Here is a 72,089-nt window from a genome sequence, read left to right on the forward strand (position 1 = left end):
TTTCTAAACTCAAGCATGTGAAAGCAGCGATTTTTTGTTTGACTGATAAAATTTGATCATTTATTTCTAAATTGTATTAGTTCGAAAAATGTCTAAATAAGTAAGTTAAAAAAAAATTCGTATGTCAAGAAAATAAGTAAGTTAAAAACGAATTTTTGTTTGACTGATAAAATCTGATAATTTATTTCTAAATTGTATTAGTTCGAAAAATGTCTTAATAAGTAAGTTAAAGAAAATTCGTGTGTTAAAAAAATAAGTATGTTAAAAAAGAATTTTTGTTTGACTGATAAAATCTGATCATTTATTTCTAATTTGTATTTGTACAAAAAATGTCTAAATAAGTAAGCAAAAAAAAAATTCATTAAATTTGAAAATTTGTTTTTATTAACCTTCTTCTGGATGAGAAGAAAAGTTACTCTTGGGAAATATATAACTTTTCTTGTTCAATTACAAAATTTTTGTTTTCATTTTTATGTATTGTATAGGATATGATTATGATGATGTATGTGAAACCAATTATAATGTTATTATTGTTATTGTGTTACATTTAAATTTGTGTTCTTATGATTTAGATAATGTTATATAAAATTGTCAACAGATTCTAAAATTTTAAGTGTAAATTCATGTTGGTTATTATGTGTCATAAATTATAATTATACAAATTATAAATTATAATTCACAAATTTAAATGATGTTTTCATAATTGTCTAATGATTTGGATTAACAACAGTCTGCCTTTCATTTATAAACAAATTTGTTTAAAATTCTTATAGGTTATCTTATTCATCACTAAATCATGGTCAGATAAATTATAAATCTATAATTTACAAATTTAAATGATGTTTATATAATTGCCTAATAGTTTCTGCCTTACAACTGTTCTCAAACTATACTACAGAGTGCTCCGTAATGACAGCATCATCGAATTCTGACAAACCACAATGGATGAAAGCGAGCGTATGAAGCCACAAAACATGGTTGATTTTGGGAGAAAATATTAGGAAATTGAAAGATGTTTATCAAAAAGATCTCTTCTTTTCAACAAGTAATCAAACAGATATTGACGTTCGTTAGGCCCGCCTTCCTCAATTATGGTTTGTCAGAATTTAATAGTTTTTTTTTTTACTCGTCTTTTCTCAAATACTAATTTGCGACCTAATTAATGTGTAAGCTTTTTGACTCAATTTTTGACAATAGTTTTAAAAATACATGAAACACCCTGCATGCATGTAATCTTCTCATTTTAATTTCAAGTAATTTTGCTATCATCTTCTGTTCCTTGGGAGAATTTAAAGCAGAATTTTTAAATAAAACTAACTTTCAAAATATCTTTCAGCGAATATTTAATTTGAAAAGATGATTTTTGGATACAGTAATATAGATGAATACGACAATCATTAATTATTAAAATATAATAAATTTTAAGATGATGCACTGTTGGTTGGAACATAAACTAATCCTCTCGATCTATAATAATTATCGATAAATAAAATTATTTTTATATTTATCAGTGAATTAGTGTGACATAAAATTATTTGAATCGTGTGCGATCAGTATAGTGTTTGAATTTGTTATCAATAAAACATTCAATACATAAGTTACTCTCAAATAGCAATTCAATACTTATTTAAAAACCTTTTTAGATTATCTCTGGAAAAATCATTATTTTTCAAGAGAACATTATTAGTTAATATAATAGAGTGCAATGTAATAAAATTGTTATAATATTTTGCTATCAGTACAGTATTTTATTTTGTAAATCAGAGAACATTTCAAAGGAAATATTTGGTACTTTTAAATAGCAAGTCTATATTTCTTTGAAAACTTTTTTAATTAAAAAAATATATATCTCTGAAAAAATAATTATATTTTTTAAAGCGAGAAGTGTTGAAATTAATCAGGGTTAATGCGCACCTGGAAAAAATTATAAAGTGGCAGTTATATAAATTTTTTCATTTTATTATGTTTGTAGCTACCAGAGTATTTTATTGTTTATAAGTAAATATACAGATTGTCCCGTAAATGTTGCGACGAACTTCTAAGGGAAGTAGGCAATGCTAGGAAACCATGAAAGAAAATGTCATCTTACGCTGCTAGGGGTGCTTTCCTTTTATGGACATGTTGTTCGTGTACCTTTGAACTTGCACTTTTATTTTTCTGAAAAATTTTAATTTCATGTAAATTTTATGTTTCTATTTTGTTTCATTTTATAACCGTCGTCGAACAGCTGACCCAATTTTGGGTTTATGAATACTAATGTTCTTATGTTACTATTATTTCATCTCATTTTATTTCATGACCGTTGCTTAACGGTAAACCCAATTTTTTAGGTTTGCAACTACTAATGTTAAACTACTTAAACTTCTAATTTTGAACCCAATCCAGAAAACAAGGGAACTCCTGGGAGATTAGTATCTAAGTATCTTCAAGTATCGGGAGAAATTTTGCTTCCGTTGAGGATTTTTTGATGGAACTAACCCGCATTTGTGTTAAATGGAGAGGAAGACCACGAGAACCTCCCACGGTTAGCCTAACGGCAAAGGCACTCTCACCCATGATCCGTCTACCACTGAGGATATTTCACGTCAGCAGTGTGGTCGGGGCAAGACGGATGCGGAATTCGTATCGACCCGCCATCGCCGGGATTCGAGCCCGGTTCAGCTTATTGGAAGGCGAACGCTCTATCCCCTAAGCTATCGTGGCTGTGTTACTATTAATTATTGTAAATAGTTCTATTAAAATAGACTCAGAAAAGCTGTTTATCGTAATTTAATGATTAGATGAGCTTGTCCAGTTAGTCACCAAATTGTTAAATTACGGTAAAACAGCTAATACTGTGCCTATTTGAAAGCAGTTTTTGACATTAAATAATAAAAAACAGAAAATTTAGATGAAAAAAAGAAGTACCTGATGTTCAAAAGCACACTATGTAACAGTTCATAATAGGAAAGCGCCTCTAGCAGCGTAAGATGACATTTCCGGTCATGGTTTCCTAGGTAATGCTTAATCCTTATGATGTGCCCTACTTTCCCTAGAAGTCTGGCACAACATTTACAGGACACCTTGCATGTAGGTGGCAGATATAAAGTTTTATTTCAATAGTGGAAGTTAATATTAAAACGTTTTTAATTTTCCTAGGTATCAATTTTCTTTATAGCATGATTGATACTACTTATTAATTTCTTCCAGGTGCATATGAACCTTGATTATTTTAAAAATTTTGATTAAATACTCACCACGTTCGCTAAACTGTACTTTTCATAGAATTTTATATCGATCTCTTTTTTCTAACTTTTTTATACCTTTTGCATTATGTAAGGTATTTTTAATTATTAAAGCAATATTTTGTTTCGAACCATTATTCATTTTAAATAACCTCATAGAAATTTTTCTTGAAATGAGTAACATAGAACTATTCTCTTTCATTTTAAAAGAATCATATACTGTAAGGAATTCTTCTTGATGTAAATTATTTTCTTTTCTTACTGTTCGTTGATAAATATTTATTAAATTAATGTCAACAAATATCCACCTACTTATCTTGTTTAAAAGCAAATTATGTCAAGTATAATAATAATAAATTATATTATTATATTAAAAAAGTTAAAAAAAAAAACATGATTATTCTCTAAAGTTATTTAATAGTGATTATAAAATCAATGTAACAGTTAAAAGATGATAGCAATTTTTTTAATAAATATTTATTTCAGTCTTTTCACTCACAGCACAGTACCCTGATAAATCAGTAAATGTTGTCATCAATTTAAGAACAGCATTAAAACCATTTAAAAAATGCAAGAAATAGTAGAGAACATTTTCAAGGTGCTTTTCATACTAAGGTGCATGATTTTGATCGATGTTCCCTTTATATAGATTACTACCGATCTACTACCGATAGTGTCTAATTTTGTGCTCGTATGATGTGATAACTGTAGTAATAGTTGTAAAAAAAACACTTTTACTGATAAAGGGTACTACTACTGTATTGGTATTTATGTGAATAATAGAATATTATTTAAAACTGTGGTCTTTAATAGGCTTTCATTACTATACTTGCTCAATACTTAATTATCTTTAATGTAAGTGTTAGTGTTGTTCTTGTGCTTTTTACATACGTGTTTGCGATTGCTCACTTTTTTTTCATTTTTTATGTCCATCAAACAAGATATATTTCTTGTGTTTATACCGATTTGGATGAAATAAAGTTGATTTATGTATGCTGTCTTTGCTATCTTTATTTTTTAGTTAGAAACCAGCACGCAGGTAATTTGGAAGAGTAATAAAAATAACTCATATGGATAATATGTTGTTATTGTTGTCATAGGCTATTAAGGCAGAGGGGCGTGATTGCTCTTGTTTTCCGGGGGCGCCATCTATGGCCAAGAGTTCGACTTCTGCCACTACAATACGTTACACCCGTTAACAGGGAGGACCCATTCATACATGCATTCATCCACAGATCGTAATTTTGACCTGAAGCAGAGAACGATCAATCTCCAATTCAGTACCTTCAGAGGAATTGATTTGCTATGGGATCGTAGAGGACTTCGTGCTCCGACAGATGCAACATGCACCAGTCACCATTTACTGCACCAGTCTTTGGATTGCTGGATTCGAACACCCGTTCTCACAGACGTGAGTCCAGCACCCTACCAACCTGGCTATCCCGACCATCATTCACATGGACTAGCCATTTGAGTCTCCAATTTGATCAAATTATGGAGAGAAATAGGAAATTTATAGAATGCGTTCTTTATGATTTGAAAAATATAAAGTTGATTCATGGAAGCTGTCTTTTTTTAATCAATATGTTTGTGTTAGAAATTCGGACATAAGCCTGCCATTTTGACTTGAAATTTGGTCCGGTTTTGGGGGTATAAGGAATATATTTACTGCACTTACACAGATTTGGGTGAAATAAAAGTAGTTTACATATGCTGTCTTTTTGGTGTCAATTTTTTACACAAAAATGTTATAAGAGCCTGAAAAGACTGGTCCCTTGGATCTGGAATTTGAGCAGGTTTGTTCAGAAATAAGGTTAGCCTAGGGTTAAATTAAATAAACAATAAATTGAAAATACAGCGATGAAATATCTAATAAGTATGTGACGTGATAAAACGCATTGTGAAACCGGTGGGAAAAACATTTTCCTTGGGTTTTTTGGAACCACTTTTTGCACGCTGCAACGGTGAAATTAAATATTTAACTTGATCATAAGCGGAACTTTTATTTAAAATTTTAACAAAAATTATCAACAAAAGCTTCAAAAATGAATGCAATTCTAAAAGTAAAATACATTTTAACACAATTAGAAATAATACAAAAAAAATTTTAAACCAATTTTGAAGGAAAAAAAATATTAGTAATTAGTAAGAAATATTAGTAAAATTAGAAAGAAAGAATTAGTAACATGTATTAAATCCAAACCAAAAAATAAGTTTTAACTTTAGTAAATTTAATAAGAAAAAAATTTTACTGTTAAAGGAATTAAACTCAAAACAGTAATGCATTTGATTATGCTTAATAAAAGCACAGCTTGCTATAAAATTTAATCGAAACTATTCTGACTAATCATGGTAATTTTATTTCACATGCACTAGATCTCTTTCCTTTGTCTATTTTATGATTGATTTTCTTTTTCTTTTGCGTTTTCACTTTCTCCCATTATCCTGAGAATTATAAATTTTTCTGCGGTTGGAACCTAACTTCATACGAAATGTTTTGGGTTAAATTGTTAAAAGTATAGATTTAATTTTTACATTGAAAACATGAAGGTAAATTTTGCTTTATAGTATATAACAATCGAACTTGGATTCTATTACTTAATTTCAAAATTTTTATAATAAACTTCAAAAAAGAAAAGAAAAACTGCATTCAAATAGACAATTTATATTTAGAAAAAATTGCTTGATTAAATGAATCTGTTAGGCTTGAAATAGTTGCTAGTTATTAGGAATAACATTGTATGATAGCATTGTATGACGGGAATAAGATTGTATGACGCGCATTGCACTTGACGTCATAATTTCGCCTCTCTGAAGGAGAGATAAAAGACCTCGGAAAAAGCAAATCTTACTCTTTAATAACCTTATATTGCATCAATCTAGTATTAGATAATATTCTTTTGCTATTTGAGACCGAAATGCCTATGTTCCGTTTTTGGAAGATGTTTCGCTTCCAAAATATATAAGAGAGGTAAATAAATATTTCATCGTCAGCAATAATCTTGGATAAGCAAAACATTCATAATCACCAAAGCATATTAATAATATATAAATACTTAGTTCTGTTGTCACCTAATTGATTTATTTTCATTTTCTCTGCAAATCTAACCTTCAAGAATTGTTGAATGTTGCATTTTACCAAATGGCCTGTATACATCATTTTATGAGGTTTTTTTTTTTTTTTTTTTTTTTAAAAAAAATTACTTTTTATCGCTTGATAACATTTTTAAAGTTAAAAATATTTATGTTGAATATGTTTAATTACAATGTTATAACATTTTTATAAAATAAAAATTGAATGTAAATCAATATTCGCTACTTATTCAGCAATTTTTTTCTATTTCAAGTCGATAATTCTTCAAATATTAATCAAATATTTTTCCTTTTTTTTATCCCATCGAATTCCTAGTACATTTTTTTAAACATCTTTACAATTTCAAATTCCTAAGTTTTATAGACAATAAATCAGGCAAAATTGTAAATAAAAAATAACTCGTGTTAAATTCATAAGCAAATATAGTCCCTTCAGCATGTTGAATTTCAACTATGTAGTTGCATTCCTGCTACCTGTAGAGTAGTCTGCATGGTACATTTTCCTACAATTGTTTAAGTTAATAAAGGGCCGTTCAAATTTCACGTTGACTAATTTATTGTCAGCAAAAATAAGCAAATTCCAAAACTTTCCCCGACATACTTAAGAAATTAGCAATAACCCCTCCTTGGTTTTTACTTTAACTTTGGCATTTACTGTAGTAATAAAGTTTTGGAATTAAATTTAAATAAAAATACGTATTTTTGCGTTAGGGGAAGTTTATGTCATTCATTTTATGACATTTTGAGTCGAGTATTCTTTAAAACTCTTTTGTGTTCAAAATTCTTGACCTCTTAAAGTCTTGGAAAATGTTTTTTTTTTTTCTAATTTACCCCTGAAGATATTTCACGTGTCGACCAGCCATTGCTGGGATTCGAATCCAGTTCAACTTATTGTAATGCAAAAGCTCTGTATCCTGAGCCATCGTGGTTCATCAAGGTATACTAATAATATATGCGTACTTATACTTTGTTGCAAGTTACGAAAAAACCATCGTCCCTATGAAGAGAACTTCCTTCTAAGCGTACGCCAACAAATGGATGCCAAGCTCCCAGCGCTAGCGTATACCAAGTTTTAAAATGACATTTCATAACCTTCTTTTGCTTGCTTTCTTAAATCGTGTAAAATTAGAAAATCAAAACTTATTAAATAATCGATTAAAGTAATAAGAACTAATAAAAATGATATCGAAAAATCGTATCAGATTTAAAAAACAGACAAAAGAGTAATAAATATCGTTTCCTGGAGACAATTTTCCTCTACAGTGAAAAAAAAATCTTTATCTTGTGTTTGATTTGTTAAGGGCATGTCAGCATTAGACGCCCATTTTTAGTGTTCAATCAAATCCAAATGATCTTGCAACGTCATAGAGTGGTTTCTATTTCAAGAACGAATGTTCTTATTTTATAGCTCTTTTTTTTAATTAAAAAAACAATAAAATCAAAATCAAAATTTGTTACTTACATTTGTTCTTATATACTTAAAGCTGTACTTTTAAGATTTTTTTCGAAGAATTCGTCGTCGCATGAAATGGTGCTTTTTTATGATTAATATGCTATTTTCATTGCTGCTGTGAGTTTACAACAGCTACTCATGACTGCTAAGACAAGTTTAGCCTATCTAAAGCTAGCGCTTTCTATACTTATTCTGAAAATGATGCAAAATGTCAATGCAAGGCACAGTTTTGTGGAAATGAAAAGCGTTTGTGGTCTAATTTTTTAATATTTAAAAACTTACTCCAATGTCTTATTATCTGGGATTATTAAAATGTTCAGAAACAGAGAATAAGGAAGTGATTTTAATAATTTTCTTCTAGGTGGAAAAATATCGTCAAGTAGGCGATTTTTAAAAAAGTTTAAAAACTTCAAAAATATTTAAGTTTGACGTCCGTTAAAGCCCAGTTAATTTTTCACAGCAAGATGATATATATAGTTTAAAATAATAATTTTGCTTCAAGTGTAAAGCACTTCAACTGCGGTTTTTTTAAATTTTCTGTGGCGACGGAACTTTGAAAAACCATCTTAATATGTTTTTCAGGTGGATGAGGAGTAAGTTCTACAGTCACTATTCGTAGCATAACCGTCCATTATAAAAAAGAATATTAATTTAGCAATATGATTCAAATGTTCTTAGTACTGAAAAGTAGGAATACTGAAATATGCGAATTAGCTTATGACTAAGTTTTGAAACACAAGAATGAAAAACTTTACTCAAGTATAAACTAACAATCCCTAAAATACCCCGCCAATGTATGCAATGCATAAAAATGGATTGTAATTTAATTTATTATTCTTTTCCTCGTCTGCTACAAGATTTTAATTGAAGGAAAAAATAATATATTTAAATTCGTTAAATAACAATTGAATACTAACGACGTGTGGGGAAATAAACTGTGATGAAATTTTTCGCAGCTTTCAAATTTTTTTTTATTTTTACTGTATGTACCGAGTCAATATATTAGCGATCGCAACGCTCGAGTACGCCGTCTAGCGGGAGCCTGTAAATATCAGACATTAATTTATCACGTTTTCATTTAGTTCCATCAAAATCATCGACAGAATCAGACGCCATTTTTTAGCAGCAAATAAGAAACAAAATTTCCCTAAGGAAAAGGCCGAAGAACTTGAAAAAATCTCCAGAATATTAGTAAATCTTTCAGGAACAGAACACGCCGAACATTTGAAGAAAAATTCCTCAATAATTTTTAATTTCTATTATCAACAAACTTGCAACTGATGACTTCCGATTTCGGATACTGTTACAGATGTGTGTATTACGGTAAAAGACATTTTTTTCTGTTTTTAATTCTTTGCAAATCAAAGTGAAGTCAACATTTCTTTCTTCATTCCAATGAATAAATAGGAATTCAGAACATACAGAATTGTAATAGTTATAACATATTCTTCTTCGTTATAGAATAGTATATATTTTTGTATCCATATAATTCGGAAAACAACAATAAAAAATTATCCAAGTTACTTGAAATAGTGCCATTTGTGCTGATTCTTAATTAATTTTAATCGTTTTCTTGGTAAGTATTTTTTAGTTTTGAAAGAATAAGTTAAACTAGAATTCAGCTATTCTGTTTTTAGCTACATATTCAAATTCATATTAATTATAAAATTTTGCTTTGTAGTATGTTATCTAAAAGTAATGAAGGGATAAACTATGTATCTATTATTTGAGAATAAAGTTTTCAAACAAGGAACTTATCATTTTGGAATTCTCCGGGAATTATAAATCAGGTAAGTGCAATGATTTTTACAATAAAAAATTTGCTTGTAAATACTTTTTTTCATTTGATGATGGTTCTCTACAGAATGGTTTTTAACGTCTGATTAAGAACTATAAGAATAATAAAAAAAGAAACAATATGAAAGTTTTTATTTCAATGTAAAGAATTCTTAAAATCGTTTTTTTATCCTAAGAATTCTTTGTTTTCCGTTTTTTAGTTTATAATTTTTTGATAAAAATTGTTCTCAAAATACTTTTTTTGAAAAATTAAATGGTATAACATTATGTGTTTATGTATACTTCTTGTATATTCCAATGTTTGAAGTAATATGATTCAGAAAAGTATGGAATAAAAATTCGGTACTTACGTATTAACGCCACCGCCGCTACAGATTTGGCGGTTTTTAAGTGCCGCCAATCTACACTTAAAATTTCTGCGACAATTCATAAAATAAAACACTTTATTTAAAATCAAAATAGTCAATCGTATTTCGGTGGAAAATGAGCCGATATAGAGTTTAGCATAGATTCAAAACAATCATATCGCCATATGAACTCTGATAAATAAGATTCCAAATGAAATAACATTTCCAAAACGTACGTTTACCAAGATAAAGTTTCATGTTGTGGGAATTGGTACATTTTCGTTTTTTCGGTAAAATATTTCCCTCCTGAAAAAATAAAGTTGCATCTTGTTTTGTTTTTGGCAAATCCCAAAGACGAATTTTCGTAGCACTAAAAATGGCGACAAAAAAGAATTGTTTTTTTGTTTTTGTTTCGTCAGCATTCTTTATTTTACGTTTCTTAGTTTCTAAATAATTATTTTTATTGAAACTTGAAATTTTTTGATAAAAATTGTTGTCAAAAAGCTTTGTTTACTGTTGTCATTCCCTGGGAAGGATAGCTACGAAGTCTTTTTCTTTTTATACCGCCAGATGGCGTTCTTTTTAAATTTGTATGTGTTTGTTTTTTTTTTTTTGTTAATAATAATAAACTTTACTTTCTGTCTGAATCTCGATCCACGGACTACAGTTGGCAACACGGCTGTGGTTTTGAAAATTATGACGCAGTAAAAAGTTTCACTTAGTTTCGCCGTGATTTACATCGTTTAGATTCCAAAATCAAAAATGAATCGGGATCTGCCGAGTATCCCACTGCTGAACAGTGAGAACTTCTATCAGTGGAGTATTAAAGTCAAGGCTTTGCTGACACTTAAGAAAATTGCTAATGTGCTAACTGAAGAAGCCCCCGTTGATCCAAAATTGCGGGAACAATGGACATTAAACAATGATGACGCAGTTGCATACATACAACTATCGCTTTCTGACGACCAAAGTCTGCAGTTCGCAAACGAAACTGATGCCAAAATTCTATGGGAAAAAATTCAAAGCACATTTACTGGTAAAACAGAAGATCGAAAAATCGATGCAAGTAACGAAGTAAAAAATCTTGAAATGAAGGAAAATGAAAATGTGTCAGACTATATTGCAAGATCACGTGGACTTAAAACGAAATGTTCATCACTTGGACTGCAAATTTCTGAACGAGAACTTGTTTATTATACTGTTAGAGGATTAAGAGGAAAATTTGCAAAAATAAGAGAGATCTTGAAAACCCAACGCGAAAAACAAATGGAGGAAATTTTAGAAATACTGCGGGAAGAAGAAAACATCTTATCAAAATTAAGAAATGATATTCCCAGACGAACAGAAACATTCGGAGTAAAACATAAAAATGAAAATAGAAGCAGGAAGAAATGTTTCATCTGCCATAAAACGAATCACCTAGCTAAAGACTGCTATTTCCGAAACAAGAATGAGGGAAATCAAAACCAAACATCTCAAGAAAAAAGAACATTTTCGAACTATAAATCGGGCATGAACAAAATCAAAAACAATAACGCTCATTGTGCATTTGAAAATCAAGATAAACATTCTAGTGAAAATTTTGCACTTACCGCAGAACAAGAACAACACCAAATAAATTCTAGGGCTACCGGTAAAAACAAAACTGTTTTCATTTTGGATTCTGGTGCTAGTTCACACATGGTAAAAGATATAAACTTTTTTGAAAACTTAAATCATGTTAATGGAATAATACAATTAGCAGGTAAGAAGTCAAATTTAATTTCAAAAGGAATCGGTATTGTAAAAGCTACAACAACAGTTGATAATTGCAGTAAAAATCTAACAATATACGATGTAATATATGTACCAGACTTACGAAACAATTTAATTTCAGTATCTAAACTAATTGATAAAGGTTATAAAATTGAATCTAATGGTAATGATATTTTGGTTTTAACTAATGATAATCGCAGTGTTTTAAAAGCTGTAAAAGTAAACAATCGTTTTGAAATTCTAATGGAACCGTGTAATAACATTTCACCTAAATTTTTTGATTATAATGATGTAAATAATTCTGAGTTAGAATGTAATGAAGTAAGCAATCTGGATACTTATAATATTTGGCATAAAAGACTATGTCATTTAAATCCACAATACATGGTTAAAATGCAAAATGTTATTGGCATAAATTTTAAAGATTTTGAAAATTATCATTGTGAATCTTGTGATATAAGTAAAGTAACTCATAAGAGTCATCCATCAGTTAATATTGCACAAAGTAATTCTGTATTAGAGTTAATTCATGCGGACCTTGCAGGTCCAATAAATTGTGATTCATTAGGAAATTCAAAATATTTTTTTACTAGTGGATGATTTTTCTGGGATGTACTTTTCTTATTTTTTGAAACATAAAAATGAAGTATTTGAAATGTTTTGTATGTTTAAAGAAAGGTATGAAAATTTAATGAATAAGAAAATCAAAAGATTCAGAACAGATAATGGTCTAGAATTTGTCAATAACGAGATTGATAGTTTTCTAGAAAAATACGGGATCATACATGAAAAAACAGTACTGTATAATCCTTCGTCAAATGGGCGTGCTGAGAGAGCCATAAGAGTATTAGTAGAAAGGGCTAGGACATTATTGTATGAAAGTGAATTACCATTAAAATTTTGGGCTGAAGCTATAAATTTTAGCACTCACATTTCTAATCTAACACCGCGTAAAAATAAACAGAATCTTCCGATTGAAATATGGTCAGGAAAAGAACCTAAACTTAACTACTTAAAGGTATTTGGATGCGTCGTTTATTTTCATATACCTAAACAATTCCGAAATAAATTTGATGTTCCGGAAAACGTGGCATTTTCGTCGGTTATTCTAGAGAAAGGCGCGCTTATAGAATATATGATGTTGATAAAAATATTGTAATTGAAGAGCGATCTGTTAAATTTAACGAATCATTAAGTGGAAGTAAATTTTTTACAATCAAAAATGAATGTAGCATATGGAACATTGAGGATTTGACCCAGTTTAATATAACTCTACCACAGATCGAAACTGAAACCCAAAACTCCCCTCCAACTGAATCAAGCAGTGAACATTCTTTTTCTCATAAATCTTCTCAAGAAAGTGCTGATTCACAAAATGAAAATAATCAAAATACTCCTGCATTAAGACGTTCTGAAAGAATTAAAAATAAAATATCAGCTAACGCGAACTTAGCCTTGAAAGGATCATCTATTCCTCAAAATTATGACCAGGCGATAAATATTAATAAATATTCGGAGTGGAAAACCGCAATGGAAAACGAACTTCTTTCGATGGAGAAACATAAGGTTTTTGAATTAATTGAGAGGCCTAAGAAGGAAAAAATAATAAAAAGTAAATGGGTGTATGCAATTAAAAATGACGATAATAACAAAATTTACAAAGCGCGACTGGTTGCAGCTGGATTTAATCAAATTAAAAATGTTGATAATTCTGAATCATATTCACCTGTGGTAAATATTGAATCATTCAGGTTATTAATTGCTTTAGCAGCAAAATTGGATTTATTTGTTAAACTTTTTGATGTTAAAACTGCATATTTATATGGTGATATTGATGAAACTCTGTATATGGAAATACCTCCAGGCTTTGAAGATAAATATGGTAAAAATAAAGTGTGTAAATTAAATAAAAGTATTTATGGTCTACCTCAATCTGGTAGAAATTGGCATATAAAGTTAAAAAATGAACTTAAAAAGATTGGTCTCACTCAACTTGCATCTGACAATTGCGTATTTACTAAAATTAATGATAATGATTTTTTCGCAATTTGTGTATACGTAGATGATTTGGCAATTTTTGCTAATAATTCGAAATTATACAAGGAAACTATTTCAAAACTTAATCAAACATTTGAATTTAAAGAAACAACTAACAATTCAAAATTTTTAGGCATTGAGATTTCACAAAAAGAAAACGGAATTGGTCTATCTCAAACTCATTACATTGAAACTTTCATGAAAAAATATGGTTTGGAAAAATGTAAGAAAACAAATATTCCCATAACTAAAGGTGAAGATAGATGTTTTAATCCTACTGATGATTTAGTAGATCAAAGTGATTATCAGGAAATTGTCGGTGAACTTTTATATTTAGCAAATAGAACCCGACCAGATATTGCTTTTGTAACTAGTTATTTATCACAATTTAATAAACGTCCCGAAAAAAGGCATTATGTTTTGGCCAAGAGAGTTTTGAAATATTTGAACGGTTCAAAAGATAGAGTCTTGTTTTATAGTGAAGAATTTGGTTTTTTAAGCTGTAGTGCGGATGCAAGTTGGGGCAATGCAGAAGAAGGAAAATCTTTTTCAGGTTGTGTAATTATGATAAGTAATTCTCTTATAACATGAAAAAGTAGAAAACAAAGATGTGTAGGACTTTCGACATGTGAAGCTGAATTATTTGCTGCAGCTGACACAGCTCGAGAACTTACGTGGATAATAAATATGTTAAATGAACTGAACTGTAAAAAATTTATTGATGCTCCTGTTACTATGTTTTCTGATAGCCAAGCAGCTATTGACTGGTTGAATAATGGTAAATCTTCTAACAAAACCAGGCATGTAAACCACAAATTTCATTTTGTGAGAGATATGATTAAAGATAAAATTTTAAAAACTGTTTATAAGAATACTAATGATAATATTTCTGATTTTTTAACTAAAGCTGTAACTTTTGAGAAGTTAATTTTTTCTTTGGAAAAAATAAGTTTACTTTGAAATTTATGTTAAGAGAATTAATATTTTTTATGTGTATATTGTTATATGTGTTAAAAAGTAAAATCCTTCTCGCAGGGGGAGATTGTTGTCATTCCCTGGGAAGGATAGCTACGAAGTCTTTTTCTTTTTATACCGCCAGATGGCGTTCTTTTTAAATTTGTATGTGTTTGTTTGCTTTTTGTTAATAAACTTTACTTTCTGTCTGAATCTCGATCCACGGACTACATTTACAAAATTAAATTTTATAAAATTCTGAGGCTTATGCATACTTTTTGTTCATTTTAATTTTTGAAGTAATATGATTCCTAAAACTATGGAATGTAAAGTTTAAATGGGCCTTTCATGTTATATCATTAAATTTAGTAATACTATTTCTCGGGCATTAGGTTTTAACTCTTATAAGAATATACATATATTTTTCTGTTAATGTACAAATATTTTTCCGATGTGTTTTAGATATTCCTTCTCTAATAAAAAGAGATACCATTTTGTTTTCGTTTGAGTATCAAGCATTTTTCTTTTTTAAATTTAATTAGCCACAATAAAGAAGGAACGTTGCAATGCTACGTGCTACATTAACGACGTCTCTAGAGTAACTGAATGACTGGACTGTTCATATAGAAATCGCAGGTATTAGTCTCATACAACAACGCCCCCTATAGTTTGTTGCGATCGCGAATTCAATGAATAAAAATGTGTAATAATGGAAATAATTATTCTTTTTATCGTCTGCTACAAGATATTTGTGCAAGGAGAAAATCAATTAATAAAATTGTAAAATAATTTCACCAAATACTTATAGTTAAACAAATAAACTAATTATATTTACTTATAAAAATTTGTTACAATGCTTTACTTTTTCTATACTTACATTATTTATTATTACATGGTAAAACATCTCACCTGCCCTACCCTAGATGCGTAGCGAGTGATGAGATGCCTAAAGTAACTTTATCGTTTGCATTTTCAGCATTTAAACAAAATATTCCATCTGAGCAAAGTACTTTAATGATATAAAAGGTTATGTTTTCTCCTATTATTATGCCATAATTGCATCATTAAACAAAAACTCTTACAAGAGAAAGTTTCCACTCAGTATACATTACTATTAAATAATACCATCCCTTTCTTAATGAAGACAATTTTATAAATATAAAATTGAGCATCGCAAAATACATATAGAACACTGACGTGCTGATCACATCAGCTATCTTTAATCTTTGGTATAAGCAATGAAATCAATTGCAAGACAAATATTTACTTATTTTAAATAAATTATTAACAGTAAAACAACACCTGACAAAAAAAAATAGTTAACACCCTAAATATTTACTTAAAAAAGTGATCAATTATTTCAAAAATTAAAGAAGCATTAACGTCAAAACAAATTAAATTTAAGTGGGGAAAAATGAGCACAAACTAATTAATTTATAAAATTGCAGTATCTAAAAACTCTAATGGAGATTGAAATAGGCTATAAGTGGCGAAAAGCAGATGGCAACATTTCACATGCTTTCGCGATTAGCGTGTGGAGAGTCATAGAAGGACGTACGTTAGTTTCTGTCTTAATTTTCAAGTAAATTAAAATATTTTAAGTTAAGAAACTATATGGAACTCAGAACCACATTAAATATAGTTCTAAGAGAAAGCGTCATAGAAATTTAAAGAAATATTTTTAATAACTAAATGTGAAAAATATTAAAAAAAGTAAAAATATCGTAATACATTCCAAAGAACTGAAAAGAGGAGAAAAGGGAAAGGGCTAAAGCCAAGGAACCGGTGTTTCAGTTAAATAGCTCCTGAGAAATCCAATTTTAAATAGCTGACATTTTTGAAATTCAATTTCTCTGGAATTATTCAACCAACTTCGCTCAAATTTTGTATTTTTTCACGTAAAATTATATTCTTTAAAATAATGCAAAAATTTTTATACCTTACAATTCCAAATCTCGTCCTTTCTTAAATAAAATAATAAAAAATAATAAATATTTACTAAAAATATTTTTTCGTTGGAATTATCTTTGGATAAAGAAATTTTAAAATTGTGTACAAATTTTTTTTAATTAACTTTAAAAGTTCCTAAAAAATGCTAAATGATGTATAAATATCAAAAAAGTAAAATTAACATTAAGGGGTCCAATATCAGATTTGATTATCAGATTCAGAATGTGCCGTTATTTTTTTTTTCTTTTTCTTTACTGCACTGTTCATTCCTATACAACTGAGAAAAAAAGAAGACCAAAGGAATAAGCATCAAGACATGCAACTCATCTACTCCCCAGAGAGCGTGTATTCCCACCTCCCCAGATCGCGAGCGTTGTCATCGTTAATTCTGATGCGCATGAAAAAAATAGTGAGTGGTCTAAATTTAAAAAAAAAAACTAATTAAATTATTACTAATGGACAGAAATAACTATACGGAACTATACGACTATACGGAAAAATTTGATAACCTGATTGGTGAAAATATTCTTATGTGGAAAACTCACCAATCAGGTTTTTCTCTTATCTCAACAGCCAGTAACGTTGCGTGAATCATAAGCAGTGTGAATGGCCTTATGGTAGAAATTTTTGTACTTTTCAGTAGTGAAGCTGCCGAGATAAGCGTCATCATCCCAAATATAATCGGTATCTTTTATGACGTAAATCTCTTACATGTATGGAGGCCATATTCTTTTAAACCTTTCTGTCACTCGTTGATAAATATTTATGTATACAATTATATGAAAGGCTTTACCTGTGTCGCGAAAGCTGATCAGTTTTTAAAATATACTTATTTACTGTAAACAAATATTTTACTATGGAAGATAAAAGCGCTTTAAAAGAATTGGACTCTTGGATAGAGCAGCTCAATGAATGTAAGCAACTAACTGAAAATCAAGTAAAAACGTTATGCGAAAAGGTAATATTTTTCGAATTATTTTTTAAAATTTTAGCATCCAAAAATGTTAATCAGAAAATAACGTTGCAAGTCTTATCATTTACCATTTCTTTATTCATATAAATATACATAATCAATTTAAAAGATATTTTTCGTAAGTCGTAGAAGTAACATATCGTAACGTTTACAAATGATTTACCATTATATTATTATATATATACTTATTTTAGATTGTGACTGTTTTGTTCGAATGCTGTGTCTAAACTATCGATTTAAAATTTTGATCTAGCATTGTTCATAAGTCAATACTAGATTGAACAAGCTTATTAAATCTGATGGAATCTATCAATATGTTAGGAGTGCATTGTTATGTTTCGGCTTATGCGTTTGAAATCAATATATGTTCTGCATCTGTCATTTATGATAATGAGTATAAACAGAAAGCTTGACACTTATATTAAACTATGTTTGTTAGATTTCATGCTGCTTTGATTATTATAACTACCAAATAAAATTGGTATGAAAAAAACCAGTTGCAGAATTTTCTGTATCAATCCTATAATATCTATATATAAGAAAATTGGTGTTCTAGTCAATCATTGGTGTTCCAGTTATGGACCAAGGCGAGGTGTATATTAGCCTTGTAATATCTAGGCATTGAAACTTGAACAATTTATGTCAAAACCTTTTAGTGTTATAATTTTAAGAAATCGAATTTGTTAAGCACCCCTATTTCACTGTGTATCTATGCACCTGGAAAGTCATGAGAAATCATGGAAAGTCATGAATTTTGGTATTGAACAAAATTTGTCATGAAATGTCATGGTTTTAACTATTTTTTTAAAAAAGTCATTGATTAAGGTGGCCGAAAAATCTTGTTTTTAAAATGAATCCCCCCTCCCAATTTCATGGTGTTCCGAATTTATGGATTTGTAATAAAAATCCCCACTCAGTCATATTTTAGTAAAATATTTAATTCATGTACTTCAAAAATTATGGTGTTCTTTCATAAAATGAAAGAAAAAACTTCATTTTTTGAGCAAATTGTTTTTTAAATTTTTGTGATTTCAGAACTTTTGTTCTTTAAGTCATGAAAGTCCCGCAGTGGACTGATCGTCAAGACACGGTTCTCATCAGATCACCGAAGTCAAGCATCACTGGCTGCGGTCAGTGTGCGGGTGGGTGACCCACTTGGATCAGTCTACGTAGGGACCGAGGGTGTGCGGTATTGGTCCTCGTTAAACTGTGCTACCGTAAAGTGCTCGACTTCGCGCGCAGGTCGTCGGGCTACCGAAGCGGGGGTGCCATCCCTTCCGCAGAGGATCAAAATTGTGATGGCATGTCTTCGGATCATCCTCCGGGATGTTTCCCAGACCGTCGCCAATAGCCCAATGTGCAGCTCTAGTGCGACGTAAATTAACAACAACATTAAGTCATGAAAAATTCTTGGAGTTAGTCAATTGCTTTATATGTTAATTGCTTCCAAAAAAAAGGCCTTATGGATCAAGAACTGAAAAACTGTTTACAAACCCATATAGTTTGCATTTTGTGCTATGATTAAATTTGTCTAATCATAATGTTTGCCTGACCTGAGTTTTGGGTGGGAGAAAATCAATTAGTGAACTAGTTGCAGGATTGAGACTTGTTGTGCCATACGAACTTTTATTTTCCTTCTAGGAAGTATGTTTGAATGTTAAAAAGTAAAAATTGACCATTGTTCTCCCTTAGCGCTTTTAAAAGGGTGGTCCATTTTGCCTGCCCTTTCATAGAGCCCTTAACATTCTTGCCCTTTTTTGTAAAAATCTTTCTTAAATAGGAAAATAATGTTTTTTTTTTTTAAGAAAGGAGATAGCAATAACAGAAACCCCGAATTTCAGATTACCATAAATAGTAGAAATTATTTTTAGACTAAGTTAATATAAAATACCATTATTTTTCGTATTTGAGAATTTTTAAATTTGTTTTGAAGTCCGCTAATCTATCTAAATATAATTAATATATTTAGCTAGATTAACACTAAACATACCAACACTTAATATATAGGGTGACCTGGGGTAATTCCTGATCAAAAAACGCAAACATCTATTTTGTGAAAAAGCTATTCAAAATAAATATTTACTGGAGTGGAAGTTTGAGGCTATATGAGATGAGTCCTATGCCACCTTCTTTTGTTTGAAAATCTAATTAGAATTTATAAGATTTTAAAATTTTAGTGATCAGGAATTACCCCTGGTCTTGATCATTTCTGGGTTAATTCCTGATCACTTCTGGGGTAATTACTGATCACTAGTTTTTATTGTAAAGGGACTGTTTAAAAATAATTATATTATGGTAATTAACAAATAAGACATCAAGATCAAGCAAATAAACCAAAAAGATATGTTTAAGCAGCTAATAAAATGATTTATTTAAAAGCAAGAGGAACGATTAACACTTTAAATTTTCAAAAATCTTTGCACCGTGCCATGCATTTTAGGCAATCAGCCAACTCATTCTCATGTTCTTCTAAAATATAAGAGTTCCCACATGGGTTATTTCTTTTGCTGGATTTTTTAACTTCATTAAGGGAAAGTGTAAAGTTAAGTAAGGTATGTCAACAGCTCTGGCAGCAGCTCTCACACTGAAATTTTCATTTTCAATCATTAAAAGAAATTCACTAATTTTGTTTTCTAGAAGTTTAGTATCCTTTTTAGGCTTATTATTTCTCACCATATTTATACTAGGCTAATTTATAAACTTAAAAATTATTCTAACGATGTACACGCATAAAATTAAGATAAGCAATTTAAGACAAACCAGAAATGGTGCAAATCAGAATACAGTCTTGTATTACAGTTAAAAACAAACTTTGTGATGACAGTTAAGATATATTTTATAGTTGTTCCACTAAATAAATATGAAGTGTTATTTAAGAAAAGACAATTAGCTATTTATAAACTATTTATAAGAAGAAATGACAATGATCTGGAATTACCCCAGTGATCAATAATTACCCCATCTGTAGGGGGCAACATTTGATATAGTTTCCTATAATCAATTATAATGTTTACAGTAGATGTGAAACAATTAAACAAAAGCTTACACTACTTTTATATCAAGGAAAAAGAAAGTAACTCACAATATTTATTTATTATTAAGAGAAGGAGGGGGATCTTTGCAGAAATGTGCACATTTTGAAACCCATCTTTGAAATGGAAAATACAGAAAGCAGTTTAAAAGATACTTATTTTGTTAGATTAAACGAAAAATTATTATTAAGTAAATGTAGTTATACTTTAGTAAAGTGTACAAGCATTCTTGTCCATGTCTCAAATTTAAAAAAAAAAAAATAGTTTTTTAAAATAAAACTCAGGTGATCATTCATTAACCCCAGAAACAGAGTAATCGTGAATTACCCCGGGTCATCCTACCTATTTCTACCATAGCCGGTGAAATGACCGAACTTTATGTTTCTTGATTGAATATATGATGTTAAGAAGGAAATGAACTATAAAAACTTTATAATAATTAAATAAAATTGTATATTGCCAATTTATATGTGTTACAAGCACAAAGAATACGAATTTTTAATTCATTGCTCAATGCATTTTTTACACATACAGTGAGTTTCCTTTGTACATTTTCAACTAACATAATTCTTATAATTATAATTATTTCTATAATTCTTATAATTATAAGAATATATAAGAATTATAATTCGTATGATTATTCTTATAATTAATATAATTTCTTCTAAGAACTTGTGCTGTCTTGATAGTTTCGACATTTTTCTGGGTAAAAACTAACAGTTAGATAGAAATGAATTAAGGCTATCAAAATAAAATATAAGCTACTTACCAAAACATTTAGTTTCTGACACTTTTTCTTACACAAAAATGCCGATCTAAAATTTTAGGTACTTTCTTGAAATTTAAATTCCCAGTTAGTCTGATTGAACTAACTACGCAACAGTTTTTGCAGAAATGTGCAACTAATCGAATGCAAGACGGTGAACACGAATTACATCGTAATTTCTGATCCGATAATCTTCTAAAGCAATAAATTGTTCTCCCGGTGAAATGACCGGTTGTGGTAGAAATAGGTATACAACAAATATTATTCTAAACAAACATAATAACAGAATAATAAGGATATATAATTGTTAGAAAAAGTCATGAAGTCAAATGTGCAAAAACGATGAGATGATAAGCACATTTTTGATGACAAGTTCTTAAACAGTCATTTGACCGGTCATGATATGTTTAGTGTTAATGCCCTTGTTTTTGAAAAATTATCCAGTTTTTTTTTATTTTCAGAAGGATCTCTGAATTTATTCTGAAGTCCTGTTGCTGGATGTTTATAGCCAATAAAAGAAAAATTAAAAATCTCGTAAATTTAAAAAAAATTCTCCACGTGGTACATTATCTGCCCTTTGACATCTATTTCTAACTTCAATAAAAATTGTGTTGCAATTTCTCACTATAAGCTATGTTACTGCCATATCCTTATTTGAAATATAAATTCTGTATCTCTTCATCCATCCATTAATAAGCACCTTCATATTTATTGATGGAGAAAACAAAGAATTTAATAGTGAGAAAGAGATATTTGAGCTAAGGCTTTTATTTAAAACTAATCAAACACTTGCATCTTTGAAAAGCAATGGTGTAATCTGATACTCAGAATTTTTTTTATTTCTTCTTAGATAATTATGAACGAGAATAATTTTATATAGATTTATTTTCAATGCAGATGTTTGATTATAAATTTTCATGTATAAATTTGTTTTTGTGTGTGAGCTGTTGGTTATATTTTTATCAAGTTAGATGATTGTAATAACTTATTTTCGATGTGTTGTCTTACTTTTTTGGTTTCTGTGACTTATAATGTGTTTGACTTGCTAATTGTTAATATGTGTTTAGATTGGGGTAAGAAATAATGCTACAGTTTGAGAATCTTCAATAATTTTTATGTATATTTATATATATAGATTTTTAAATTCAGTCTGCACTCATATTTTTTTAAGAACTGATTATGTAATTATTATATTATTGTAAAATATTTTATCAAACTTTTTGATTATTAGGCAAAAGAAATTTTAGCTAAGGAGTCAAATGTTCAAGAAGTAAAATGTCCTGTCACAGTCTGTGGGGATGTTCACGGTCAATTTCATGATTTGATGGAACTTTTTCGAATTGGTGGAAAGTCTCCAGATACCAATTATCTTTTTATGGGAGATTATGTGGATAGAGGATATTATTCAGTTGAAACTGTGACACTTCTCGTAGCTCTAAAAGTAAGTATTTTCCTTCTTCTTAAGAATGGAAGTTTTTATTCTAAATGAATAACTTTTTACATTTCTCTACAATCCTTACAAAAAAGTAGATTTTGAAGATTTCCCCACCCTATTTTATGTATGTAGTTATTTGATCCATAAGATCAGGATTGCAAGTCATGATTAAGTAGAAATCTTTTTTCTTCTTTTTCAGTAGAAATCAGATTTCTCTTATGTTTCCCAGTCAAATTTAAGATAAATGTATAAATGATTCTTAGTATTTAAAAACAATATTGTAACTAAAATATTTAAATTTATTTTGTATATAAATATTACAAACTAACAATTAAAAGATAAATGTACGTTATCTTCGTTTAAGTTGATACTATTCTGATTACCTTTGTGAATTTGTAATACAGTGGGTGATCGGTTAACGAACAGATCGGTTAACAAACAAATCGGTTAACAAACACTTTCACGAAAGTTTTTTGTGTTCGGATAACGAACGAACACATATTCGGATAACGAACACTTTCAAAGAAGATTTTTTGATTTCGGACAACGAACACATATTCGGATAATGAACAAAACGAATTCTAACGAACACGTTTCGGCCTGAAGAAAAATTAATATTAAACATTTGTTATTATTTTGCATACAAAATAAGATCACTGAAAGGAGAAATGGTTAAAGCATGCTTAGCATTAATAATTACTAAATGAAACTTGAATTAACAATGAATTTAAAAGTCATTCAAAAATTATTATTATGAGGAGCTGAAGGAGTAACGAAAATGACAGAGCAATGGTCTTAGAATGGCACCCAAACCAATCTGATGTCAGTAGGGTTGGGGATCTTTACAACGAGACTGCTATTAATTACTTCCGGAAAATCCTGAAAAAAAGAGAAAAGCAATCGACATTGGACATGTTCTTCAATGCCCCATAAGCAAAAAATGAAAAGGACTGATTAATATGCAAGTTTATATGTATGTTTTATTTTTAAAAAAACTTACTAAGAAATCTTACTAAAAATTTTTTAAAATGTAATTTTTAGGGTCTCCTGAACGAATTAATCGATTTCACATAGAACTCTATGGTGAATCGATGATCGGTTAACGAACAATTCGGATAGCGAACATAGTCTTGGAACGGATTATGTTCGTTAACCGATCACCCACTGTAGATATCAGAGTAGGGTTCTCAAAGATAGATCAAAACCAAAGAAACTCAACAGGGTTTTTCATATTGGTAGGGGTGATTGTATCTGGGATTAGAGTTTTGGACTATCTAAACTGGTTTTGAGCAGTACACATGGATTTTACTGTCCTAAACTGACTAAAACTTCCCGAAACTGTCTTAAAGTGTCTAAAACCCTTATCTGTGGTAAAAGGTAAAAATTCTATAGGTGTAACCCATTGCACACATAATAATTACATATTTTGATAAATATTTCATACTTTTTATACAATTTGCTTTAACCTATGAAAGGAAAATAGTATAATAGGAAAAGATTTATAACTTTTGAAAAAGTTTTAGACAAAGGGGCTTTGGACAGGATGGTTTTAACCATGGATTAATCCATTCTGTCCTAAACCTTGCCAACTTTGAATTGTACCCCTGAGTTCTGGATTTTTTTGCTATCATCCTATTGGTTCTTAAAGCTAGGACGAGTAAGCAGGGGTCTGTCTAGGTTTTTCTAAGAGGTACCTATTTTTTGAAAATTTAGAAATAATTTGTGAAAATTAAAAATCATATTAAACAATCAACACAAGGAAATGGTAAAAATATGGATTTATTGTTTCTTACGAGACAAAAAAAAATTTTTTTTAAGAAAAATTATTTTGTGAAACTATTGTTTTTCCTAAAGTTGGATTTGTAAAGGTACCGCTAAACGGTAGTAAATTTGGCTAGGACAGACCCCTGTGATAAGTCATGTGATTTTTCCGCAAATGGAAAAATTTATCTAAAAAAATGTTACCACAATCTAAAATTTAGATTTTGAAATCTTCTCTAAATTAAATAAATCCAAAACAATTAACAACCTATTCAAACATAAAGCTAGTCTTGTTTTGTTCTGAAAATAAGTTTAAAAAGTCACGCACGATGTTTTTGATATTGGTGTTGCATGTTTCATAATTTTCTCCTGGCAAAAGTTTCTCCTAATAATATGAAATTAAATTTAATCAATATAAATACGAATTCATTTAAACATAGTTTGCCTTTAATAAATCAAAGTTACTAAATATAGATAGTTCTTTTCTCAGCTATATGCAAGCAAAAATAACCAAACAATAAAATTCATATTTTTATTGTCTAAAACCTAGATGGAATTAATAAAAGTTATGGAGCATTTACTTTCATCATCATATTTCCTTCTTTTACTTAATTACTGCCCTTCAGTGTCGGTGACAAATTTTCAAGTAAATATAATCTAACACGATTGGAGATTTTACATCTCAACTTTTAGCCACTATGGTTCGCTCAGGAAAAACTTTTAATGCAATGAAAATATACCTTATTGAAATTACCTAAGTTAAATTCAAAATGAAAAAAAAAAATTTTTTAAACTATCATCTTTATTAACTCCAAATTGTTTAATGATCATTTCAATAATACCGTCTGCATAGGATAATATTTTCTTAAAAATTTAAATATTCATTTAGTAAGGTTTGTATTTCTTTCTCAAAATTAAGGTTTGAAGATTCAGTCATAGACTCTGAAAATAATTCTCTTTTGCCATTTAAAAAAAGATGAAATATGATGAAAACTCAAATGTTTTGGCGACTTTTTGCAATCTAATCATTTTTCCTTGTTCATATATTCTGTGGAAATCTTTTAAATTTCGGCTACCTGAAATTTTCTAAATTCCTATCTCGTCTTTGCATTAAATATTTTTATCTTTTTTTCTGTACTTCCAAACTCGATGTTCTAGATCTTCAGTTAGGTCCACGTTCCAGCATTTAATGGTTTCAGAATCTTTGCTTTACACTTCCATAAGCCCTTCTGATCTGCTTGTAGATTTTTAGGCCTTACATGTACTTTTTTTCGCGATTCTAATTCATTTGCATTTCTTGCAGAATTTATAATACTCCAGTGTACTAAGATTTTGTTTTATCTATTAAACATTCTTGTACCATGTTTTCCTTTGGCATCTAGTTGACTATCTGGAACACTACAAAGCAAACCTTTTCTTTTTCTCGGATTCCTTTTTTCTGTCCATCTGTTAAGTACAGTGTTTCTTTAACTCTTGCTTCAATTTTTTTATTATGTTACTTTCATTCAACTTTTGATGCCTTTTTCTTAGTATCCCAAGCATTTAACTTTTTATTCTTACAGGACTTTTTTATAACTTTTGATGTGCTATCTGTCTCAGTGCTACCAACATGTCTCAATTCAGAAAACTTGATTTTTAGTATTCCCTTGACTTCCACCTGTACTACAGCATCATCGGGTTCTAAATTCACCAGTTTATTTTTCCTGCACTTTGGTAATGCTGATTTATCTACACTTTGTTTTAGTATCACCTCGCCAACGTCTCTCACTTTGCCATACTTATGGTGGTTTCCGTCGTCACTCTTCATCCCTCTAGCTAAACAGTCTTTCAAGCCTTCAAGGGCTGCTTTTGGTTTGTTTTCGTTGGCTTCACAATTACTTCAGTGACAGATTTCTACCTTAGTACCACTTATTATTTCGGTTGTAGATGGCACGCTAATCAGCCCTCAAAAATAATTGGTATCACAAAGTGCTTCTTTATCAAAGCCAGTTTTTTTTTTAAAATGGTCTCCATGACCTATTCTGTTTTGGCCCCTGCTTTCGCGAGTTCCTTTTTGACTGTCATTGACTTCATTCTTGAGGCGACCAACGATTTCAGTATTTTTTCGTTAATTCCAAGTTGGGCTTTCTCTGGGTCGCACAGCTGTTCAACTTGAGTTTTGACTCTTGCTACCAAAATGTAATAATTATAAACTAAAAAAATAAAGTACATGATTAATAATAAAATCTTGGTAACTTACCTATAAAACAAATTATGTGTATTATGAATACACATTACAATGATTGCATGATGTATTTGGGTTGTACTTCAGGGTTTGTTCAACTACATCAACAGGTTTATAATATTTTTCGACAAAAATACAGAAGTATATTTTCCGGTTAAAAAACAATAATTTTCTGTGGTGAGTATTTAAAAGATTTGACCAAATTATCCCCATTTTATTTAAAGATTTCTATTATAGACTGTACTTATTTCTATCTGCTGTACTTTATCTTAAAAGATCTATGTTTAAAAATTTAGTTTAGAATATTGAGCCTTTAATTTGACAGAAAAGCATAATTTAAAATATCAGTTGTAAGCCAAAACATCTCATTTAATTCGATGATGCTCAGAGCTTCTTTTATAAGAGTTATGCTTGAAAATATATTTTTGTAATGATAAAAGTTGATAATTTTTGGCATCCTGTAAGACATATAATATAAAGAATTTATGTATTTAAAATTACATATGAACATACCATGTGATACAAAGAGATATATGTATTTCATGAATGTATATTATGCTTTTAAAAGATTAATTTGATTTTATTTAAAGCAAATTATGTGTTTCTGATTTAAAACTAATTATATAACATTGGTATAATGCTTTTTGTTTTACAAAGAAAAACAAGCAACACAGTAAAAGTATCAATTCAGTACCTGTGTTCAAACTGTTAGATTAAAATTTCATCTAGCACTTGATATTTTTTCTGTTAAAAAAGTTTCTTTTCTGACGATTTTTTCCATTGTGGAAAAAAACTTGCCATACCTGATAATTTTACATCTCATTTATGGTTATTATAATATTCAGATTTTAATTTCTTCCCTGATGATTTCTTTTTTAGGTTCGCTACAGAGAAAGAATTACAATTCTTAGAGGTAATCATGAAAGCAGACAAATTACACAAGTTTATGGTTTTTATGATGAATGTCTTCGTAAATATGGCAATGCTAATGTATGGAAGTATTTCACAGATCTTTTTGACTATTTGCCCCTTACTGCACTTGTAGATGGTCAGGTAAGTTTTCTTATTATCTCGATTTTATATGTATGAAAAAATTTCTAATTTAACTGGCGAGATCTCTAACCACAAAGTTCCATTAGAGAGTTATTAATAAATCTATCGTAAACAGCATAAATAGTTATCACTATTATAATAATAATAGAGAAACTATGATAACTAATAGTAGAGAAACTATGTTTTATTTATTTTTAAATTTTTTTTTTTTTTTACCAGCCAAGGGATATGTAACTAAAGCAAAATTGCATAAATGATATAGTTATTAGGCTTTAAATGTGAAATTAAAATTACTTTTGGTGTTTTTTTTTTTTTTTTTCCTAGTGAAAATGTCTTAGAATATGGTTCATACTGAAAAATGTTTGGTTAGAAGAAAAGCTTATATTAAAACTTAAAGATTTATTTAATATGTTACATTACTTTTTATTTTTATTTTAATTGATGATAATTGTTTATTTGAAACCCTTTAAAATTTTGGAAATAAATTAAACTCAAGAGTTTGATTTGTAGACATGTCTGTTTTAACATACTGAATAATATCCAGGAATCATATTGATTTTATTTTGAAATTTATACGTATTACGTTTGATTTTTCATGCTTTTAAGATTTTGTTAATGTTTTTCTACCCATATTATTCTCTTGCATTGTTGTATTTATTATTTTAGCTTACATTATGCATTTATTTATTCTGAATAATCAGATAAATCTCAGATTTTTTTTGCTCTTGAAAACTACAGCAGGAAAATTTTGTCAAAAAATTCATTTTAGCATTGTAATAATATAAATAAACATAGCTGTCATAAAATTTAATAGCTAATTATTTCACAAAATATGTGGTTATTTAACATTAGTTATGTGTATAATAATTTGAAAGTTCATATTAATTTTAAAAAAATGAAAGAGAATACTACTTATATCTAATTTTGAGGTAGTCCCTAATGATTTAGTCCAAATAGTACTTTTGATAAATTTAATTTTCTCTTTTGTAAATTTTGGCTCTCAGCATGTCTCTTAAATTTCATTTAGATGTTGAAACTCTAATTTGCACAAGATAAATTCTTTGTTAACATTTGTCATTTCATAATATATTCTGATGAAAACATTTTATTTTAGATCTAATATTTTTTTGTTGATGATAAATTAGGATCAAGTTACTACTGGTCTGTTTAATCAAAGTATTTTTTACCACCAGGACTGCTGGATTTAAACCACTAAAAAGGGACCGGCTTAAATAAAAATTGGCTTTTATTAAAAGAAAATAATTTTCAAAAGCTGAAACAATAAGAAAGAAGTATAATGTTGAGTAGTTACACTGATGTGATTAGATGTTAGAAACTATGTATGACAACAGTTTTGCACTTTCGAAAATTGGTAGTGTGAAGAAAAAAAAAAGCCAACATTGAGAATAATTTTAAGCTACTAAGAAATATAATTAATAAATTTCCCAACTTTTACAAAATATATTTTTATTTGTATTATGAACGAATTGTTCATTTTTATATTAAATGCATCATACTGTGGCAAATTTTATATAATAAAGCTATATTAACTAAATATTAGCTGTATTTTAATGTAATATATTTTTCAGGAATCAATAAAATTGAATCATAAAACACACAAAGCCAGTCTTTTAAATTAAAACCACCTGGCCTGGACTTTTTCAGAAAGTGCCAGCTTTTTTTAAAATTTTGTTTCAATTTTTTACCAATTACAACTCAATGTTTTAAAATGTATGGAAGTGTATATTTATATTTTTATTTCTATGTATATTTTTTATAGATATTTTGTTTGCATGGTGGTTTATCTCCATCAATTGACACTCTAGATCATATCAGAGCACTTGATCGTTTACAAGAAGTTCCTCATGAGGTATGTAAAAAACTTTCATATTGAAGTTTTTAGAATTCAAAATTATAAGTTTTGGTTTTAAATAGTGTACATTTCAGAGATGGCAAAGCTTTTTTTAATAAGTTTGCCACTTGTTATATTTGTATATTTCTTTTTAAAATTTATGGATAGGTTTAGAACATAGATATTTTGGAGCTTGCTCCAAATTCCTTCAATTTTTAAAAAATTAACTATCCTTTGATAGCTGAATTTTTGAACCCTTTTCATAGTTTCTGAGTGAGGTCCTTAGTCTTTTATTTAATAATTTTATCAATCAATATCTTAAATAATTCTCTGTAGTATAAAACCATCACTTTATAGGAAGCCTGGTTAATACCTCCTTGAAAGTAAACCTCCCGCGAATCACTGAAAACAGAAGAATTCATTGCTTACCTGTAAGCTAAAAAGGCCTATGGATTTGATGTATTCACAATTAATCATCTATCAAGTGTCTGAATAAATGTTTCATTTATTTTAGGGGTGCGCAACCTGCGGCCCTTCGACTACTAAAGTGTGGCCCGCGAGAGCTTCTAAACACAATTAAAAAATTTTAAAAAATGGGAAGTTTTAATCGCACTTTTAAGTCATCACATTTTGACATAATCAATAACAGATTCTTTAGTAAATGTACAACACGCTTTCTTTAAGCCGATTTTATCGTAAATATAAATGATTTTTTTAAACAGTTATTTCCGCTTTTCTACGTGATTTCGAAATTCCCGAATTTTTATTACGACGCGCGTTTCAGATCGCAAATTTAAGTAATCACCTTTTGTGTACTTTATTTGTGACAATTTCATCTTAAATCTAAGTGATTTTTTATCTTTATTTTGCAATTCTTTCTTTTTTTTTCAAAAATTTTTCTCGGCAGTTATTGCTATGCGTTCCCACGTATTATAAAAAATTCCAACTATTCTATTACGACGTGCAAATTTTAAATCATGCATTTGACAAGCTTTATTCGTGCTGAGTTCAGCATAAATATATTCCCCCAATTATTTCTATACTTTTCCACATGATTTTGACGATCCCGTTATTTAACTACGATGTTATTACAACACATGATTGTTAATTGCGCAATTAAATAATCACTTTTTGATACGGTATTTCGGTACAGTTTTATTCGTAAATCCTAGTTATTTTTCCTTCGTTTTTATTTCAGCAACGAATGTGATTTGGTCGAATGTGGTAATGAATTGTGATTTGATCAAAAACCAAATATTCGGCAAGAAAAAATCGACTGAACGCCGTACACTTGGGGCCAAATAGCAAAATCTTTTAGCAGCATAGCTACACTGAAACTAAAATTTCAATGCTCAGAATAATATTACCTGGAAAAACGTAATCATAAATTAACTCTAAAAAGTAAGGCCAATCAAGAACGTTTTTGAAAACGTTGAAAAGCGAAACAGAGAACATAAAAATCAATCTTAATTTTTGAAAAAAAAATTTTAAAGATGAACATCTCAGTTTTTCAATTACCAAAAAAAGCCAAGAAAAAAGAATTTTAGTCAACAGAAATGCTATTAAAAATTACTGCCTTATAATGGAAACGTCTAAAAAAAGTCTTTTTTTTTTTACTTAAGGAAAATAAAAAGATAGAAAAAACGCTCTTAATTTTTTAAATGAAAATCTTATGCCGAAAATCGCAATTTAAATTTTTCTCATTGCCATAATTTTAGAAGAAAAAAAATTGCTATAAAATAAATTTTATTTGTAACTTTATTTTTTAAAAAAATGCTGAGTCATCATAATAAAGATGCCTAAAAAAGAAAAACAGAAAAAACAAATTTTTCTTAGTTCCTGAAAAAAAACTTTAATACTGAAAATCACACTTTTCTATGTTACTGGTTATGGAAAGAGTGATAATCAATTAATAGTGTGAGACGTTCTGTTAAAATGCTGGGTTATAATAAAAACACCAAAAAATGGGGGGGGGGAATCCTTCTCAATTCTCAAAGTATTGAAAAAATGACAAAATTGACTTGTCTGATTATAATTTTTTTAAAAAAAAAGTAATATCTATAAACTTTCAAAAATAAAAAAAACTTGGAGAAATACATTTCTAAAAAATATTCTACCGAATATTTGATTGATCATTCAACCAACTGAATTTTTCACAGAAGGGCCAAATACTCGTTACATCCCTCCCTAATTTAAATGCAACTTTATTGCAACTTGAGAAATTCATAAAATGGTGGAAAATGTGAATTTTTAAACTGCTCACTGTTTGTAGTTTAGATTTTAATTTTTTGTTGCTTAAGTGATCTTTTTTGAGAAAAAAAAGGAAAATTTTTACGATATAAAAAATCTAATAATTAATAAAATAAAATAATAAAGTACATTACAAAATAAGCATTGAGTTTTATTTTGAACTATCACAGTTTTGTTTTTCTTTTAGGCTTTTGTTTAAAACTTATAAATTTTCTTCAATTAAAACATTTAATTTGAATTTATATTATTTAATTACGACTAAACTTTTTACTACTTTCATTCTGTGGGCATTGCAGTTTTTTTTATTTATTAGAATTTAATTCTGAAATGAGTTTTAGTATTTCATGATATGATAAAAAAAAATATTTTTTTTTCTTCAATGTTTATTTATTTTGATAAATCTATTGTTCATATGATAAAAATAGCAAGTTTTTTTGTATTTTTTTTTTTTTTTTTGTAAAAAAAAAAAAAGTCTTAAGTTTTTTTATTTTTGAATGAATTCTAATAATGGAACACTACTAAGTTATTGATATTACTAAGTTTATTGATAAAAAAATGGAACGCTAATGTTTAAATAAACATTACTACATTTGACATTAGCATGTCTAAATACATGTGCGGCAGAGGGGTTTTCAGAGGGGAAGAAGCATTGAGAGCATTTAGGACGTCATTTCAGCTTGTGGGGTTTAAAAACCTGTGTCGCCCAGATGAAAAGATCGAAGCATGTCGCTGACAGAAGAAAGATTGATTCTTTAGTAGCGGATAAGGCAAAAAATTTACATGCTTTAACAATAGTGAAAAATTAAAAAAAAATTCTTTGTAATTTAAACAGATTTTTTTTTTTTTCAAATTTAGAAAAAATAATGCCTGGTTTGGTTTGATGGGATAGAAAAGAACGTTTCAGGACGAAGATGACTGTCCGGTTGTGGAAGTGTCCGCTTTGCGGATCGTGTTCATAATGGTTTATTCATAGAAGAGTCATGGGGAAATAAAAATATGTCCGCACTGAGAGGCGTTTGCTTTGCAGTAGTATCCACATGGGTGCAAGTCTTCCGCCCCCAGGACGGATTTCTGTCTTTCGAAAATGTCCGCAGACGGAAGTAAGACGGAAACAAGACTGACTCGAAGACGGAAATCAGAATTTTTTTTTTCTTCTGTCCTTAAAAATATTTTTTAGGTCTACGTTATTGGTCTACTTTCTTATGTCCTGTTGTTATTTTATCAAAAGACAGATGAATAAATATTTTTTGTACAGTATTTAAACTTGATGTATTATGGTAAAGCTTTCTTAGATAGTTTGCTTATGTCGAGGGGGTATTGTGTATATTAGGTATTTCAGTCAAAAAATTTTCAGTCTCGGCCTTTTTTCCAACTTGCACCCATGAGTATCCATAACAGGAGGATTTATCTGTAATTAATATACACTTTTTGAATTTAGATTCTTTCTTGTTTAAAAAATTGAACAAAAGGAAATAAAATTTTGATGTGTTCTAGAGATTTAATATTTTCCCCCCACATTTAATATTTTTAATTTGGGTGAGCATACTTTCAAAATATTTTAATTATTAAAAATCTGTTATAGTTAACAAATTAGTTTGTTATTAGTTTTTTCTTTCTGTTTAATGGTATTCTTGAATGCACAATGCAATGCTAAGAAGAGCAATGTATCAAAATTGAATCTATTTTGTATCGTTTTTCTTCGTATTAGAACAAGTGAATGAAAGTAATGGCTTTTTATGCCACTCTTAAACTTGTATGCTGAAGACCAAAATTTTGCTACTTTTCAAATGTATCTTTTGGTTGGAAATCCATTTCAGGAGATCAATCGACCTTGCAAAGTGGCGGAAACTTTTTCAATTTAGGAATATGCCAAATACTGTGTAATTTAATTTGTTAGCAAGATTTGAAAGAAGGTAGATGCCTTTTCAAGATTATGCAATTTTGTTCAGTTCTGCATTTGTTGAATACATTTTACCTCAGTTGGAATATTTTTTTATTGTGTTATTAACTTTCTTTTGCATTTGCTTCATTCATTATTAATTGGTGTAAATAATGTTTATAAAACTATTTCAGGGACCAATGTGTGACCTCCTATGGTCAGATCCTGATGATAGAGGTGGCTGGGGTATTTCTCCTCGTGGAGCTGGTTATACATTTGGCCAAGATATATCTGAAACATTCAATCATAGTAATGGATTAACATTAGTTGCCAGGGCTCATCAATTAGTAATGGAGGTAAGAAATATCAATATATTTTTTTTAAAAAAAATTCAAATTCTTTTGATTCACCACAAATTAAAAACTAGAAGTGTTAAAATTCAAAGGCAGTTAATTTCTTCATTCTTTTATTCCTCAAAAGTAAGAACAGCTGTTAATTATGATATATATGATTGTACGCATGAATAATTTGATTCATAATTAATAATTCTCAAGTAACAAATTTTAAATTTATAAAGTGAAAATCATATAAATAATCAAAGAATTTTTTAAATCAAATAGAGCCAGAATGATAAATGCTACACCGGATAAAGTCGCAAAAAAAAAAAAAAAAACTTAATCTTGATTTGATTTGTTCTCATCAGAAATGTTATCTAATTTCCCTCCATAATTTACATCTAATCCATATTTATAGATAATATTTAGAAACATCTAAAGAAATAGATCACTTAATAATTGAAATTATTACAACTTGCTTAGAGTGACAAAAAAAAATTACTAATGTGAATAATAGATTATTTGTAAGGTCATGAGATCCAGAAATAAAAATGAGTAATGATCAACATGATCTTAAGATAATAGAAATAGACAAAAGTGGTGGGAAATAGTTTACCATAGTTGAAATTAATAAATAATGAACATATAATAAATTTAGTCTTTGCTATGCTATCTGGAAAAGTTAGGAAGTTGGGTTAGGCGAATGCCAAGTATGCAATGTTTGCATCAACATTTCTCAATGAACTCATTTCGTGTGCAGGAGCTTCTTTTTTAACGCCCCTGTTTGTCATTAATTGAAATATAACATGTAAATAAAATGGCAAATATTTTATGTGATTCACTCTGTTTTGCCACAACGCTGCTAGTACATACAGTGGTATTATATTGTAATATATTTTTAAAGTGTATCTGGAAAAGTCAGGAAATTTTATTCTTTTATTTGAGTAGCAACCTTGTGAATGTTTTGGCAAATAGAGATCAGAGGCTTTTTTCTCCTTTTATAGAATTTCCTTCCATTATAGAATACATATTTTTCCTTTGTTTTTTCCCGTGTATAGAAACACCAGTAAATCAACGCATAATTTATTTTCTTTGTCATAACAAAGCCAGTGCATTTTTAGATGCATATTACCAAATTGTTGTGATATTCATTAATTTGTCATTGTATCAGATATGAAGAGAAGCTTTAGAGAAAAAAGTGAAATATGCATTTTTAAAAAAATGGTATCCCCTTGTCAATGCTTTTTCAATTTATTTCTTTTTTCAGAATTCCAGAACACAATAGAATTTTTTGTTTACTCTACATAATAATTATAGCTTTCTATGAATTCATTGCTTTTTAAGATGTATGAATTCATCTCAAAAATAACTACTTGTATTTGATTAATATGTATCTATAATAACTTCAGATAAATCAGAAATGTTGAGAGGAATTTAAGTATAAAATTATTAATATAATATTAAAATATGTGCCTAGCTGTCTGGTCTACTGGTTCAATTAAAATTCTCCTGGTTTTTGTACATTCTAGAAGATTCTCTAAAATCAATTGAGTTTCCTAAAAAAATACCAATTGAAGTAGAATTTTTTTACAGATTATAGCTTGCTTGCTAGAATTTTTAAATAAGTATTACTAGTACATAATGAAACAAACCTCATTTATAGAAATCAGTTCATAAGTTTTTTTGTTCTAAAATGTTCAGTTTATTTTTATTCAGAACTCTCCCTTTTTAGATTAATTTTAAAAAAAGAAAATCTTTAAACTATCTTTGGCGAATTAAATGCCTATCAATATTCGAAATTCTGAGTAAACATAATACATAACATTTTAAGTATGATTAATGTCAATCATAACTGAAAAATATTGCAGTTTTTCTATTTTCATTACTATAAAATTCCCTACATGTAAAATATTTAGTACATTATGCAGTAATTATCATGAAATTTATATTTCTTAAAATCTACTAGATTTTTTCCTATCCATGTTTGCAGCTATGTGTGTGTAATTTGATTTTCAGTAAGATTTTAACACAAGTATAAAACTGAATTGCTGCATACGTAATTTAATAATTTTCTTTCTTGAAAAAATATACAGACGAAGGGGAAAAACATATAAAAGATTAAAAAAAATATCTAGGCATGATTTGATAAAATTTGTGGTTATTTCTGCTCATCTGACATGAACCCAGTAACTGAATTATATCATTAGCATAATAGAAAAAATTTGTTTCTGCAATGTATATTGTGTGTCCCAGTCTTGTCAAACGATTGAATCTGGTTTTTTGGTACAGTACAGAACCTGTTATCCGGAAATCGGAAAACCAAAAAACCGGAACAAGATTCAATACATTTTCCCGCTATTTTTTTAAAAAAAAATTTTTTTTTCTTCATAAGATTTTAGGATTTTTCTTTCTTTTTTGAAAGATGTTCACCTTACCATCATTTTGGAAATAATCATTAGTGTATTACTTCATTGTTTTTTCCTCTTTTTAAGATTATTTCCAAATGTTTTATTTATTTTTTAGTTGGGTTTAACAATAAAAAAACGGTTTTTTGTAGCGATTCCGAAAACCGGAAAAATCAGTTATCCGGAATAGCGATGGTCCCGATCGTTCCGGATAATCGGTTCCCTACTGTATAATGAAAATGAGCCAGTGAAGGTAACAATAAAGATCAAAAAGCTGTGTTTACTAATTGTGGCATATTTTTCTATCGTGCAGATGACAAGATTTAAGCTACTGGTCTTCTCCCTAAGAGTTTTTAAGGCGACCCCGCCCTACATGCCCTTCGATCTGACTAAATGTGCCCTTTTTGTAAATACAGTCACTCATAGTGAACCTTCAAGGGACCGAAATTTCGGTTCACTATATCGGTTATGGAGGTAATTTAGCTAATGGTTCCCATACTCCTTTTATTGCACATTATTCAAATAAATGACTGAAAAATATTATGTTGTCTCAAAAAATGTGTTATTTTTCATTACTCTTCGTCTTGTGTACAAAAAAAATTAGTAATCTTTAGCTGATGAGCAATCCTCAACGTCAGATATGGAAACACTTCCTGACTCTCAAATAATTTTTCCTGAATTTCTGTTATTCCGCTTTTTAAACCTGTCTAACCTGCCATTCGAGCACATAAAAGTAGTCGCATAAAATCGCTTAGAAAATTCATCGACATTTGTCCAGATACTGGAAGATTGTGGCTTCTTCGAAAGGTGAACCATTTCTGTAATGCTTCTTCAATATCCTTGTGATCTGCTTTTCTCAACTTTTTTCTGCCATCTAAATTTTTTTCATGAACAGAAATTATTAATTGCTTATTTTTCCATATGTTACAAACTGCAGATTTGGGTAGTTTATATTTCCTTGCAAATATCAGCTTGATTGCATCCATTTTCATTTTTTCTGATTATGCCCATTTTATCATCAATGGAGATCGTTTTACGCTTACTGCTCACCATAGTTAAATTTGTGTCACTTGTTTGCAGGTTTCTTTTAACTGAACTAAGAGCAAAAAAGAGTTGAAATGAAGGCCTTACCAACACACATTAGTGTCCATCCCTTTGACCAATAATGAATAATTACTCATTCCCTCTGACAGAAAATGCATATTGATCCCACTGACACCTTACAGGTGCATCATCTGCCTGAGTTTGAAACATCTCCTTGGTTTGTTTAGGGATATGAAAGTGAGATAAAAGAAGCAAACAAGAAAAATGCTTATCGCTACATTCCCCTCTATAGATGGTTTTAAAAATTAGTACAGTGGAGCATCGTTTATACGATGCCGAAGGGACCACCGAAAAACGTTGTATAATCGATTTTTACTTCTAAAACTGAAACTAACTCTGTTTTCAGTTAATTTTAATGTTTAACGTGTTGATTTACATAAATTTCTAAATTAGACAAAGCAAAACAAACAGATAACCAAAGAAGAAAAATTGCAGTGAGCAATTTGAGTGTATGTTACCTTTAATTATATTTTCTTGCTATTTGTCTCTACAATGCTTTGAATAGCGAGTTGAACTTATTGCTTTCTATGATGCAATTTTAGATTTCTAATCACGGCCAAATCTAATGGCTAAAGCGCACTTGTGCAATTTGCAGGAAAAAAGAGAGCTTTCACATTTTCCAAAATAATTAGTATCGATAGGTGCGCTGGACATTGGTCGATAAATAGCAAAATTTTTTGTTTTTGCCTCTTCATAATATTGTCTAGTTTTTTCAGTCATCTAGTGAAAATTACGGTCGTCATCCAAGCATTCTAGTTGTCACCCTTTTCTGTATCATTCATGTTGGCAAATTCCGCCCTTTTTTAAAATACACAAGAAAAAAGAAAAAATTAAATAAACGTGAACAAAATCTAAAAACCGACGTATAACCGATTCTGTGCGTCGTATAAAGTTATATTTTTACATTAAAATGAATAGGAATGATTTGGGACCACACTAAAACGTCGTATAAATGTAAACGTCATATAAGTGATCGTCGTATAAACGATGCTCCACTGTATATGTATTTATTTTTAAGTAGAAATTTCAATATTATTACATAAAAAATTAGAGAAAATATAAGTCGAAAACAGAAAAAAATTCATTCTATCCACCTTCCTCACTTTTTTGGTTCACTATATCCACAAAAAATAGCTTTATACATGTATAGCAAGGCATGGGACCAAACATTTCGTTCACTATAATGGGGTTTGACTGTATAAACCACTGTCCCTTCAAAACACTGCCTATTTATTCATATTCCATTTTTTTTTAAAAATTAATTCACTGTTTTAATAATAATTACACACAGGTAAAATTATCTGTCTTTATAAGTTTAATTCTGATTATCATTACAGATATTTACTTTGTTAGGATTTTTCACAACTGGTAAATTTTTATAAGTTAAGTATTTCTTTTTTTTTTTTCAGGGTTGAATATTAATAAATTTTTTAAGTGATTTAAAATTATTTTTTAAATACTTTTTTTTCTTTCTTTATAATAAAAAAAAATTCACCTTTTAAATGTTTATTTTCTCATTAATTTTTTTAGTTATAATTTTTTTTTTTTTTTAAACATTTGTACTCAGTCATTGTCTATTACTAAGTCTCAAAAGCATTATTGTTGCGGTTTCGTAAAGATTGATTATGGTTTGTAGTAGGAAATATGTAATTGATAAATGCTATTTTTATTTTTACCAAGTTGGTCTAATACTTGTGCCATTTTAGTAGTTATTTTAAAATCATTTCATTATGCTGTGCTTTTTGCTCTTTTGTTCACATTTATTCAAAGGTGATTTATACTTTACCCCCTATTTGAAGAGATTCTCTCCTTCTTTCCCCTTTTTTATATGTAATAATTTTGCCCACTTTTCTTTTTCCTTTTAGTCAATATATTTGAGTAATGTTTTATTTTAACTTAACTTGAAGATGGCAAATTCCTCTTCAGCATTTTTATTTTTCAATAAGTTGAGTAAATATATTTTTTATTCTATCCACATAAATATGTGAATAAACGAATCAAACTATTTTCGTAGTGGCTCAAAAAATTAAATATTGTCGGGTAATTTTTCATTGAAAAGTTTTATTTATTATATAGATTTTTTATAGTGCAAAATATTCTTATTCACTATCAGAGATGATTGCGCTCCGGGAAAAATCCAGATTTTTCTCTAATCGCAATTCTGGAAATCCAAGGTCCGGAAGTTTCAGGAAATTATCGTTCACATTTATGTATAAAAATTTTGTGTATTTTATTTAAAAATATTGGATGTAGAATTTATTCTTGGCATCTCTTTCACTTGAAAAAATTTTTCTGCTAAAATAATAATTGGGATTAGTAATAAAATTAAACTTATACATAATTATTAATTTAAATTATGTTGCATATCAATGATTTAAATTCATTACGACCTTAATTTTTTTAAATGTGTCATTAATGGTTTTACTCAAGAAATTTTCAGGATTTTTGAGTTGGGCTCACAATCACCCCTGTTATTGCTTGTAAAATTATATTTATCATTGAATTTTAATCTTCATAAAGCTTTTTACTATAAACAAAAAGTTAAATAAGTTGCACTAAAAATTGTAGTTGTCCCCTTTTTTTTGCGAGAAGCACACTGCATATTTTTAAATTCCGTGGGCGATTACCTAATTCATTCTCCAGACGATTAATATCAGGCTTTAATACACGTAGAAAAAAAAATTCAGTTCATATTATAAGCACACTTTGATAGCAATGCAAAATATTTTATTCAGTGATGATGTTTTAAATTTATACTTACTATTTTTAACATAATCAGTGAGTAATTTATTAGTACTATCAATTTTTAAGTTTCTAATTTAATTTTAGAAACTATTATATATATTTTTTTTTCTTGTCATTTCAATAGGGTTACAATTGGTGCCATGATAGAAATGTAGTAACTATATTTAGTGCTCCTAATTATTGTTACCGGTGTGGAAATCAAGCTGCAATAATGGAATTAGATGATGCTCTTAAGTATTCTTTGTAAGTATATTTATTCTCTTTAAAATTATTGTTAGTTTATTTGCTAACCTTCTGTTTCAAAGTTGAACCTACAGCACTTAATATTATAAGTGAATATTCAAATAATGACATGATTCACATTATGACAAGCTTATCAACATGCACAATACCCATAAGTGCCAAATCATCCTATCTCTTAATCTCAAATATTTTTTTAAAGTATTAGTTTTATTGACTTTTACTTTAATTTCAGAACAACTATTAAAAAAAGTCATCTAACTATTGCAGTTGATTTTTGTGAAAAATTGTTATATATAATGGGAAAAAAAAGTGTACACACACAAATTTGTATTCTGTATGAAAATGGGGAAAAAAATCCTACAAAATATTTATAAACACAAGTGAAACCTAACCTAAGTTATTGGCACCCCTTCTATAGCTTTGTGAGGTTCTATTCTGTGAGTACTAAACCACATTTTAGCAGAGATATATGTCATAAAAAATACATATCACCAATAACTATAAAGTGGTAATTTATTTAATCATTTTAAATGTCAAAAAATAAATAACATTGATATCAGCAAATACCGACATCATTATTAGTCTATACACATCAAGTCACTACTGAGAAATGTCTTTCCTTTTAACCAATCAGATGTACTCTAATCTGTAGGAAGAAGTTAAAGTTCATAACAAATGTGTTTATTCTTCCACGTGAACAAAATTCCATATCACTGGAAGTCTGTGCATTAAGTATTATATCTCCTCTACTTAAAGCGCACTAGCCCTCCAATGTTAGTGATTTTTTTTTTAAATCAAAAATATCCCTTATATTTAAATAATTTTTAAAAAATATTTTTAGAGTTTTTATAATTAAGTGTAATAAACTTAGTTGTGGTTGAAATATTCTAGCAGCAAAATAACTTGGGCCCTCATTGGGCCAATATTCACGAATCTTGACTCAATAAGGGTTCAAAGGGCTGTTATTTTTCCAATATTGGCCCCATATAGAATTTTCCAATTCACCGGATCTTTTATGGCCACTTTACAACCAATATCTGTCCTATATCGAATTATCAGATTCACCTGATATTTTATATTCATTAATTATCCAATATAGGTTCTATATTGGCCAAAGTAGGCTCTATGTAAGCCATTTTAGGACCTATATTATAAAATCTGGACATCCCAATATTGGTCCCTCTGTGCATGTTCTTATAGGACCCACCCATATTGAGCCTAATTGGGGCCAAGGTAAAATTGTTGCTTGGGTATTGTTAAAAATTAATCAGACCAATACCGTATCTGCCAACTGTAATCTTATTTGTTCTGATTTTTTAGCTTTGTTCCGAAAGTACGGTTTTAGGTCAAAATGTTCTGATTTATTTGTATTCTAGCACCTTTTCTCTCCTTATGCTGATTTTCTTTCAACCTAGATCAGGTCTAAAAACTAGAAGCAAGGCATATGTGATTTTTTTTCCACGAATATCATGCAATTCCATGTATCTCTAAACCATTGATTAGCGGTGCAAATTATTTAGTATATTTTGCAACAATCACAAAATTTACATTATTTCATAAAATCTACTGGGTTTTTTCCTTTCCATCTTGGCAGCTATGGTGAAGTTATTATTATTATATTATAGGGTTGCTACAGGCGACTATGGCAACTTTTTTTTGCCTGAAAAGTCTTCTTTTTTTAAAAATCTATTTTCAGGGAGACTATTGAAAGACTTTTCTGTACTCCTATCAATATTTTTTAACATAAACTGGGTTGAAAACTTGGAGCTTCTGGGCACACTGAATTTTTTTTTCTTGAAAAATAAAAAATTTTGAATTGCGAATTTGAGTAATCACTTTTTAATTTGTTCAATTTGCACAGATGCCATAGTAAATTTATTTCATTTCAATGGTTATTGCTGTAAAATTCTGCATGATTTTTTTTAAAAAAAACTTTTTTTAATACGATATTGAGATGCATGATTTTTTAATTTGAGTAACGACTTTTCACAATAAATGCTAAATTAAATATTGATAAAATAGAAAATGTTTTAGAAAAAGTGTTTTTTTTTTCTATTTAAAAAGTATTTTTTGAATGAATTCTAGTAATTAAAAGCATTTAGTTTTCTGCTAATATGCTAATTTTTTTGATCTAGAAATTTAGTGCTAGAACACTAACGTTTTTATATATATTATCATATTTGCCACCAACTTGCCTAAATGGATCATGGTACATGACAATTAAGTCATTTAATAACATTTGAGTCATATTTTTGATGAATTTTGTTCTTATTTAGGCACCTCTTTTCATACTTTTGGCTACTAAAAGAAAATATTAAATTTTTTTTCTTTGGCAGCCCTGGATTGTAAAATATTTTTTTGTATGATCTTGAAACACTCCCCCATGTTATAATACTCTTTTTCTTTTTTTCAGTCTTCAGTTTGATCCGGCACCAAGAAGAGGTGAACCACATGTTACAAGGCGTACTCCAGACTATTTTCTTTAAAAACAGACTAAACTTCTTAACTGTTGTATTACTTAGATTCTGTATACGTTTTTACGAAGCTGCTGGAAAAAACATTTCAGAAAGCAGGAGGCATTTTTCTTGCTGTAAATGTTTGTGGATCAATACTTGTCTCATCTCTTTGAGTTCTTCATCGCAATGCATAGTTCGACAGATAACTTTTAGTAATTGAGACTTTTCAATGTTATTACCCTCTCTTCTTTTTTTTTTTTTTATTGTATGCCATTATGTACTTGTTTCATGACACTAATTGTAAAATATGTTTTGCTTGATTAATACTCAGATACTAAAAGTATTCTGTACACATTACTCAAGCACATGCAGCATAATTCCTTCAATTATGGCTCCCGTGTGTAGAGTAATGTGTTAATTTGTGCGTGGGTGAATTTTTATGTTATCCACACCAGTTTAAAAAAAAATATATGTAGTTTCATTTAGTATAATCCAGTGTATACTGTTGTTTTAAAACTTATATACAGAAGCTGACATTCTTTTTTATACTTGAAATTCATTTGATTGTGCTGCTTTTTGTTAAGCAAAATAAATCATTTTTGAAATGAACTTTATCTCCCACTTCTGTACTCTCCAGTATGAAAACAATTAATGTACAGATTTTCTCCCAAAGGAAAAAATAAAAAGAACACATCTTTGTTCGATTTCGTCTGAATTATTTTATTGCACAAAAAAAAAAAAAGAATTTATGCTGTCTCTTTCAGTTTATAAGCAAAGAGCAAGTATTATCTTAGCACATTCTATTAGTATTACTAATAGATTGGTAATTTATACCCTGCCCTTTCATTTTTTTCTTTCTTTTTATGTTCTATTTTAGTTATGAAACAGAAAAAACAGCGGATTTTATCAATATGGAAATATTCACGAAATGTCAGAGGAAATGATTTGAATTTGTCGTAATAGAATTAAATGCATATTTGAGGTTTAGATGCAACTAATAGATTTTCAAACATAAATCAATCTTCAGAAAAACTAGAGAAAGACCAAATCTTGGATGACTTTACTCCATTAACACATTTGTGCCTATAGTTCTTTTAAAAGAGGCTGCTTTTTTCAGAGAAGGAAAAAGATGTATCGCATTCCCCCCCCCCCAAACTTTAACTCTGTCTTTTCAGTTTGTAAGTTAGGAGCAAATCACCGTGACACTGTTATAAAAAAATTCCTTTTATAGTGAGGATTATAATCAAATACACATATTTAGTGTTAAAATAGCTCATAAGAAAGACTTAACCCTTTCGCGACGCAAAGCGCGAAAGCGCGCTTACCGCTGAGGCCGGCAGTCTCTCTAGCGTGTGTCTCCCCAGGGCCGGAGGGTTTTTCGATGTTAAGCCTAATTCCATGAAATTACCGAAATATCAGCGCGTTGTTTAATATTGTTCTGTAGAGTATTTAAGTGACATATGCTTTATATATATTTCTATGGATACTTTATTTACTTAAGTTATTTCTTGTTTAAATGTAATATAAATATTAATAAGTTTAAATATTTCGCATAATTTCCTCTATTTCCAGCTCAGTTAAAAAATTTCGACGCTTCGACATTCTAACGGTAAAAAGAAAAAAAATTCAAGCCTACAAGATCTAATTATCCACTAAAAACTAATCCGAAAATCGAAAGTAGCGAGAGATAAAAAAAACTCCCTTACTTACTGTAAATAAATATCACGTGCTAATTTAAATAGCCCTCATAAAACATTCCCCCCCTCCTCTCCTTCCCCTAAAAACCACGTGAATGTACTTTCATCTTGAGTAGAAGGTCAAATCTACATGTATCTGAAACCATATGGACATACAATGCCATCTTTTGGAAGAAATTTCATTTTTTAAAACGTTCCGAAACGCTGGCACAAATATGTGACGTTCGGGGGTGAACGAGAAAACTCTCTGACACGCGGGTGTGTCGGCCGGGAAGTGAGCGCGTTTCTTGCTGTCACATATATGTGACAGTCGGCTCGAAAGGGTTAAAAGTGAATTGCAGTAGTAGTTTTTGAGGTTATAGATACTGCTAAATAATTATTGCAAAAGCAAGTTGTCAAGAATGGAAAACAGGTGCACCCTTTTGATGTGTGAGGAAAGTTTGCTGAGAATAGAATAAAGTAAAATGATTTTTTTTCTTCCTGTACTGATGCCTGAAATGAGTGTATCTTCCATTATATCCTTTTCTTTGTAATATTGCATACTTAAACGACAGAATGTTTTTTCCTAAAAGAGAATGGTTGTTAAAGCAAAAGATCGGTACAGTGAAACCTCCTTGAAAGATCTCTATTTATGACCACTTTTGGGAGGCGGTGAATTTTATCCATAGACTTTGTGTTGAAGAAAACCTTCCAGGCAAAACTTCTGCACCAGATGAGGAAACTCAAAAATATCGAAACCAAAATTATTAACAAAGCAAATTAATAGTAAATTCGCATGTATGTGAAATTTACCCACAATGCGGCAGACCTTGAAAACTATTTTGGAATTGGCAAATTCTTACTACCACTTTTTTCTTAGAGGTGTTTTTCTTACAGAGACCACTTTTCTTTGGCCAGATACTAAGGGGTCGAACACATTAAATTTTTCGAAAATGGGAAGAAAAAAATTTTGATTGTATTTTTCGATAGTTTATCCTTGAGATAATTGACCCAAAATATGCAAATTGTTTTCTTAATTACAACATAATAAGTCACGCTGAACGCTCTGTTACATGTTTGACCTTGTCTACTCAGTTGATTAATGGATCAATATAAATCTCTTATCAATATAAATGATAGTATTTCAGTAAAATACTATAATTTTAACTATTTTATAGAAATGATTTGTTTAAATTATATAGGAAAAAGAATTAATGGCTTCAATATAAATAGAAACACACTAATTTATGTCTCAACTAATTTAGCTGTAATAATCTTAATGAAGGTTGCAGAAGGTAATTGATTGTTTTGGAACAATTTGAAATAAATGTAGGAAAAGCAGCCAAAGAATATGCTCAAAATGAATCTGACAGCAACATATCTGCTGCTACTGTAAAGCATGGGTGCAAGTCTTCCGTCCCCAGGACGGATTTCCGTCTTTCGAAAATGTCCGCGGACGTAAACAAGACGGAAATCGGAATTTTTTTTTCTGTCCTTAAAAATATTTTTTAGGTCTACGTTATTGGTCTACTTTCTTATGTCCTGTTATTATTTTATCAAAAGACAGATGAATAAATATTTTTTGCACAGTATTTAAACTTGATGTATTATGGTAAAGCTTTCTTAGATAGTTTGCATATGTCGAGGGGGTATTGTGTATGTTACGTTTTTCAGTCTTGGCCTTTTTTCCAATTTGCACCCATGCTGTAAAGTCATTTGAGGGCAAATTGACAAGAAAAGAAGCTCGACAAACTCTTCAGATTGATGAAAGGGATTGAGAAAAGCATCTTATGGACCTGATGCATTGTAGTTAGTTTCAAAATTTTATTATGGATTATTGATCTCTGACCAGTATAATATTTAACTGGTTTACTTTAACTTTTGACACATTGTTCATGGTAAAGTTTTCGTTGTAAAGTGTAATGTTCGTTGTATCCACAAAAATGTTACTTATGTCCTTTTTTTTAAAAAAAAAAGCACCTCCATTTTGTGAGGAGTCCCTAACTCCATTCCACATTCATATACAAATTACGACAAACTACAAATTTGGATTTTTTTTTTTTTTTTTTAGTAGGGATAATTTAAAAAAATTAGGCAGTTGTGAGTTTTAACAGTTATTCTTGATGGTTAGGTTTAGTTTTGTCTATCCAGCTCCCTCTGTTGAAAAAAAATGAAGCGGTGTGGGGAAAAGGCTAAAATTTTATAAGAATAAAAACTGTCACGAATTGTTTAATTTTTGCAAAAGTTACTCCAATGCTGCTTTGTCTGGGCTAGTAAAAATTTACAAAAATTGAGTATTATATATTGATTTTAATAATGTTCATCTAGGTGGAAAATCTCGTCAAATTAGCAGTTTTTGAAAAACTTTAATATTTCAGCTAATTCTTTACAGTAAGGTGATATATATAGTTTAAAATTAGACTTTAGAGTTAAAGATACTGAAACTAGCTTTTCTATTTTCCGTGGCGAAAGAGCTCCGAAAAATACCAGTACGGCAGGCTTTGAAACCATTCGGGAAGGAAATTTACATGGTTTTGCAAATATGAGAAATGTTCTGGGAAAGGCCAAGACTCAACCTGAGCTGTTTTGCTTGTGATGATGATGAATTTTGCTCCCGTAACCTTTTCCCTCTTTGGAGGCTTTTATATTATTTGAAAACCACTAAGAAGTAAAATATGCTTTATTAAATTAAATGAATAAAATATAACAGACTTTTAGTAATGTTCTGAGAAGTATTTCCCTAGGAAACAATTTTTTTTTTATTGTTGCAAGAGAGCTTAGATATTTTTCCATTGCGAATTTTAAATCTGCAATCGATTTCTCTATCCCAGCAACAGTTTTTTTCTTTTTGAAATGATGTTTTTTGTTTATTTTTTGTCGAAATGTACAAGTTTAAAAACGTTATATCAGGGTTCCCACGGTACTTGAAAGTCCTTGAATTTTGTTTAAAAAAATCAGGGCCCTGAAAAGTCCTTGAATTCTGCCATAGGGTGCTTGAAAAGTACTTGATTTTTTAGCAATTAAAAAATTACCAATCATTCTAACAAAAAAGCAGTAAAAAACAATAAATAAATTCAAAGGAAAATTATAGAAATTCTTATACGTAGATGCAATTTTTAATGCTTGAAGTGAAAAGAAAGGGGTTAAAGAAGATGCAAAACTTTTTTCTCCTAGATTTTTCACACTATTGTTCATCCCTCTGTTTCATAGCTGAAATTTCTAGCTAAGTTTAGGTTTTATAGTCATAGTCTTTGAATGACATTTAGTGTTTAATCAAATTAGAAATATGTTCAATGTGTTAACTTCATTATTACGACAGGTTAATATTGTTATCCTATTTGTTCCTTTAATTTACGTACGAAAGATAATTTTTTTATCATTTATAATCAAATTTTTACATTTAGTTTTTCCCGCTAATAAATAAAATTACAGGTTTCATTGATTATGAATAAACATCGTGATTCACATTAAACTTATTCTTAATTTACGGATCAGATCGAATTCATATAAAATGTTCTATGAATTGCGATTTAAATGAAAGTGATTAATGAATCACATATCAAATATTACTTTAAAGTGATTTGCAAATTACTGATCAGGATTTGTATTATTAAGGTATTTTATATATTTCATATGATTCACATAAAAGTGATATATCAATCACACATCATGATTTCATTTACAACGTGATATGTATTTAAGTAATTTCAGAATCATGCCTTACTATTCTCATTCTAGTAGTTTACAAATCACGCAATGCGATTCTCAAAAGAGAGATTTAAGAATTACTACTCACAATTCTCGTCAAAATGATTTAAGCACCTTTCGAATTGCAATTTGCATCATAATGATCACTATTCACATGAAAACTATTAGCTAATCACGCAACAGAATTCACAGTATGATTTACGTCTTGTTAGTTCGTGCGTTTTGTATCATTTGCTATTCATATTGTTCCGATTTAAGAAACATACACCGCAATTCTTTTTCAATTTACAAATCACACATTGTGATACGTGATTTACGCAATCTTCAAGACTTCACCTTTCTTATAATTTTGATTTACACATAGTATATCTAAATTCGTATAAATGTGATTAAAAAATTACGCTTAGTGAAAATTACACATATTCACAAAATTTTAAAAATTACGCTTCACATTTTATGGATCTATTTTAAAGAAAATAAAGCTTGATAAGTCTTAGTTATCTGTAAAATATTGTTCTACAATAGATTTTTATGTTCAAAATACATTACTGATATTCTGAAGTAACAAAATAGATAATTTGTTATTAAAATTGAAACAGATATGTTAAATGGATATATTTTGATATTTTATCTAATTATATACATTTCCGATAACCTAAAATTTGATCTAACATATTGGAAAAAGTATTTATATTTTAATAACCGTGCAATTGCACAAGCTTTGTCAATTATTTACTATCATGGTGCGTAGCATTTTTAAGAAGTGCTTAAAGCAGAGATACCAACTGCTCCGGACACGCCAAAATAATATAAAGAATGGTAAATAACTACAAGTAAATTTTGCAAATATTTGACTATTTTTTGCGTGTTTTTTAAATGGTATAGCATGACATAAGTACCATAAAGTGGGGAATTATATAAGCCTACGAAATATTTAGAAATAGTGGTTGATAAAAATCTGCTAAACTGAATTTATTAAGCCAAGAATCACAATTGATAAACTACCACTTTAAAATATATATTTGCTGTCCGGAGCAAGTTGGCATCTCTGCTTAAAGGTGCTTTTTTTCGTTTTTTAAAAGCCCTTAAAGGTGGTTGTGCCATTGGGTGTTTTTGAAAATAGCTTAATTTTTCCCCCTTCGAAAAAGAGGTTTTTTTCGTTACCGTGTTGATTTTCACCACGTGTTATGCAAAAGTGTACTTTTCATATTGTTCTATTCAACGTTTTCACAATTCATTCAACCACAATCTATATCGGCGTACTGTCGATCCATAGCTTATGAAAGCGCCAATCATTTTACATGTTTGATAAAATACTTGGGAGTTCGCAAGTACGTGTACTGAGCTAGGTTCGGTGAGATGATTGCACTCTCATCATATGCAACTCGACTGCATTTTGAAAAATATTCTCAATTTCAGACTTCATTTTCCATCCTCCGATACTGAACTAAAAAATCTATCGAGCATTTTATAATGACTAATATAATCAAGAAACGAGGTCTTTTTCAGAAGCTAATTATTTTATCTTGAACATGTAAAGTCTTTGAAAATTATTTTGTATAGTGCTTAAAAATATTTTTTGAGTGCCTAAAAGGTACTTATTTTTTGTTGAAAGATTTGGCTCCGCACCCTGACTATGCTTGTTTAAAGTAATCTGCATTATTCATTCTTTCAGTTTCATTAATTCTAATTCACTTCATTAAATTTTTCATGAAAAGTTTATCTGATGCTAGTTTTTAAATGTTGGCTAGTATCCTACGTCAATTATTATTATTTATTTATTTTTGTTAATTGGAATTTTTCAAAGTGACTTGAAACTGCAATGTAACTATCAACCATTTGTATTATTAGCTCATAAATTTAATAAATAATTATTTTTGTTGTCAAATAAGCATTGTGCTTCAAAAATATACAATTTCTGCTTCTACGTAATTGTAAAATCTGGTTGATATGTACTTTAGTATATAACTGTAATACCGAATAGGTCCTTGAAAAATTTGATTTTAGGTCACTGAAAGTCATTGAAAAGTTCATGAATTTTTTTAAAAACTTGAGTGGGAACCCTGTATATGCAACAGTGGGTAGTAGCATAACTTCTAGAGATGTTAGGGCGCAGTATTAGGATTAAAATTGCATAGGAACCCATACCTTGAAATGTCATCTGACGGCTACAAACGCTTCCCCTATATCACCTGTTCAGAAGCACAGGAAAGAACAATTCCTAACAGGAGTGGCGACCCTAGCGGCGTATGGTGATATTTCCGGGAATAGGTTCCTATGCAATTTTAATCCTGATGATGTGTCCTAACTATCCTAGAAGTTTGTCGCAACATTTACACGACTCCCTGTAATGCATAACGTTTCTAAAAATGCATATTTCGACAAAATAATAGACTAATAATATCATTAAAAAAATCTGTAGCTTCAGGAACGGTACTAATTTCAGGTATGAAATCCCCACACCCGAAAAGTTTGAAGTGCTTGTTAACGAACGAAAATAATCATAGAATATAAACTATTGAAACGCAGCTATATTAACATTTGTTTTCACATCACAGTAGGGTACCAAAAAAAAAAAGATACTCAAGGCTTAATAATCAGAGATCTCTTTTGCCGTGAAGATGATTTATTCGAGAACAAACCGCCCAGTCTATCAATCGAACAGAAGTGATATTGATTCGTCTATCGAACCTCCGGCTACAATGGGTAACCGGTTGAACAATCACCAAATTCGAAAATTATAGCTTAGTGAAAAGTGAATTATTTATTGCTAATAGATTCATCAGCGTCTGGTTTGGAAAAGAAAAGCAAAGCATGGATGATCGAAGGGGAAAAAATGAATAAAAGTGATTTTTTAAATTCTTGTACCATTTTGTAAGAGAGGGGGAAGGGAATGGTTTCACAGTTTGTTGATCACGTTTCCATGTTTGATACACATTGGAAAATAATGATATAGGAAAAAGCCTGATTTCCGCTTTCAGTTACCATGAATAAAGAATCACATTTAATTCCAGAGTGCAGTTTAAAGTTTCCTTAACAAATCACGCGACAGTAAATGTAGAGGTTTTTTTTCATTTTTTTTTCAGTAATTTTATAATTTGCAACTTAACCTTTTTCTGACCTGTAATATTAGGGACTTCGCGCTTCGATTGAACCAGTGTTTAAAAAACCAAATTTACTTATAATTCAAGAACTTAACATAGCAGTTTTGAAAATAATACATTTATGTGATATTTACCCTTATCGCTTTGAACGGTAATAATACAAGGATTCCATGGAAGACCTGAATTGTCGTGGAAAGTTGAATTTTTTATTTACAGAAACCTGGAAATTAACAAGTGTTGGAATTGTCAGTAACAGTAATCAGATATTGAGATTCGATTATAATATTAAAAAAAAAAATTTAAATCAATTCCTACTTAGGTCAACAAAGAAAAATTTTATTTTAGTTACTTTTTATTAAATAATTACAAATTTTTCTCCCATACAAAACTAAAATTAATTAATTAATATTTGAAAAAACTGTATTAACATCAAGTGTCATCCACTACAAATTAAAAAATAAATGTATTTGAACTTGAGTGGATGAATAAAAAGTATTTTATGAACGATTGAAAATTTGAACAAGATATAGAGAGAGTGTGAACTAATAGTAGGAATTGAATAAAGTCTAAAATGTATTTGAACTTGAGTGGATGAATAAAAAGTATTTTATGAACGATTGAAAATTTGAACAAGATATAGAGAGAGTGTGAACTAATAGTAGGAATTGAATAAAGTCTAAAATGTATTTGAACTTGAGTGGATGAATAAAAAGTATTTTATGAACGATTGAAAATTTGAACAAGATATAGGGAGAGTGTGAACTAATAGTAGGAATTGAATAAAGTCTAAAATGTATTTGAACTTGAGTGGATGAATAAAAAGTATTTTATGAACGATTGAAAATTTGAACAAGATATAGAGAGAGTGTGAACTAATAGTAGGAATTGAATAAAGTCTAAAATGTATTTGAACTTGAGTGGATGAATAAAAAGTATTTTATGAACGATTGAAAATTTGAACAAGATATAGGGAGAGTGTGAACTAATAGTAGGAATTGAATAAAGTCTAAAATGTATTTGAACTTGAGTGGATGAATAAAAAGTATTTTATGAACGATTGAAAATTTGAACAAGATATAGAGAGAGTGTGAACTAATAGTAGGAATTGAATAAAGTCTAAAATGTATTTGAACTTGAGTGGATGAATAAAAAGTATTTTATGAACGATTGAAAATTTGAACAAGATATAGGGAGAGTGTGAACTAATAGTAGGAATTGAATAAAGTCTAAAATGTATTTGAACTTGAGTGGATGAATAAAGAGTATTTTATGAACGATTGAAAATTTGAACAAGATATAGAGAGAGTGTGAACTAATAGTAGGAATTGAATAAAGTCTAAAATGTATTTGAACTTGAGTGGATGAATAAAAAGTATTTTATGAACGATTGAAAATTTGAACAAGATATAGGGAGAGTGTGAACTAATAGTAGGAATTGAATAAAGTCTAAAATGTATTTGAACTTGAGTGGATGAATAAAAAGTATTTTATGAACGATTGAAAATTTGAACAAGATATAGGGAGAGTGTGAACTAATAGTAGGAATTGAATAAAGTCTAAAATGTATTTGAACTTGAGTGGATGAATAAAAAGTATTTTATGAACGATTGAAAATTTGAACAAGATATAGAGAGAGTGTGAACTAATAGTAGGAATTGAATAAAGTCTAAAATGTATTTGAACTTGAGTGGATGAATAAAAAGTATTTTATGAACGATTGAAAATTTGAACAAGATATAGGGAGAGTGTGAACTAATAGTAGGAATTGAATAAAGTCTAAAATGTATTTGAACTTGAGTGGATGAATAAAAAGTATTTTATGAACGATTGAAAATTTGAACAAGATATAGAGAGAGTGTGAACTAATAGTAGGAATTGAATAAAGTCTAAAATGTATTTGAACTTGAGTGGATGAATAAAAAGTATTTTATGAACGATTGAAAATTTGAACAAGATATAGGGAGAGTGTGAACTAATAGTAGGAATTCAATAAAGTCTAAAATGTATTTGAACTTGAGTGGATGAATAAAAAGTATTTTATGAACGATTGAAAATTTGAACAAGATATAGAGAGAGTGTGAACTAATAGTAGGAATTGAATAAAGTCTAAAATGTATTTGAACTTGAGTGGATGAATAAAAAGTATTTTATGAACGATTGAAAATTTGAACAAGATATAGGGAGAGTGTGAACTAATAGTAGGAATTGATTAAAGTCTAAAATGTATTTGAACTTGAGTGGATGAATAAAAAGTATTTTATGAACGATTGAAAATTTGAACAAGATATAGGGAGAGTGTGAACTAATAGTAGGAATTGAATAAAGTCTAAAATGTATTTGAACTTGAGTGGATGAATAAAAAGTATTTTATGAACGATTGAAAATTTGAACAAGATATAGAGAGAGTGTGAACTAATAGTAGGAATTGAATAAAGTCTAAAATGTATTTGAACTTGAGTGGATGAATAAAAAGTATTTTATGAACGATTGAAAATTTGAACAAGATATAGAGAGAGTGTGAACTAATAGTAGGAATTGATAAAAGTCTAAAATGTATTTGAACTTGAGTGGATGAATAAAAAGTATTTTATGAACGATTGAAAATTTGAACAAGATATAGAGAGAGTGTGAACTAATAGTAGGAATTGAATAAAGTCTAAAATGTATTTGAACTTGAGTGGATGAATAAAAAGTATTTTATGAACGATTGAAAATTTGAACAAGATATAGGGAGAGTGTGAACTAATAGTAGGAATTGAATAAAGTCTAAAATGTATTTGAACTTGAGTGGATGAATAAAAAGTATTTTATGAACGATTGAAAATTTGAACAAGATATAGAGAGAGTGTGAACTAATAGTAGGAATTGAATAAAGTCTAAAAAGTATTTGAACTTGAGTGGATGAATAAAAAGTATTTTATGAACGATTGAAAATTTGAACAAGATATAGGGAGAGTGTGAACTAATAGTAGGAATTGAATAAAGTCTAAAATGTATTTGAACTTGAGTGGATGAATAAAAAGTATTTTATGAACGATTGAAAATTTGAACAAGATATAGGGAGAGTGTGAACTAATAGTAGGAATTGAATAAAGTCTAAAATGTATTTGAACTTGAGTGGATGAATAAAAAGTATTTTATGAACGATTGAAAATTTGAACAAGATATAGGGAGAGTGTGAACTAATAGTAGGAATTGAATAAAGTCTAAAATGTATTTGAACTTGAGTGGATGAATAAAAAGTATTTTATGAACGATTGAAAATTTGAACAAGATATAGAGAGAGTGTGAACTAATAGTAGGAATTGAATAAAGTCTAAAATGTATTTGAACTTGAGTGGATGAATAAAAAGTATTTTATGAACGATTGAAAATTTGAACAAGATATAGAGAGAGTGTGAACTAATAGTAGGAATTGAATAAAGTCTAAAATGTATTTGAACTTGAGTGGATGAATAAAAAGTATTTTATGAACGATTGAAAATTTGAACAAGATATAGAGAGAGTGTGAACTAATAGTAGGAATTGAATAAAGTCTAAAATGTATTTGAACTTGAGTGGATGAATAAAAAGTATTTTATGAACGATTGAAAATTTGAACAAGATATAGAGAGAGTGTGAACTAATAGTAGGAATTGAATAAAGTCTAAAATGTATTTGAACTTGAGTGGATGAATAAAAAGTATTTTATGAACGATTGAAAATTTGAACAAGATATAGGGAGAGTGTGAACTAATAGTAGGAATTGAAAAGTAAAAAAAAAGGCACGTGGTATCATAAATTTGGTGACGTGGACCACACGTGCTGCCACGTAATGTTCTTTATTGAATTTAGAGCCTCTGAATTAGACAGGCCGACTCATCATCTATTTTTGCTCCAAAGAGCTAACATAAGCACAATACTAACATAACGTTAACTTGCAAACTTTTTTGCTCCAATACTGCTTGATAGGTCAGCTCTGATAGTATAGGAGCCTTAATTGAATTTATCTGACACAGCGGATATAAAATAATTAAATATTTAAATGTGCGCAATAAACTATTCTTTTGTTCAAAATGTATTGCAATTATTTATTGTAAAAATCTCATATTTTAGTGAAACTTTTCCATGTTTTCATCCTTACTCAGTGTATAGTTTTTTGCTCACAAATTGACAGTTATTTGACACTACTAATAAAAAAATTAATCATATTTTCTCTCTCTATATATATATATACAGTCGAACCTCGATTTCACGAATTTTTCGATATCTCGAAGAAAAAAAAATTCCCTTCAAATTTCCTATACACTCAATGTTAAAAAAAAAAACTTGATTTCTCGAATTCTTTTTTCTAATCCCTCGATAACTTGAATTTTTTTCTCCATGAATAGTGTAGATTTTTTTTTCTGAAAATAAAAAAATATTCAAAATTTTTTTTTTAAGATTAGAAAACCAATTCTCAAACAAGCACTTTCTGCAGTGGACACTGTAAGGAGATTTATTGAGAGGCAGCCGAATATGTCAGAGGAGACATTTGAAGCTATAGTCCACTTAGAAAGTGTTATAGACAAACTTTCTTACACATCTCTAAAGCAAACAACAATTGAATCTTTTTAAAAGTAAAAAGTTTTTTTAGAATAAATATGGAATAGTAAATAAGGTATGTAAAGAGCATTTTTCTTTATTCTACCATCGATAACATGCGATTTTCGATAATTCGAATTTTCGGTATCTCGAATTTTTTCTCCTCTCAAGTTCGAGATATCGAGGTTTGACTGTATATATATATATAAAAAAATTAAGTGGGGACTTAGTATTACTGCCAGTGTCTAAGGTCTACTATCTACTACTTTTCTTTAAAAAAAAATATTTTGTTTATCAAAAAAAAAAAAAAAACTTGTCAAAGGAAGAAAGAAAGTTCTATTTATATCTTTTCATTTCCGGAAAAAGTGAACTATCTGTGACTTCCACTTTTTTTTAGGTTATGAAAAAATTCAATTGTTTGTGAAATTTTTTATGATAAAGTATTTATTCAATAAGAGTTACGGTGGTCAAGGAAAAATTATTTCTCTGTTAACCGCTTCCTTTACCAATATTTTTGAAAAAAATACAAAAAAGAATATATTTTTTTAATTATTAATAAATACAAGGAACTAATGCAAAGCATAATACACAAGTTTTAAGCTTCAAAGTTTGGACCCCGTAATGTTAATTATACTCTTTGTGTATTTTGCTATATCTCGAGAACTTTTTAAGCGAATTAAAAAAAAAATTTCACATAATTATAAAATTCCTTCATCCAAAGATAATTCCATGCAAAAAATAATTTTCAGTAAATTATTATTTTTTTATTTTATTCAATAATATTCGAAAATTTTTGAATTGTAAGGTATACAATTCTTTACGTAATTTTTAAGTATTTAATTTTACACAGCAAAACACAAAATTAGAGCGAAATCAATCGAATAGTCCCTGACAAATTGAATTTCAAAAATGTCGGGTACTTAAAATTCAATATCTTCGGAACTATTCGATCGATTTTGCTCAACTTAAGTATTTTGCCATGTGAAATTACATTCTTTAAATTGATACAAAAAAATTTTATACTTTACTGATAAAAAGTTTTTCGATCATTTTTAAATAAAATAATAAATATTTACTAATATTTATTTTTTGTATGGAATTATCTTCGGTTAAACGAATTCTATAATTGTGTGCCAAAAAGTTTTTAATCCGCATGAAAAGTCCTCGAGAGATATAGCAAAATACACAAAAAGTAAAATTAAGGTTAAGGGTTCCAAACTTTGGAACGCTCGCCTGACCAAACTATTGGGACCCTATTTCCCAGATTGCGCCTACCCTAAAATTTTGGGAATCAGAAATCTAATCCGTCGAAAAAAATATATGGTTGTTCAGAGAAAGTACGTTTTAGTGTCCGATTTCGTAACTCAAAATATCGCCTACCTATCTGAAGTCCCCCCCCCTTCCAGACATTACGATTTAGTCCTAGAACGTGAAAATCTGATCATAAAATCAAAAGTTATTCAAGGTGGTCCTTTTTTTTTTTGCACATTATACACTGCAAATGTTTTTGAATGCTCAAATAAAGGCCTAATTTTGAATTTTTTTTTTTTGCATAGTTGAAAAAATTTAACTTCTTTTTTTTCAGTTTGATCCGTATCGTAACAATCCGGATTAAACTTTTGCAGTGATAAGAATTAATTTATTCTCCCAGGTTCTTGTAATTTTTTTCTTTTTTTAAAGACAAATGTTCTTGGTTTGAGATATTTTTTAAGCATTTTTCTCACGTAAATATAAAAAATTCCTTATTAAATCTAATTCTTTCAAATTGACTAGAACAATTAGAAATTTGAGTTTTAATTTTTCTATACAGCCAAGACTGCAAAATGAAATTTGTAGAAAAACTGTGATCGTTTTGAGATTTCTTTTAAAAAGTATAAACACTGCTAAGAAAATTGCTTGAAACTTTTTACATTTTTAAGATATTCAAATCAAACATTTTTCATTATTTGTCAAGTACAAAATTGAAAAGAAAACAAAACATTTTTTAAAATTTTTTCCGTCCTTGCGCAGTATAAAAGAACTACTTTAAATACTCACATATCGAGTAGTTTTTTGCGAATATTTTTAAAATTTTAAATTAATTATAATAATTTTAATATAATAAATTTGTAAATAATTTTAAATTGCTCCAAAAATTTAGTTTAATTTCATTAACCAATTTTAAAGTTATAGCAAAAGAAACGCAAGACAAAAAAAAATTGCTTTTTTTTTATAAAATTTTCCATATTTCCATAAATATTTAAGCTAAATTTACGAAATTTCATACAGTTATTGCAAATAACAATCATACAAAATCGATACAAGTTACAAGCTTATTGCTTAATTTTGATATAGGGTGTTCAAAAATACTTGTTTTCTTTCGTAATTTATTGTCAGTTTCTCAAACATCTGAAAGCTTTAAACTTTAATACTAAGTATGAAAAATCGCATGAACTTCGCTCTTCTAAAGCTACAAAATAATCCTCTAAGTATTTCTTGAAATTTTTTTTAAAAAATGTCAAAAACTGAAAGTGTTTCTTCCATTATTGTAAGGTAGTGAACATCAGAAACAATACTTCACTTGCTTGGAAAGCAATATTTAAATTTCACCACCCTGTAACTCCCTCCCTGATCTAGAATCCACCATAAAGCCCGCGAGGTAACTTTGGGAACTTTCCAGATCTGGTTGAACTCATTATAGTGTCTTTATTTGAAATATTCAGCTAAATATAAATTAGTGGTTTAAGAAAATCTATATTTCAAGAGCTATTTATCCAACTAGATTTAAAAGCGAATAAAAGTGGATTGTACGGTCACCCTGTGACCTTTATAATTAGTGTGGTTTTATTATATACATAATTTCAGAATATAAATAATGAATGATAATTGTGAAGTACGACTGAAGGTACGACTTTTATAAAGCATGTTTTACAAACTAACAAATTCAATTGAAATTTTGATAAGATCATTTCTAAAAAAAATTAGAAAATTATTAATGATATAAAATTCATCAGAAAACCCATTGTATGAAGAAAAGAGAAAAACATCAATAAAAGTAGCGATATAGTATTATTTTTTAATTAATTTTGAAATATTCTTAAAAATATCATCTGAACATAAGATATACTTTGGATTAAGAGGGAGGAAAATCAATTCGTTAATATAATTTTATTTAGTATTTCTGCATTGGTAAGTAAATAATGCATGAAATGACATTATAAAACTATTGTTCCATGTTTTACTGCTTCACAGTAATACAGAAAATTAAGTAAAATTATATCGTCGAATTATTCTACTACTACTTATTGCGATATTTTAAAACTAAATTTGTAGACAACGCTAGATAATATCAGATTGATCTAAGAATAAATTCCCTACTACTTTTTTTCATGAAGTGCAACTTACTTCAAAACAAAGGAACAGTTTTGCAGCAAAAGTTTTAAATACGTTAACTTTATTATTCCCATTAAGAACTAAGAACTTTCCCATTAAGAACTAACTTACCCCATTAACTTAGTTCTTAATGGGTTACTACCCATTAAGCACTAACGGTCTGATAAATTCCTATTCAAAGAGTGATGTTATTTTTTTAATTGATAATTCAATTATTTCATTCTTGGTCATTGCGATATTAAAACTAAACTTGTAGACAACGCTAGATAATAATTAGATTGGTCTAACCATAAATTCCCAACCACTTTCTTCATGAAGTGCAACTTACTTCAAAACAAAGGAGCAGTTTTGCAACAATAGTCTTAAATAGGTTAACTTTAAAAAAAAATTTATAAAATGAAAAGACTTTTTTTAAACGGTGTGCTCTTCTGAAAGGAAAGCTATTTTTATCATTTATTTATTCAGTTGTAACATATGATATTTATGTATAGTAACGCAGCGTCTCATATAAAGTCTAAAGTTTTTAGAAGATTAAAATTACTTTCGGATTTCAAAGATAAGATATGCTTCAATTATACTTCCATTCGTTAACTAAAATTACCACCTCTCATGATTGATTTAAGCTCATCGAGTATTTTTGTATCGCTTTAACCTAGTCCTAAATGCATATTACAATTGTCTATAAACCTAACGAAATGTAACAGAAGAAAGCATTCCGATCCGCAGACGATGGATTAAAATCTGAGGTGTATTTTTACTTCAACTTAGATAATTCTTTTTTTTTAATCTCTAAAAACGAGTTGCATAACTGGGGAAAGGGGGAAAAGCAAAGAAAAAGTTTCGAAACGAGGGACCCACCTGCAACCATCTCCAACCGTAAATAATGTTTTTCCTTTAGCTTTCTATTTTTAAAAATATCGGCCGTACGGCTATCTAGAACAAGTTCTTAAAAAGTGTTTATTTTTTCACGCTCGCATGAAGCTTCCGCGACTTTTTTTTTTTTAGCGGCTCTTTTAATAAGTGTTAAATTCGGCTTCGAAATTCATGAAGTATAAATTCAGTTCCTTCAGCGGAATAAAATTAAAACCAGTTTTAAGACCCTTGTTGGAGCATTGTTCGAACTTGCTGAATAGTCTTGGAATTGCCACCGTTTTAATGTAAATTATGTGATGTAAAAAAAATGTTCCTTTCCCTAATTCTAAAAGAAAAACTAAAGTTTTGAAATTAAAACAAAAAACTTTGTTCGTTTATAACCTTTGAAAATTTTAAAGAGACGTTGTACCTATTTTTCTAAAACTTCAAAAATACAAAACGATTTATTCACTCTTGCCATTGTGGAAAGAGCACTTAGAAAAGACTTTAGACGTATTACAAAATTTAATAAAAAATAAACAAATAATTGACAAAAAATAATGTGCAGTCTCCAGAATCCAAAGATAATTATCCAAAGATAATTCCATGCAAAAAATAACTTTTAGTAATTATTTATTATTTTTTTTAATTTTATTTAAGAACGATCGAAAAAATGTTGAATTGGGTATAATATGAAAAAAACACAACTACTTCGATTTAGTAGGAACAACATATGACGCAATGCTAAACGAATGGAATTTAGTTGTTGTTTATTTAGTTATTGTTATTAGTAGTTGTTGTTATTTGTTTTAGTTGTTGTTGTTTATTTAGTTGTATTTAGTTTCAATAACTTTTCTTTATAATGCAATAAAATCTGGCGAGCAGCTATTTAAACGATCGAACACTTCGTTTGTTTATTTGTGGCTTGAAGTTAGGCTCGCAGAAAATGCCGTTCATGGGTTAAATTTAGTAGGAACAACACAACCTGTGACGTAGGCTATATTATACCCAATTGTAAGCTATATAATTTTTTACATAATTTTAGGGATTATAATTTTACATGGCAAAATATAAAATTCGCACGAAATCGGTTGAATAATTCCTGAGAAATTGAATTTCACAAAAGTCTGATATTTAAAATTCGGTTTCTCAGGAACTATTAAACCGAATTTGCTCAAATTTTGTATTTTGCCATACAAAATTACAGACTTTAAAATAATGTAAAAAATTGTATAACTTTCAATTCAAAATTTTTTGAACTATTATTAAATAGAATATTAAAAAATGAAAAATATTTACTAAAATTTATTTTTTGCATGGAATTGTCTTTGGATAACCGTATTTTGTAACTGTGAGCAAAATTTGTTTAATACACTCCAAAAGTTCCCGAGATATGGCCAAATAAGCAAAAAGTATAACTAGCATTAAGTGGTCTAAATTTTGAATCGCTCTCCTGTCCAAACTATGGGAAACATATTTTCCAGATAGAGGCAACCCCTTATATTTTGGGAATCAAAAATATAAGGGGCACAAAAGGTATTTTTATTCGGAGAAAGTACGCTTTCGTATCTGTTTCTGTAACTTATAATATCGTCTGCTCTAAATAATTAGCACATTTGAGGACACCTCAAGCCATTAAGATTGAGTCCTAGAACGTGAAGATCCGATCATTAGGATCAAAAATTATTTAGGGTGATCCGTTTTTTTTTTCTTTTTTTTTTTTTTGCATACTGCACAGTAGCGAATCATAAGTTATTAGAGATTTTATAAATTAGCAGAACACACACAATAAGAAATAAAACTTTCAGAATCCAGGGTAACTTCTTCACAAATATCTTAAAATGCTCACTACAAATTATATGAACTTTTGAATTATTTATGTGTAGTAATAGGCAAAATAACATAATATCAAATTTTGTAAATGAAGAATCTTACATTAAAGTGTACTTTTGGTTACTACTAGGAAAAAATTCTCCTCAAAGGGAAGCAGGTAAAACATCCGTCAGGAAGCGACTCAGGTTAACACTACTACATGGATGCCAACTTGCTCGGTTCTAAGAAATAAGAAGAAAAAAAAATTCTTAATGGTTGTCGTTGTTCATTTACGTCGCACTAGAGCAGCACAATGGGCTATTGGCGGCGGTCTGGGAAACATCCCTGAGGATGATCCGAAGACTTGCCATCACAATTTTGATCCTCAGCAGAGGGGATGGCACCCCCACTTCAGTAGATCGACGACCTGCACGCGAGGTCGAGCACTTTACGGTAGAACAGTATAACGAGGACCCATACCGCACACCCTCGATCCCTACTCAGATTGATCCAAGTGGTCACCCACCTGCACACTGACCGCAACCAGTGATGCTTGACTTCGATGATCTGCTGGGAACCGTGTCTCAACGATCAGTCCACTGCGGGACTTCTTAATGGTAATAACATGTATATTTTAGTCAGTGGTTGGAAAAACTGCATTATTTTTGTACTACAACTAGCTTGTTGCAGATGTAGTTAAGTACAACCACAACTACTTTTTTTAAATGCTTTTTTTTTCCTTACGGCAAGCACTGAATTTTTGCTCTTTACCTCGGAAGATGCCAGAAGTGTTACTCATTAAACGGTACCCAGCGGGCACCTGAGAACCTAAGTCAAGGAGGTGAGAAACATTACTCATGCCACACTGCCACAGATACCCGTTTGTAGGGTGGACCACATTCACACATCATACAACAGAGAACAACACTGGGAGAGAGAGAAACATCCATGCAATGAGCGGGATTCGAACCCGCAACCATTGTCTTCAGTCAGGCACGCTGACCGCTCGGCCATCTGACCAGCTTATATATATATATATATATATATATATATATATATATATATATATATATATATATATATATATATATATATATATATATATATATATATATATATATATATATATATATATATATATATATATACTTTAAGGAGACGAACTTTGCTGGGGAACTTAATTTACGCCTATGTTCATGATGGTTTTGAATACGAAATTGGCTTACATTAAATATAAGGGATAATTAAGAAATATTTATTCATGTTTACAAGAGAAAGTATGGTTTTATCAAAACAATTTTTTCGAATTTGTTCATTTAATCTTCAACTTTTTTATGACTTTTTAGTAACGAATATTTAATTCAAGAAATGCGAAATTATCAAATAATTGCAACTTTTTAATTATTTAATGCTCTTTTACTTCCTTTAACAAATTAAGTACATTGAAAATACGCTCCGTTCGCTTGAAATAACATCAATGTTTCGCGAGTGTTCATTCACATGTGAAAGTGTAACCAAAGTGATAAATTATCTATTTTTCGTATTGGCTAGTTTAACTACAGCCAATGGATGCAATGATCAGACAGGATCATTGCATCCATTGGCAGACCCCTGATGATTTGTACCCATCAAATTCGAAAAATTTAAGAGGAAAAAAGAAAAAGGACATTTAAAATTTGTTGGCATATGGGTTAATACAATTAGTAAAATGTAGAACAAAAGTTGAAAGTTTCTGAATTAAGAAACTTATTGTTGTTGTTAATTTACGTCGTTCTAGAGCTGCACAATGGGCTATTGGCGACGGTCTGGGAAACATCCCGGAGGATGATCCGAAGACATGTCATCACAATTTTGATCCTCTGTGGAGGGAATGGCACCCCCGCTTCGGTAGCCCGACGACCTGCACGCGAAGTCGAGCACTTTACGGTAGCACAGTTTAACAAGGACCCATACCGTTCACCCTCGATCCCTACGCAGACTGATCCAAGTGGTCACCCACCCGCACACTGACCATAGCCAGTGATGCTTGACTTCGGTGATCTGCTGGGAACCGTGTCTTAACGATCAGTCCACTGCGGGACCTGAATTAAGAAACAAAAAGTGATTTATTTTTTCGTTTTAGGAATAATTTGAAAGTGAATTTGACAGTCATTTGAAGGCACACCACAGAACTTAAAATCATGAATACTTTCAAAAGCCTATTATTTTCATTGAATATCCAGAATGCAATAATTTATAGCCTGTTCGTTGAATTTACAATTTTACTAAACTAAGATTATTTTCAAGAGGAAAATAAGAGAAGAAAAATAATTTTTAAATTTCCCGAAGCAACTGTAAGTAGTATTAAAAAGTTGAAGAGTGGAAAATTTTCGAATTAAGGGGAAAAAAAATAAAAGTTTTTTTTTTTCCTTTCTCTTTTAGTATATGTGCATTTTTTAAACACGGAACGATCGTTATCGTTTATTCCTTTTTTACGATGCGAATTTGAATGTAATTCGAAGGCGCATTTCAGAACATAAAATCATTAATACATTCAGAAGGCCTACATATTCGCTACAGAAGTTTTTTTCTTTCAGTTGAAGAAAAGGTTTTCGAAACACACATAAAGTTACGCGGTTTAGTTTTCGCTCCGGTGGCTACGAAAACTCCGGAAATTTATTAATGATGGCAACTTTTTCAATTGGTGAAGTTGAAGCTTTCGACCCACATCTTAAAGTGTATTCCATGTTCTTTTAATTAGAATGCTTTGCGATGCTAATTCCATTGGAAGTATTGTTTGTTGTTAGAACATTTATTTTAGAGTTTGATTAAACGGGATCAGCAAGAAATGGCTTCAGAGAACTTTATAATGCCTTCCATTAGTCAACGGGAATAAAATTTTAACCAACAGAAAATTCAAATGATGCACTTGACAGTTATTAAGTTTTCTTAAAAAAAACTTACAGTGCTACAGAAAATGTGAGACATCATTTCGTTACAATACATGCCAAATTGCAATATTTTGTGAATTATGATGGCAACATATAATGTCGATGTTGTAAGAAACAGTGCTACGCATAAAATTGCACCACCAAAACTTCGTTGCGTCGATGTAAAACTATGGTTCTGAGATCCAGAGCTCATTGGTGAACATGAAAAAGAACATATTGAACAGTTTTAATAATACTTTTTAAAAAAACATTGTTTAACATTTGCCTACAAGAGTGTCACTGGAAGTATTGTTTGTCATTATAACACTTATTTTAGAGTTTCATTAACAAGAAATAGCTTCCCCACTTCAGAAGACTTTATAATGCCTTCCATTGGTCAACAGGAGATAAAATTTTAAACCACAGGAAATTCAAATAATGCACTTGACAGTCGCTCAGAGGATAGAGAGTTCGCTTTCCAATCAGATGAACCAGGTTCGAATCCCAGTGATGGCTAGTCGATACGAATTCCGCATCCAAGTCGACCAATGCTGGCGTAAAATATCATGGTAGATGGATCATGGGTTAGAGTCCCCTTGCCATCAGGCTATGGGAGATTTTCGAGGTTTTCCTCTCAAAATAAAGCAAGTGCAGTTTAGTTTCATTAAAAAGTCAAAACTTCTCCCTATACTTGATCCAGGAGTTCCCTTATCTTCTGGATTCAGTTCAAAATTACAAGGCTACGCAGTTGAACATTAGTAGTCGTAAACCCAAAAACGGGTCGGCAGTTCAACGATAGTTTTAAAATAAAGTCAAATACTGACCGCAATGATACTTTGCATGTTAAGCTTTCTTTATTATTAAAAAAAGGGATTTATTTACGACAGCAGTACTTGTACAGAATTATTATTATTATTTATTTACTTACCTTAAAATTGATAGTTTTGAAAAATATTCGCCAAAAGTAACAGGCGGCAATTTGAATGAATGGCACAAAAACTAATGAAATATCATAAAATTACTTATACAGCTAGAACATGTTTCAGAATTATTAAAGAAATAGATGAAGCAAAATTTATATGTAGTTTTTGTTGGAAAACTGCGAATTAATCCCCTTAAAACGATTTTGATTGCAACAAAATATAAATAATTTGAACATACATACGAAATCTGTGGTGCCAAACCTGTGTTAAGAGTTGAGAAGATTTTCAGAGGTTTTAAATGATTAATTTTTTAGTTTTGATTTATAAATCTGTTCATAAAAAAAGAAAGAGAAAATTAAAAAAATATTGCGAAGCAACTGAGGCAGCGAACAGCGAGCGAAATCCCTCAATATTCAATAAGTGACTGCTTCATGATTAAGTCATCTGGAGGTCAACAACAACAAAAAGTTGTTAAATATTAAACGACAATTTTCGGCAAGAGTGCATGTAGCAAGGCAATCTTAATCATTATATATATATATATATTCGCGGAGATGGATATATTTTACATTCATGTCCATAAATTATGGATAACGGCAGTTTTCTCAAATTAAGGTTAAAAAGCAAAACAAACGCGACACATACACAAAGCCGTTTATGAAACAATAGAAAAAGAACAAAAAAGATGATGCATGTATGATAGTATTAACATGGCTTATGATCCCTAGAGCATATAGAAAAGTCATCTTCCTTACAGTGTTGGTATGCAGTGCTGTAACAACCTTGCATACCAGCCTTGCGCCATTCGCAAAATGGGAGTTAGCGTCTCTTTCCAGATTTCAGTTTCAAGTTGATGATTTGAATAATAAGTTCTTTTATTTATTTATTTTAAGAAACAAATTTTTAGAAAATATTCGAGGTTATTATAATTTCTTTTAATCTTGTATAAATAAGGCCCAATAATAAGAAGGAATCAATTGTATGGGCAGCAATATTTTTTTTTAGCTTTTAATATACTGAAGAAAAAAAAAACTATCAAATATAAAATTTTAAAGCACATAAGATTTTATTTAAATGCATTTAATCTAATCAAACATAAAGAGTTCTGAAATCACGGAGATTAATATATATTTAATGTTCTTGTCACACCACACATTTGAGGTCGAAAAATATATATATTTCAGTAATGAAAAAAAGCGTTATCAACATCTGATGAATCAGTATCAAGGTCGATCACAATATATGTAGAATTATCATCAGTAAGTCCAGTTTATTTATATTTTGAACTCAAAGGCAATTCAAATTTGACAAATAAACTATCTCGGATGATTTTCAGTCCATATTTGCTAGGTACAACTTTGATAGTGATTTACCCGATTTCGATAAGATTCCAGTCTTTTTCTCAGTTTAAAGCTTGAAATTATTTAATAAATCATTTGATAAATCAGTTAATAATTATTTAATAAAATATCTTAAGAATGTTTTCTAAAGTTTCTTGATAATGGGAGTAAAACTCTCTCCATCCTTTGAAAATAATTTTTTTTTCAGAACAGAACTCGTTCTAAATATTGAACAAATTATTTTCTTTTTTTCTTCTTTGAATACAATTTATTTCACTAGGCAGTAAACAGAACTGTCTAGAATAGTTATCTAGAACAGAACTCGTTCTAGATATTAAACAAATGATTTTCTTTGAATACAGTTTATTTCACTAGGCAGTAAATAGAACTGTCTAGAATAGATATCTATAACAGAACTCGTCCTAGATATTAAACAAATGATTTTCATTTAATACAATTTTTATCACTAGGCAGTAAATAGAACTGTCTAGAACAGATATCTAGAACAAAACTCGTTCTAGATATTAAATAAGTGATTTTCTTTTTCTTTGAGTACAATTTATTTCACTAGGGAGTAAATGTTCTAAATTTCACCAAAATACTTTTTTTCATAAGTTTTCTTTAAAAAAAATTTGCATTTTATTTGTTCTTCATTATTTTCTTTTTAAGATTTTGCTGAATATCTAACCTTAAAAGAAGTGAGCAAAACAATTAGATTTCTGCATTATCATATAAACCGCAAGCAGTGGTTGGAAAAACTCCTTTTTGTTTGTAGTTAACTACAACTACTTTTTTTAACTACTATAAACTACTATGAGCTACTTTCGAAATGTAGTCACTACTTTGCTATTTTTAGAAGACGAACTGGAAAACTTAATTTCCACCAGTATTCAAAATGATTTGGAATTAAAAATTGACTTGGTTAAATCTAAGAGGAGATATTAAGAAGTTTCAATTCATGTTCACATGAAATAATTTTACAGTATGAAATTGGCTTGGATAAATCTAAGAGGAGATATTAAGAAGTTTCAATTCATGTTTACATGAAATAATTTTACAGTATGAAATTGGCTTGGATAAATCTAAGAGGAGATATTAAGAAGTTTCAATTCATGTTTACATGAAATAATTTTACAGTATGAAATTGGCTTGGATAAATCTAAGAGGAGATATTAAGAAGTTTCAATTCATGTTTACATGAAATAATTTTTCAGTATGAAATTGACTTGGATAAATCTAAGAGGAGATATTAAGAAGTTTCAATTCATGTTTACATGAAATAATTTTACAGTATGAAATTGGCTTGGATAAATCTAAGAGGAGATATTAAGAAGTTTCAATTCATGTTTACATGAAATAATTTTTCAGTATGAAATTGGCTTGGATAAATCTGAGAAGATATTAAGAAGTTTCAATTCATGTTTACATGTAATAGTTTTTTTAACTTTCAAACTCCATACTTTTCTCGACAGTGATTTATGAATAGGAAATTATCATATATCTGTAATTTAAGTGATCAATGCTTTTTTTATATCCTCCAAGAAATAAAGTACAGTGCGAAAAACAAAAAACGGACCTCCTTGAATATCTTTTGATCTAATCATCGGATCTTCACGTTCTAGGACTCACTCTTAATGGTTTGAGGGGGTGACCTCAAATATGCTAATTAATTAGCACAGACGATATTTTAAGTAACGAAATCAGACACGAAGGCGTACTTTATAGTTATTGTAAAATCGATTTTTAAAAAGTCAGATATTTAAAATTCGATTTCTCAGTAACAACTCAACCGTATTCACATAATCCGAGCATCAGACTTAGATCTTATTAACGTGCGGCCACAGAAAGATTCTTATTGCGTACGTTGGTGGGCTCGCAAAAGAATTGCACAAATAATATTCGAAAACATTTTTGCATTTGAACTTTGTTTCTTTATTTAACTAACGTTAAAAGTAGTTCCCAGAAATCGTTATAAACAATTTTTTTTTTCGTATCTCATTATTTACAACACTACTTATTTTAAAAAGTAGAGCACTACACTACAAACTACGGAAAAAATTAGCGACTACAGTAGTTTCACTAATTATAGCGCCTTACTTCCCACCACTGACCACAAGGATCTTTTGTAAGTGGTCTCCGAAAATCAATTTGCAAAGTCTAAATTTTAAGAATTTTAGGATGAAAATTTCATATACCATTTTTCACATTTTGCTATGATTTAAGTTTGAATAGAATATCTTTTTTATTAAAAATAAATTAAGAAAAATGTGCACTTTGGCTGCCCTTCAAAGCTTAAAACCCATTAATGTTTAAATGAGAGCCGCGATGGCTCAAGCGATAGGGCGTTCGCCTTCCAATGAGGTGAACCAGGTTCGAATCCCAGTCGATACGAATTCCGCATCCGGCTTCCATCGACCATAATGCTGATGTGAAATATCCTCTGTGGTAGACGGATCATAGGTCAAAGTCCCCTTGCCGTCAGGCTAACCGTGGGAGGTTCTTGTGGAAGTCAGAATGTTAATTAACGTGAATTTGATTAGATACAGCGCAATATCGCGCATCGAATTTGTTGAAATGTAATTCTTTCTAAACTACTTCTTTTACTTAACTTAGAATTATTATTTGTTTATGTATTTTATTGTAACCTTGATATATTTTTGTTTTGTGTACCTGGCAACTTCGATGCATTATTAGTTTGTTTATGTTCCACCGTGCCTGTCTTTGTGTCAAGTCTCTGTGTAAATATATAGTGTATTAAAATCTTTGAAAAAGAATCTTCGTTGAAAGAATTTAGAATGTGTCATTTAAGAGAACCGATACTTGACAAGCTTGGCTTACTCGAAATAGAATGGAGGGAACAATTTCTAACGTAAACAAAAGCACGTTTCAACAACCAACAATTTTTTTGTCCATCAGTTTATATTTTAAAGAATGAAGTTGTTGTGTTGTCAAGCATATTTTGGTAAATTTCAGAATTTATTTTAGCATTTATGAAGACTATATCAGTCTTAGTTCTCGCATCGAAACCTACCATATCATAACAGAGCAACCTCTTTGAACGCGTTAATGTCTTAAATCATGACAAAACTATCTTTACCCTTAAAGAATAGATAATTTAACATTTCTTCGTCGAACTTTAAGCCGTAAATTTGGCCTAGCACCTTTTTGAAAAGCGAACTTCAAATGTTCTTTAATGCTTCATTTGACAGCTTTGATTTTACTTTTAATTTAGAACATTTTAAAGAATTTTAATTTAGAAATTTTTTTAACGACATTCCATACTGTTCTAAATGAAACAGGAAGTGAGGATGCAATTGCTACTGGAGTTGAAAATTCTTTAATCACTGATGTAATAATTCGACGTTGAGAAACAGAAATTAGCCTCTGGATGTATGCTCTTTTATTTCTTCCTGTAGGTAACCTATTGAATTCGACAAAAAAAAATGGCTTAAAACGATCTAAGACATAATAATTCTACTATTAATCGTCTTTCACTTAAAAGCCGCATTTAGAAAAAACAACAATTTTTGATTTTTTCTTCCTCCATCAAATCTCTGATTCTGTCTACTATTAACAAAAATCTAACCTAATATTAAAAACAACAAGAAATGCACAGTAAAAATTTCGAATAAACTGAGTAAGAGGTAATTTTAAGTTTTTTGAGGCGGATCAAATTTGAATATTTATCTCCTTTGATTCTTATTAGTTTAAAAAAAATGGTCTCAAGTATTTTTTAATAATTCAATTATCAGTTTTTGTTTTAATTTTTTTTTTAAAAAATGCTTTGATGAAATCTTTTTAACTATCACATAATGAAAAAAAAGTCACAATGACATTGTTATAGATCTTAATAAAGAGTTAGTTATTATTGATATAATAGGAGACGCTGATCCCTACTCGCTTAGCTCACCAATACCAACAGTTGCTGCAATCGTTTTTTGTTTCGAAACGATGAGCAGATTGTTATATGTTTAATAACCATTAAATATTCAATTTAACGGTTACAAACTATTTTATTGTATCAATGCTAACATGGATGCACTGATTTATTTTCCAAAACTTTAAACCTGATCGTTTTCGTTGGTTACCATTGCAACTTCATCTACTTTTTTTTTCTTTTCTTCAATATTCTTATTTAATTTTTGCTATTTAAGAAAACTCTTCAAATATTTTTCGCTATAGAGACAAATTAGCAATAATGCAAAAAGTTTTCTTAATAATGCTTGACAATTTTGTATTTTATTTTAATTGCACTTGTTAAATGGGCACAGATTCTCCTAAAGCCTACGATAAAAATAATATCACTTATGTAGAGTTCAATAAATGTAAACCATTAATTAATTTAGATGCCAATATGTATCTCAGCCGTGATGGCTAATGGGATAGAGCGTTCGCTTTCCAATGAGATGTAACTGGTTCGAATCCCAGCGATGGCTGGTCGATACGAATTCTGAATCCGGCTTGCACCGACCACAATGCTAACATAAAAATATGTTATTATACTCAGTGGTAGACGTATCATGGATTAGAGCTGGGGCGGATCCAGAAATTTTTCCTGGGGGAGTCATAGACTTAGATTATCTCTCCCCCCATAATTAATTTTTTCATAAAAAAAAAAAAATTTAATGTTTTTTTTGAAAAAAAAAAAACTGGGGTTCTTAATGCTAGTCTTCTCATTTATTTTTTTCATAATGAGCAATAGAACAA

The 72,089-nt window shown here is 29.4% G+C and overlaps 1 protein-coding gene across 1 annotated transcript; it reads left to right on the top strand.

The window, feature by feature from the left end:
- The first annotated feature begins 17,319 nt into the window (after window positions 1–17,319).
- mts (protein phosphatase 2 catalytic subunit mts) lies at window positions 17,320–43,827 on the top strand. Its single transcript, XM_021144574.4, has 7 exons — window positions 17,320–17,568; window positions 22,613–22,822; window positions 27,681–27,854; window positions 29,635–29,724; window positions 34,030–34,191; window positions 40,549–40,667; window positions 43,081–43,827. The coding sequence occupies exons 1-7, from the start codon at window positions 17,467–17,469 to the stop codon at window positions 43,151–43,153; spliced, it is 930 nt and encodes a 309-aa protein (XP_021000233.1). The 5' UTR covers window positions 17,320–17,466; the 3' UTR covers window positions 43,154–43,827.
- The last annotated feature ends 28,262 nt before the right edge of the window (window positions 43,828–72,089 follow it).

The sequence above is a fragment of the Parasteatoda tepidariorum genome, chromosome 7 (assembly GCF_982258835.1).
Source record: "Parasteatoda tepidariorum strain Cologne lab strain chromosome 7, Ptep-v5.0, whole genome shotgun sequence".
In the NCBI taxonomy this organism is placed as follows: Eukaryota; Metazoa; Arthropoda; class Arachnida; order Araneae; family Theridiidae; genus Parasteatoda; species Parasteatoda tepidariorum.

Excerpts from the sequence above, each read along its gene's own strand:
- mts (XM_021144574.4), top strand. The coding sequence starts at position 17,467 with ATGGAAGATAAAAGCGCTTTAAAAGAATTGGACTCTTGGATAGAGCAG. Across the intron at positions 17,569-22,612 it reads TAAAAACGTTATGCGAAAAG|GCAAAAGAAATTTTAGCTAA; the intron begins GTAATATTTTTC and ends TTTGATTATTAG. Across the intron at positions 40,668-43,080 it reads GATGCTCTTAAGTATTCTTT|TCTTCAGTTTGATCCGGCAC; the intron begins GTAAGTATATTT and ends TCTTTTTTTCAG.